Genomic DNA, 72,089 nt, shown 5'->3' with positions numbered 1-72,089 from the left:
AAGAGGTTATATGTTTGTTTAAATCTCAGGTTTCTTTCTACTGTTTGAGGAGTTGCCCTTTGGAGAGTTCTATATTCCTGTTTACCAGAAATACCATTACTTTGGCAACAGTACAATTCAATATGTATATAACCATACTATTATTCTCTACTCTGAAAGTGGTTTTTCCCTAATTATTACACTGAAAACCAAAGTTGTTGGGAGCTGTGACTTTATTCCCAGATGTACCACCATTCACTTTTAGTAAGAATCTTATTTCCCAGACCATTTCTCAAAAATATTCAAGTATAATAACAGCTCCAAAGATCAATTTCTTTATATTTTTGTTTTAATTTTTTAAGGGCATATGCCCTCATGTTAATTTTCAATCTGCTAGCTCTATCCTAGTCTCCTGCTTTTTTTGGCCCTTGATGTTAAACCCGGTTTCATAAAACTCTAGCTTGGACAAAAATATAGATTAAAATGTTTTGTAGTAATTCATATGCTGTTGATGGTAAAATGTATCTAAAGTCCACATGGGCCCGATTTTTCTAATTTGAATTATATTGGCATGTCACTGAGAACCTCCATGGAATCATATATAAATGTTATAAACTAAAAGAGAAATAGCTTCTTAATTCACCTGTTTCATAATATCACATTTTCTTTATTGCTCAATTTTTTACATTTATTTTTTTTAATTCCATTATAACTAACATACAGTGTTGTATTAGCATCAGTACAATAGTGGTTCAACAATTCTGTACATCACTTAGTGCTTATCATGATAACTGTACGCCTGATCCCCTTTATGTATTTCACCCATCCCCCTATTCACCTCCCCTCCAGCAAAAACCAGCTTATTCTCTATATTTAAGAGTCTGGAGGTTTTAGGTCTATTTTTTTTCTTTGTCCATTTGTTTTGTTTCTTAAATTCACAGATTTTCTTTACACTGAGGGTTCTTAAAATGTAGTTTTGCTTTATTGACAGGATTTCAACTGGTGTTACAAATTCATTAACAACAATATCTGCCAAGAATAATTTGACTTTCAAACACATATCATTTAAAATTTGAGTCCAGGATAAAGGAGTAGAATATAAGGGCATATGGGACAGTAGACTTAGTATTGACTTTGGATTTACCTGAATTTAAATGCTAATTTCTCTACCTCTGAGTCCTGAGGAAGGGGAGTTAATTTACTTCAGCTTAAGTTTCCTCCTCTGCAAAATTGGAGTACTGCCTCTTTTGCAATGTCTTTGTAATAATTAAATGAGGTAAAGTAATGGCTTTCAACCTTTTAAAACTGTGACCCACATTAAAAAGATAAAACAAAAAAATTCATCATTTAACATATACAATGTGTGTATAAAAATATAAAAACTAAAAATTCATAGAATGATACTTAAACAAGTTTACACAATAAAGATATTTTACTACATTGAAATGTTAATTGGAATTTACATTAAAATGTAAATATAACATCATTTGACTTCGCCAATAATGAAGATTTTACATTTTAATGACACCCTGGTACTCTGACTTTTTGCCTAAAGACTGGCTTTGTTGATGAGGCTGACTGGATATAAAATAATAAAGTTTACAATCATATCAACACTATGATGATTTCTGTGTATGGTTTTTAGACCAGGAAAATTAAAAAATTGTTTTGTCCTTTATTATTATATAACTGTCAAAACTTCTTCAATTTCATGCCACAGATATGGCCCGTATTACATGTGTTGAGATGCTGGGCAACATATTTATTTTCCCTCTTCATTTTCATTTATTAAGAGTAGCCTCTTTCTAGTCTTAGAAACTGATGAGAAATTCTCTACAGAACCCAAATCATGGAGCAATTGGAATGATTTTTTTTTGATGACTCTATACTTTATTCTTAAAGTAGATATTAACATTCTCCAGGGAAATAAGCCACTCTCCTGGTGAGAGTTTAAGATCTATGTTGGTTAGTACTGTAAAAAAAAAAAAAAAGGTAAAAATGGGTAGAAATAGATGGCAGAGAACTTTACAAACCTAATAGAGAAAGTTGAACTTGTTTTAGGAAGCAAAGAAAATCCTTAGATAGGGAAAAAGAGATTCTTAGATCATTTTGTTAGATAAATGCTCAAAAAAAAATCATGGACAGAGAAAAGACAAGCCAGGGAGAATTGTTATAAATATTTAGTGCAAATATAAGTATGTGTCAGTAAGGACTCAGATTAAGTGGTGCTAATGTGACTAAAGGAAAAAAAAATATTTAAATGTGTGTTTTTTTTTTAACAAAAGAGCTTGATATATCTGAGTAACTTCTCTTTTATTCCCCCCTAAATTTCAATTAACATACATCCAAAATTTCCATCCTGGAAAAGTGGCATAATGGTGGTAATACCAAAAGAAACACATACAGAAAGGAGCTGGTCTTTGAAGGAAAATACTGTGTTTGCCCATACAGATTCTCACGCATCTGACGTTGAGAACAATGTGTTAAAGCAAGCCTGTGATGCAGAATTAGATGTTTAACCTAAGTTAAATCAGCAGTATGTCAAAAATCAAGGAGAAAAAAAATGGCCAAGAATAAAAAGCATTTGCCTTGGAAGATAATGTTCTCTTACTGGAAGGGCTTAAATAGACTGCCTACCACTTTATAAAGTAAGGAACTCCTTCCTTTGTAAAGGCATCTATGCATTATATAGGAGATTGAATGAACTGAGATCCCTTCCTCTGGTTATTTGCAGACTAAGCTTGAGTGTAATCATTACACCTGGGAAGCTAGTCTGGAAAGGGAGACTAAAGAGGAGTTCCTTCCCCCTTGATAATTTTGTCCACAGATCCTGGGCTTAGTAAATAGTGGAAGATGAAGATAGATTTAGACTTCCCTTTATTCTTGGAGCTGATCTGAATATCAGACTGTCTCCTACTAATCTAATTCCAAGTATGTAATGATTTACCCAGGTGCCAGGAGCCTGTCCTACCCTGTAAGTTGTATGGTCATTTGAAACCCTAGAGATTTAACCACATTGTTAGGGTGGACAGAGGGTGAAGAAGAGTGTGGCTAGGAAGCACTTAGCATCCCCTAGCCCTTTACCTGGGATTGAGCTCTCATTCCAGGATGTCACATTTTTTTCTTCAGACTTTTTAGATACTATAAAAAACAAACCCAGAATAACCCTGACTTTGTCATACCCCTTAAGATTTGGCATCCTGGACAGTTGATCCTTTTCTGGGTTGGTGGAATAAAGTGGGGGAAAATGGCTCTCCATGTTGCTATGTTGTGCATTTCTTGTACTCTTTCCTGATGTGTATTTTCTCTCAATCCATCCCTCCTCCTCATCCTGATGGAGGCTTGTTAAAAATAGGCTTTTTCAAGAAGGAACTAAATCCAAAGTGTGATTTTACAGGGGTACCCAGATGTATGAATACAGGAATCCTGGGTTTGAAATGAGCAGTAATAGAACAGATTTAATGAGGGCTGCTTTAATCAGATACTTTAGTCATAAGTAGATCTTGCCAATATGGGACTTAAATGAAGACGACAGCTCAGGACGGAAGGTTCAGATCTGGCAGGTATCCACCTAAATATAATGAAGAAACAGAATGGCATGTTCATATAGGGGTGAGATGCCTGGAACATTCACAGAAGAAACAGAAGGAGGTGAAACAAATAGAGCCAGTAGAGTCAAATCCCTTAAAATGCTAGAGAATAATGAGAACCAAGGACAGTAGTTCAGTAATTCACATATAAAAGAACTATGAGTGGTCGAATGTTACAAGAGGAGAGACAGTGGATGGAAAGGAATAGAAAATGCTGAAGGAGAAGAGTAGTGGGAAAGAGTGTCTTGGAGAATGTGGGCAAGGGTAAGGTGCAGAGCCCCGGGACAGGAATGAGATTAAGGTAGTAAGAGAAGAGTCTAAAGGAATGTGTGGAGATAAAGGAACAGTGATGTGCTGCCATAAAGAAAGTGAGGGGCACCTGGTGACATCAGACTCTTGATTTTGGCTCAGGTCATGATCTTGGGGTCCTGGGATCAAGCCCCATGTGGGATTCTAGGCTCAGCACAGAGTCGGCTTGAGCTTCTCTCTCCCTTTCCCTCTGCCGCTCTAGCTCATGCCTGCACTCGCACGCTCTCTCTCTCAAATTAAAAAAAAAAAAAGTTTAAAGAAAGTGAATTATATTTGGATGCTTGATGGAAGGTCCTTATGCCAAAAAGTTTTGGACTTGGGTTTTATGGTATGATGCTGAAGTAGATAAACCAATCTCCTAGCTCCATGGAAAATTGTAAAATGGTTAACCCATAAATGTCTTTCTGGTAAAGTATGCCTAAAAAACTTGTAAATTACTTTTTGGACTTTTAATGTCAAATTTCAATCCTAAAATTGACTTCTTGACATTCTCACTGTACATTGAGAATTGCAATCCATTTACACACTATTTGTGTTATAATTTTAATTTTTTGTTACACAGTTCTTCATCATATCCATAATCTAAACTTCTAAAGAAGTAACATTTTGTTGTCTTCCCTGCTAATAAGTAACGAGGCAGTTTGTTATAAATCTAGTGCTACTGGAATTAGTCATCTCAGTGCTATTATAATTAAATATGTCTTGTGCCACAGTTGAATTGGAATAGAATTGCAAAAAGCCACTATTGAACTATAAGCAACACAGGTTTCTGTCCCTTCATTATGTAAATCTAGGTTTTGAGACAATGTCTGATCAGCAGGAACTGTCAGGCCACCTGCAATTACCTGCCATAAACTCTCTCTCCCCTACTAACAAGAGCCTCTTTCTCTGCAGGTGCTATAATTTCCTCAGGGGGAAATTTATTATCTGGTAAAAAATATCTATACATGTTTAATCACTCAGATATTTCAAAAGAATTCTAAAATAAAATTTTAGTCTTTGTGTATTTCTCTTTACTGATAGCTTCCACAAGCATTAAGTGAGTCCCTACTATATGAAAGGCATGATATTATATGATGGGTATAAACTAATACCATATATTTACATAGTTCTTCAAGGTCATCTGAGAATTCCCATAGATAATCCTCTCCTTTGGGCTTCAAACAATTATGTAAGGAACATAGGAGGGCAGATGAAACTATGTATGATAGCTGAGGAAGTTGAGATTCATAGATGTTAATCTTTATTCTTTCTTCCTTACCTTATATACTTTCATCAAAATATCAGTAATACTGCCTCATAAACCCATATATTTTAAATCCTGAGGAATTTCAACTATTCATGTAGAAACTTCTTAATATTTCACTTGGGACTCCAATTGTTTATTGAAAATACAAATAAATTCTTAGAATAAGAGTAAAGCAATTATCCTAGACAAGAATTTTTTTAAACAATGACTTTCTGTGAGAAAATTTTCCATTCTAATGGAGCATATCATCTTGACAGATTAGAAAATATTTTAAAAAGCCTAAAAACATAATTCTGGATAATGTCTGTAATATGGGAAGGATAATTAGTAAGATTAATTTTACATTGGTTTACTCCTCTCTAACACAAGCCAATTAATTATTCAAGAAAAATTTCCACAATTTGGATTATGCCATAAGCATTTAAATCTGTCCTGAAATGAGAATCACTGCATATCCTACTTCTGCCATAATCAGTGAAGGTATTGGCTAGAGTACATGAGAGACTGCACACAGCAGTCTGGGAAGCAGAGAGGTGAGAGAAAAGGCCTTGATAAAGAAAACTGATACCTAAGCAAGATGTCACAAATCTAAGAAATCATGTAAAGGCACATTGAAAGCTCTGGTATAATGGAGAATTGATATGAAAGGTCAGCTCTGGTTGGAATGTTTTTCAGGTGAGAGTTTTCATGCTTGCTATGTCAAAGGTAGGTAGGCTGAATGACAGTACTGCCTTGTGAAAGCTGATTATGTGCGTTTCTTCTCAACTCCCTGTTTGGTAAGGTTAGATTTTTAGGTTTTAACCATGGTGGGAATATTTACAGTATAGAAATTGATAACTTACAAATCAGACTCTTGTCTCCATGCCTGCTACTCTTTTCCTCACAGAGCCAGTTCTTAAATGGAATATTAGTCTAGTATCTTGCTTCAAGGACCTTGTGTTTTGTGAAGCAGATCACAGCCAACATTTTTGGGACTGGGGTTAAGGTTAACGTTCTTATCAGGGGAATAGGGTAAACTTGGAGAGGTAGGGACTGGTAACAGCCAGCTTGTAAAGGCTTGAGCCAATAAAGTGTTTGCAAGGCAAGAACCATGGACTTGACAACTACCTCTAGGGTTAGAGGAGGCTGAAGAATAGTGAACATGTGGGTATTCAGGAGGCATTACTACAGCGACACTAGTCTGGAATGCAAACTCAGTCCAGAACCAATGCTTTAGTTAATGAAGATTTTCTAATACGTTTCCAGTCATTGTCAAGATTAGCTTAGGAAAGAATGGGGCTGAGGTTGTAGGAGATAAACTTCATGGTTGATTGAGACTTTAATAAAAAGATAATGTATTATGCTATGTATTTTATATAGGTTGCTTAAATCATTAACGTAATCTTTCAAAGGCAGTAGGATTATTCAGATTTTGTTGAGTACGAAGAGCCTCCCAGTGGCAGAAGCCTTCCTCCAAAATCATGCAGCTGGTAAATGGCAGTTTGATTTGGCATAGTTATCTTTTTGGCATTTTCTTTGCTGTGACAGATTGCGGTAATGGAATTATGGACCAAGTACCCTTAGTATCCAAAAGATGAACCGGTTCTGTTTACTTAGAACTTTATTCTGTAGATGAGAATTTGTTTGTGGCGGATGGCTCCAAGTTGGTAAGGCTGTAGGTGAGAGATAATTAAAGAGAATAATTCTGTGGTGCAGATGACAATTGATGAGATCCTATTAGGGTATTGTAGAAAGAATGTTGAGAAAGGGACAGATTCAAAAGATGTACAGGAAATAGGTTTAGATTGATTTGAGGGTGATAAAGAAGGGGGTACTCTTTTAATTTTTTCTAAATTTTTAAATTTATTTTATTATGTTAATCACCATATATTACATCATTAGTTTTTGATGTAGTGTTCCATGACTCACAGTGCTCCATTCAGAACGTGCCTTCTTTAATACCCATCACCACGTTAACCCATCCCCCCATGCCCCTCCCCTCTAGAACTCTCAGCTTGTTTCTCAGAGTCCATAGTGTCTCATGGTTCGTCTCCCCCTCTGATTTACCTCCTTCATTTTTCCCTTCCTTCTATCTTCTTCTTCTTCTTCTTTTTTAACATACAATGTAGTATTTGTTTCAGAGGTACAGATCTGTGATTCAACAGTCTTACACAATTCACAGCGCTTACCATAGCACATACCCTCCCTAATGTCTACCACCCAGCCACCCCATCCCTCCCACCCCCCACCACTCCAGCAATCCTCAGTTTGTTTCCTGAGATTAAGAATTCCTCATATCAGTGAGATCATATGATACATGTCTTTCTCTGATTGACTTATTTCACTCAGCATAATACCCTCCAGTTCCAACCATGTTGTTGCAAATGGCAAGATTTCATTCCTTTTGATGGCTGCATAATATTCCATTGTGTATATATATATGTATATGTATGTATATATATGTATATGTATGTGTATATATATATACACACACACACACACACACACACAAAACATCTTCTTTATCCATTCATCTGTGGATGAACATCTTGGCTCTTTCCATAGTTTGGCTTTGTGGACATTGCTGCTATAAAGTGGGTACTCTTCTAATGACTTTGATTATACACATGAAACTTCCTGTTGAAATACACAATCAGTATTTATCAACAGTATTTAAATTTTCTACAGATATTTACAATCATTTTATGTTCAATTTCTTGTTTCCCTTTTGAAAGAATTTCTAGGACATGTGCTTTTTGAACACTCTGCCAATCTCTTAAATGAGGGTCATTCCATAATCTGTTGATCACCTTTGCCCCCTCACAGCTTCTCTCCTCTCCCCTTCCCTTTTCTTATCAAGGCCAAATCCTATTCTTAGTGACAGTTTTGGGCCGACTTCACTTTATATTTCCCACTTTACAAAATTAAAACAACAACAAAAAAATAGGCCTGTCCCTCTTGGTTTTGTTTTACTGAGTGTTTTCTTTCCAGTAGAGAATAAATATGCATGCATTGTTATATTTAGTACTTAGGATAACAAATATTTATCAAACTCTTCCTGTGTGACCCTGTAGATACTATTACCCGCTTTATAGAATTTAAACCAAGGAATTTAAACCATGGAATGTTTAGCACAGTAATGTGCCCAGAGCCACACAGTTAGTAAGTGGTGAAATGAAAATCAAACCTGGGCTTCTTTGACTTCAGGCTTAAACTTTTAACCACCATGCATGTGTGTTATCTTTTACTTTCCAACAGTGGGCTTGAGCAGGTGTTCTGCAGATGTGGCATTTAGAGTCTACACTCTAAATGTTTATCTAATAGATAGCTGAGACATACATGAGACTCTGGATTTTTCTCTTAATTGCCTGAACAGATTAAGACACATCGCTTTAAATAATTATATGACTTTTATCATTCTAACCATATTTTTATAGAATTTTTTGCTTGGAACTGCTAAGTTAGATTTCTTTTTTCAACTTTTTCCATTAATACTATTAGAGTTATTTTTAAAATTGATCTATGAAGAGAATAATTCAGGAGTCACAAATCTGTTTTTGCACCATCATTTTCACATGTGCATCAGAGACCATCTGTTCAAATGTGCATTGCTAGTTTTCATTAATTTTTTTTAATTTATGGTCTTTACCTGGGTGTAATTTTGTGCAATGCCCTGTGAAGAGTGGGCTTTAAAAAAAAACTATCAGAGAAATTAAAGATAATAAACTTAGAGAACAAAACCATAAGGAAAGCATGCTTGTTTAGAATGTCTGCAGTGATTATATTTTACTTTTTATTGTCAAGAGCATCTCTAACATCGTAGCAGCTTGATTAGTAGTAATCATTGGGCTTCTAAAAATTAAAATGGCATTTAAGTGTGGGGATTAATGTTGCTAGAGAGAGAAGATTCCAAGTGCTTTGTGAATCCTACAGTAACTTATCTATATAAATCTTGTTTTCCTCCATAGAAATACTACAGGTATGAAGCTGAGGTTTAATAAACATTACAATCAAATTATTGATTCCTTTCTCCTATTCAAAATTTTAGTTTTCTCTCCTAACAGGTTACGTATATATCTTATGTATATATTGCCAAATATATCTCTATATCTAGCTATATATAAAGATATGTATCACTAAATAAATATGTAAAATACATAATGTAATATGTATGCATTTTTTAAAGATTTTATTTACTTGAGAGAAAGAGTATGAGTGGGGTGAGGGGCAGAGGGAGAAGCAGATTCCCCGCTGAGCAGGGAGCCCAATGTGGGGCTCGATCCCAGGACTCCTGGATTGTGACCTGAGCCGAAGGCAGACACTTAACCATCTGAGCCACCCAGGCACCCCTATGTATGCATTTTTAATGACTGTGTTCAATTACCATCTGTATAAATGACAATAGCAGAAAGCTGCCTATCCCAGGTCAGTACTAAAATGAGCAATTAGCTTTAGGTTGATTTTCTTAGCAGGCAGAGATACAATGAGAGAGACTTCTGCATAGACTATTGTTTAAAACTCAGTGAAACCCTGGATCTAGAAATAGCTGCCCATTTCACTGGGGTGTCACAATTGATTAGTGAAATCAGTAAACACGGGAAATAGAAATTTGCCTGCAGTCACCATTTTTAGTCTTTCTATACATTTTCCTCTAAAATTTTAATATCTGAGACCAAAAATTCAAAACCAAAGAAACTATGTTCATAAAATGTGTAACTCTTGAGAATAATTCTGCCTACTTCATTTTGTACTTTTAAAGAGATTTTTTTTTGCCCCCCAAATCCTGCCTACTAAAGCACAAATGAAGAGTCTCATCTTTCATAGATAATGCATATACGGTACTATATATAGTTCTAGCTATATTGCAATATCTTTTAATTCAAAAGATTTTAAATTGCCTGCTATCTTTCAATGAGTACTCTCTTGGTACATTTCCCATTCTGATCCTGTTAAAACAGCTTGCTAGTTACCAGAATTTTTGCCAAGCGTCAGCATGTTGTTATCGTGTGTCTCTTTGTGTAGCCATCTTTCCTCTAATCAACTTATTGCTAAAACACTTCATATGCATACCCAAATTAATTCAAGTCCAGGCCTATGTTAGTTAGGATCCTATCATATAATTGCCAAAGAGTAGCAGAGCTAGGTATGATTTGCTCCTTGCTGAATAATTAGTGTCAACGATTTAAGACCTAACTATTGGAATAAGGCTGTCTTAACGAATGAGTCTATTATTTTAAGAAGATTTAGCAATTATGCATTTTTCTCATATTGATTTCCACTAAATTCTATCTTGAAATTAATGAGATTGATAATAAGACCTTTCGTTCAGTTCTCTGACAATAGATTTAATGAATAAATTGGCTGCATGCATAGCCCCACAGCCAGCTTCATTTAGCAATAAATGGCATAATATAATAGAAGACATAATTTCAATAAAAAAAGAAAACAGAGGTGTGGCTGAGCTCAGAAATATGTTAATCAAAGATGAAAGAAAGGGAAAGCATGGTATGCTAGAGATCGGTTTATGTCATTTTTGTATTATTTAGCATTACTCTTTGGAGTATAATTTCTTACTTTATGTAGTTGAAGTACATTTACCTATTACTATGAACTGACATCCAAGAGTGGGTCATTAAAGAAAGATGCTGCAATAAGATGAGTAAGATAAAAAATGTGGACACATGAGTTGTAGGTATGACACATTAGACCAGAAACTGCCACTTTGAGCTACTTGAGAAAATATATGCACAGTATTAATTTCCATGAACAGTTGAAAACTGAAGGTGACTTACTTTCCTGACTTAGTTCCATCTACTAAAAACTAATTGATTTCTAGTCCTTGGATGCATTGCTAAAAAGCTTCAATTTATAGTATATATATCTCATTAGTATTTCAGATTGAGACTTTGTCCTATCGTCCCCCTTCTCTTTGGGAAAATTAACTCATTCAATTATAAGACCAATGAGTTTAAATAAATCTCAGTCTTTATAATCTCCATATTTTTTTAATCCAATTCAAGGACAGCATTTAATATTTTCTAAATAATAGCTTTAGTGAGGTACATTTCACATACCATAAGACTCACTTTTTAGCAGTGTACAATTTAGTAATTTTTAGTATATTCATAAACTTGTACAACCATCACCTCTGTCTAATTTCAGAACATTTTCATTACCCCAAGAAGAAACCTAGTACATTTTAGCAGACACCTGCATTCATATCTCCCCCTAGCCCCTGTCAACCACCAATCTATTTTTGTCTCTATGGATTTGCCTAATATGGACATATTACATAAATAAAATTACCCAATACATGGCCTTTTGTGGCTGTTTTTTTTTCCCACTTAATGTTTTCAAGGTTGTAGAATGACTCAGCACTTCACTTTTTTATTGCTGAATCGTATTCCATTGTATATATATGCCACATTTTATTATTTTTTGTTTTTTAAATTCCAATTAACATACAGTGTAATATTTCAGGTGTATAATACAGTGATTTTACACTTCCATACAAACCCGGTGCTCATCCCAGTGTCCTCCTTAATCCCCATCACCTATTTTACACATCCCCTCACCCACCTCTCCTCTGGTAACCATCAGTTTGTTCTCTATAGAGTCTGTTTCTTAGTTTGCCTCCTTCTCTCCTTTCTCCCCCTTTGCTTGTTTTGTTTCTTAAGTTCCACATGTAAGTGAAATCATATGGTATTTCTTTCTCTGACTTATTTCACTTAGCATAATACTCTAACTCCATCCATGTCATTGCAAATGGCAAGAGTTCATTCTTTTTGATGGCTGAGTAATATTACATTGTGTATGTATGTATGTATGTATGTAGTATGTGTGTATACACACACACACACACACACACACATCTTTATTCATCAGTCAATGGACATTTGGGCTCTTTCCATAATTTGACAATTGTTGATAATGCTGCTATAAACATCAGGGTGCATGTGTCCCTTTGAATCAGTATTTTTGTATCCTTTGGGTAAATATATAGCAGTGCAATTGTTGGGTCATAGGTAGTTCTATTTTTAACATTTTTGAGGAACCCCCATACTGCTTTCCTGAATGACTGTACCAGTTTGTATTCCCACCAACAGTGTAAGAGGGTTCCCTATTGTCCACATCCTCACCACCACCTGTTGTTTCCTGTGTTGTTGATTTTAGCCATCTGACAGGAGTGAGGTGATCTCTCATTGTAGTTTTGATGTGCATTTACCTGATGATCAGTGATGTTGAGCATCTTTTCATGTGTCTGTTAGCCATCTGGATGTCTTCTTTGGAAAAATGTCCATTCATGTCTTCTGCCCATTTTTTTATTGGATTATCTAATTATGTAGTATTGAGTTATATCATAAGTTCTTTATATATTTTGGATACTCATGCTTTTTCTGATATGTCATTTGCAAATATCTTCTCTCATTCCACAGGCTGTGTTTTGTTGATGGTTTCCTTTCCTGTGCAGAAGCTTTTTGTTTTGATGAAGTCCCAATAGTTTATTTTTGCTTTTGTTTCCCTTGCCTCAGAAGACCTATGTAGTAAGAAGTTGCTGTGGCCAATGTCAGGGAGGTTACTGCCTCTATTCTCCTCTATGATTTTGATGGTTTCAAGACTCACATTTAGGTCTTTCATCCATTTTGAATTTACTTTTGTGTATGGTGTAACAAAGTAGTCCAGTTTCATTCCTCTGCATGTCGCTGTCTAGTTTTCCCAACAGCATTTGTTGAAGAGACTGTCTTCTTTTCCGTTGGATATTCTTTCCCCTTTGTCAAATATTAATTGACCATACAATTTCTACATTTTGATGCCTTGTACATAGCAGTTCCTTAAATATTTCTTGAAGGCATAAGTGACAAAATAAATAAATATTTTCCACTCTGAAAGAACTTTGCACTTATTATGGAAAATGGGACAAGAGAATAAATAGCCATAGTAAAATTAAGAGCAAGACCAGTGTCAGAAGATGTGCAAACAAAATGCTATCAATGGGTGAAGTCGAGAGAGGGTGTAGCCATAACACACCTGGTTGAAAGAGTGAGACATGAAAGTATCATTCTTGTGATTATTTTATACATGGATTATACCCTTTTAATGTAGTTCAAAATTATTCTGTCAAAATACCTGTTTTTCCTAAAAAATTATCCAGTATATGGTAAAAGGGAAGAAAATTCTTTTCACAGAAAAATTTCAATTGTGGGCACCACAAATTTACCAGGGAACTCTGGCCTTCTTACCAAAGTATCTGTGCTGCTTTCTGTGTTGCTTCTTTCTGGGTTCAGGTGTGCTTGCTACAAGACTGGGCTTGGATAAGACATAGGTTTCACTTTTATTTCAGATTCTAGACTTCCTCCCTTTCCTCACCTAGAAGCCACAGTACATGAGCCCAGCTGAATCATCCATACTTTGGGTCAGTACAGTTTTCTACAGTTAGCCTCCTTGGATTATTCAGAAATTTGTATTTTGATTCTGCCATTTGTGGCTTGGGGGCACATCAGACCTTATAAATCATGTGTTCTTCCTGCATTCTTTCTATAACATAAAGAGTTCAGGATGGAAACTCAGTGAAGGGGAAACAAAGTAGCTCTGGTGACATAATTAAACAGATTTCATAATGGGCTTCAAAGTCAGATTATCTGGGGTTGAATTTGACTTTGCTATTTAATATATGTGGATGCTACATGAATTCCTTACATGTAAGATGTACTTCTTATAAACTTGAGAGGTATATATTTCAACCCCCTTTAACCAATGTATTTGAAACTCAGAAGTAAAATAACATGCCCAATTTTGTACAGTTACTGAGGATACAACAAAGGGAAGTTAAAAAAATGTCTTGTAAAACCATATTGGCTTTGCCATTAAGGCAAAATTTATCACTTTCCTTTTGTATAACAAAATATAACCTGGACAGGACCTTAGTACATTACTGATTCAGGATATTGGTTATGGCATCTGAGATTTCTGATTTCTACTATTTGTGCAGAAAAAAAGAAACATTTAGTCAGTAATATTAATAATCTAAAAGATGTGATCATTAAATATATTTATTTCTATTAAACATATGAGCTACACAAGATATTTTACTTTATAACATTTAAATAATTAGTAGCATATATTTCATTTTCATGTAATGAGGAAAACTATGCTATAACATTTTATCAAAGCAAGTTCCTCATTTTTTAATTAAGTGCTTGGTAATATTTATACCAGTATTCAGAATGTTTCTATTATAATTCACATTCTATACTATGATGTTTTATAATGGGAAGGTTGCCATTTTTTTTTTACTGTTCAAATATTCTGAGATTAATGATACTTACAGTGATAGTGAAGTTATCCTAGTAACAGAAATCAAATGTAGTTAAGGTAAATATTCATATCTTCAACTGCCTGTAACTCTTGCATTTTGTTTTGTTTTTATGGAAATGGTAGAAGAGCAATTTTGTATACAGGGATGTTAGAGATCTTATTCTGCTACTACTGTCAGAGGTAAGGAGAATGACAGTATGGTCTTCCCATGGTACAAGAAGAAAGATCCTTCAGTAGGCATTTGAGGATGGTATTTAATGTGGGGAGGCGATGTGGGATGGTTAAAGTAATACTCTATTCATCTGGGAATCTCATGTGACAAACAACCATAGAGAAACACTGTTCGAGGTAGTTCAAGAAATGGTTAAACCAAAAAATATTTTCTCAAAGTGAAGTAATTCCTTGAGGTAGAAAAAAATAGAGACTTAGGAACCTGAGAGTCCTACTTTTTATTTATTTATTTATTTATTTATTTTTAAAATTTTTTTATTGTTATGTTAATCACCATACATTACATCATTAGTTTTTGATGCAGTGTTCCATGATTCATTGTTTGTTCATAACACCAAGTGCTCCATGCAGAACGTGCCCTCCTCAATACCCATCACCAGGCTAACCCATCCCCCTACCCTCCTCCCCTCTAGAACCCTCAGTTTGTTTTTCAGAGTCCATCATCTCTCATGGTTCGTCTCCCCCTCTGACTTACTCCCCTTCGAATTACCAGTGTTGTGACTTTGGACAAGTGACTTACCCTGTTATCTCCTCATCTCCAATATGGTTTTAGAGTGAGTTTTGCAGTAAGAAGAAATAAACTGTGTAAAGCCCCTAGCTCAGTGACTGACATGCAAAGGACAATTAGGGAATGGTAGGTATTAGCAAAGTTCAAATACTTTCATCTACCACCTGTGATTGAACAGGAGGGAGCTTCTGTGAGATTATTTTTTTGTGTAATGCTGTTAGCTTGTTTCCTGCTGCAGAGTATGGGTAGGGCTTTGTTGGGCCAGCCTACTCAATAAAAATAAAGCAAAGGTGTATTTTTCAGTAGTTTTGCAAGGATATTCTAGTTAATATTAGGCTAATGTCACAAAAGGCAAGGGCTTTTTTTTTTTACTCTTGATTTTTGTGTTTTTTTGTAAGGGCAATATTGACCCTACCTCTGATTTTAGAACCTACCTCTGAAAAGAGAGTGGCATTAGAGACCTGGTACACTCTCTTGTGTTCTTACCCATTAGATGTATTGTTATTTTTTTATGGGTGGGTGGAGATTACTTATTAGTTTTATTGCTTTTCTTTTAGAAATGATACCTCAATTAAAAAAAGATAAGTCCTAACTGGCTGAAGCAAAAAATAAATAAATAAGTGACTTGGGTAACTGAAAAGTCTTGATGCTGAGCTGGCTTATTTTATGCCTTGATGTGAGACTAACATTGCAACTCTCAGACTCAGTCTGTATTTTCAATCTTAAGTCCTTCTTCCTCTGAGTCAAGGGTTCCATAACCATTGGTAGTAGTTTACATATAGTTTCTGTTCCTTTGTCTAGATTTCCCGAGATACTCATTCTCTGAATTGTTATCTATCCATAGGGAGAGGTCAGTTAAATTCATTACTAGTTGGAGCATAGACAGCATTAAATTCTGAGTTAGAATGTTGCCATAAAAGTGTCACTGGAAAGAATAAGAAAGCACTTCTGTGAATTCTGGAATAATTTCTCTAGTTTGTCTTTTACTTTACTGATTAAATTTTCTGCAGTGCCTCAGGCAGATTTTAGTTTTGTTCTGTAGTTTTTTCAAAAGCTTTGCTTAGTTGATTTCGTTTGTTTCCATCTCAACTTGTACTTCTGTTAGGTTTTCATCACACATTTTACTTTTCATTTCTTAGGTTTATTTTTTAATTGTATTGAATCTACAAAGAAGACAGTTTCCAGAATTTTTATCTGCTTTCTGTAGGAAGTTACTATCAGTATTAGGCTTTCCCTTAGCATGTTCAGAAAATTATTCCATTTTTGTTGTGCTTCAGAATCTTTTCATGACCCCATGATATTCTCTCTTCCCTTAGTTGATCTGTCTTCAAATGGTGCATAAAATTCTATTGCCCTTCTTGTCTAGTATTTAGAGAAATTCTTTTCTGATATCTTCTAGATGATAAAAACATTTGTTTATTAAATCAACATACTATTATTGAATGGACAACTAAGAAATTTTAAAAAATGCTGCCAATTAACTAGCATACTATTTTCCTATTACTTACAGTATTCCTCTAGTTAAACTGCTATAGAGAGTCAAGATTTTTTTAAAGCCATATAGTACAATTTGGAAACTCCAAAGGAAAAGGTAAGATAAGTAAACAAGGCATTCCAAAAACTCTTTCACATTCAGTCATTCTCTGAATCAGTGTCATTTGTATCTATTTTTCTCTACATTTCACACTCTATGCTCTAAAGAGAGTTGGTGATGCAGCATTTATTTAAAAACCATTCACTATTGTCATAGAAAATGTTTTTCCAGATAACTGACACGTATTCTGCAAGTTTTGATGCTAGTATTTTCCTGCTCTTACCAGGTGTTGGTGGAAAGTTTTCAGACATTAGTATAAGTACATATACATGGATACTCCCTCACCAAATGCCCTAATGGTAGGAAGGCTGAAAAGTTAAGGAGCTCCAGAATGGCTCCAGGAATAACCACCAGGTTCACACATTGATAAGTAATTTACACAAGGAGTGTCTCCATGTGAACAAAGATTGTAAAATGCCATAGATTGTAGGATGAGTTCTGAATTTCACATGTGGAGTTTAAACGTGTACATCTTGGAATTGATGAAATGTTTTATTATTCTATTAATATAAAGATACCTAACCAGTCTTAGAGGTAGCTCTGCTTAGGAAGATAAGAGATATGTTTACTCTCTTTCATTAAATTCAACTGTAATCTCTTCCCTACCACTAACCTGTATAGTCTTTAGTTTCATAGTGAATTAAGGGCTTCACTTGGTTATAAGGAGGGAATCCTTATATTAATAATGTGGAAAAGAAGACCTCTCCATGCAGCCAGAGATGAGTACAGTAATCTATACACTTAGCTACTGGGACCGACTTTTCTTTGCCTCCTAAATACTTGCCTCATGTGACTTGCCTCATGTTAGACCTCTTCCTCCTTTCATTCAAAATTTCATCTTGTACCTTCTCATGTTTATTTCATAATTTAAGCTAAATCCCATAGTAAATTATTGGGTTTAAAAAGAAACTACTTAAAGATAGGAAAATAAAAGAGACCAAAGAAGTCATTTTACTTATCCATTCTCATTGTTCTAAGGAAATTGCCAGTTCAGAATGGATTTGAAATAATGGAATAAAAGCATATTTCATCACCAGTTTTATGCCACTTTATAATGTACATGCACATGCCTTTTCTTTTCCTCAATGAAAATGTTTTTAGGGCACCTGGGTGGCTCTGTTGGTTAAACGTCTGCCTTCGGCTCAGGTCATGATCTTGGGGTCCTGGGAATGAGCCCCCCATGTCTGGCTCCCTGCTCAATGGGAAGTTTGCTTCTCCCTCTCACTCTGCCCCTCCCCCAACTCATGCTCACACACTCTTTCTCTAATAAAATCTTTAAAAAAAAGAGTGTTTTTGAATTATTGCTTTTCATTAATGTCATCAATCAAAACATCTAAGTATGTCAGATGCTCTGCTATTCACACATGAATCTACTTGTAAATTCAACAATCATTCCACATATTTCTGCCAGGTGGTTTATGCATATGAAGAGATTTTAGATCAGGCTTCCTTCAAGTAGAGCCATCCCATTTGTTTTCTTCTCCATTTTTCTATCTGTTAGTTTTGTTTACATAACACATAATATGCAATTATCTAAATGCAAAGAGATATTATATCTAATAAGAAATATATTTTCCTCTCAGCATCCTCTGACTAGCAATTTCTGTAATTATGCTGAGAATCAGAGAGGGAGAGTGATACTGGAAGTGGGGTAAGTTTGATGCTTTATCCACTGATTACTGTATCAAATTCATAGGGTCACAACCTGTAGAATATTTTCTTCAAATACTAAGTATGACTCTAGTAACTGTAGAGCTTGAACTTTTTGTCATTAATAGCCATGTTTCTTTTTATTTAGAGGTTACCAAAAAGAATACCTAATTTTGCTGTTAGCAATGCATACACTCTTTAGAGAATTCTTTAGTAGCTGGTCTTACGAATATGTTTGTCCTTTAAAAGGAAATTGGTTAATTCAAGGAGAAGAAAAACCTTCATTTGACATCAAGGAAACATGGGTGTACCACTGGCTTACTACAGGACTTTGAGCAATTACTGCCCCTCTCTGAACAAAATTGTTCCTGTTTGCAAAATGGAAGCAATAATATTTACCTCCAAATTCACCCTAGAATGAGAGCTTCATGAGAGTTGGATCTTTGTCAGCTTTGTATACTGATTAACCAAGTACCTAGAATTACCCATCTGATGTCATATATTAGTCAATAAAGAATGAACTTTGAGACATAGAGGAATTGTGATTATGAAGTATCTTGTGTATAGTAAGTGCTTAACTAGGATTACCAACTATCTCACTTGCTTGCGACCATCTTGGTTTTAGCACTAAAAGTCATGCATTCCCAGGAAATGTCTGGCTTTGGCAAATTAGAGTGGTGGTTCACTCTGTTACCTCAGTATAAGCTGGGGGTTATGAAAACTGATGTCTCAAAGGTGAGTGCGACATCATGTAAGCGACCCAACACTTTAGAGTCTAGTCAAGAAAACAGATGTAGAAATGTGAGTTATAATCTAACAAGGACGGGTTTTAGGATATTTGAAAGAAGTACTGTGGAAGACCAGAGAAATGGATAACTAATGTGGTCTAAGTTTGTTGAGGAGAATTCTACAGAGAGTGTGACATTGGGCTGCTGCTTGAGTAGGAGCAGGGTCTGGTGGTTAGTTGGTGCTCAGTTTTATCTCCTCGGGCACAGTTATGTTAGAGATGCTTTGCCTTTAACATGTCTAGCTGTTTCAATTAGATCATAGTACCCATAATACCCATCTCATGTGAAACATGACAAAGAAGAGGGAAAGTATGGGAAAGTGATTTAACTACTTTTTGTCTTCTCCATCACGCTCAGCAAAATATTTTTTAGAGCAAATCAGCCTACAGTATTTCCTTCGAACACTTAGTTGGATAGAGGCAGTAGTGGATTTCAAACACATTGTTACCAATAAATAAAAAGGTAATTTTCTATTGCAGTGGTTTTTATGTTGGTTAAAATCAGCAACACTATTCAAATCTTAATATATTGCCCAATTTGCATGTATAATGGAGTGAGATTTAGGTTTTGAATAAAAATGATAAAAAGAGAAGGAATAGTGGAAGGTGATGGCTATGTTGAGTGGACAGACAAAATAAAAAATGTAGAGAACGCAATGTAATATTTACATGCATATTTCTCACACATGTGAATCAGTGCAATTCTTTTCAGCAGTTTCTTAGCTCCAGTCCCTTTTTGGATCATTTCTCTACTGAAGAGGTTTTAATGAGTGACCTACTTTGGGATTCCTTTCATTTAAAAAAAATTATTTGCTGATGTTTTTTACAAATATCCCACATGGTTAATATCAGACTACAGTAGGAACCTGAAGGAGCATATGTGACCCAGAAAACTTTTATATCAAGTCTGTTTAGAAATGATAGCCTGCAATGCCCAGTCTCTTAGCTCCAATGGACTTTGCAAATAAAATAAAGGAATGAGGCTCTGAATAAATGCCCAGAATTGCCGTGAAGGGAGCAAGAATCCTTGTAAACATTACTGAATTAGTTATCAGGAAATCTTGTATCAGACTTCCCTTCCATATATATATTTTCCATATATGTATTATATATATATATATATATATTTAATTTAGATTTTTGGCTTATCTGAAGTGTATCCACAGTGAGGTAATACTGAGTTCATCAATTATTTTTAGGCTTTTGAAGTCTTATGGGTGCTTATTTTATAATTAAATGACAAGAAGTAATTTTGAGCAATACAAGGATCCAAACATAGGGACTTTTATTACCTTTCCTCTTAGCCATGCAGCAACTTCCTTCCTCAAAATACATCTGAAGAAGAGAAGGTTAAGGCACATTAAAATAGGAAAAATATTCAACATGCAAATGACATTATTTTGAAAGTAACACAACTATAAAGACCATATTTCATACACACACACACACACACACACACATTTTTTTTTTTCTTTTTGGAGTTTTTGGTGTAAACTGTCTGAAAAGGAGATATGCTTTATATCATTGCCATCAGTGGCTAAGGGGGTAGCTTGGGCTCCCTGTCTCTGATAACAGTGATAAAAATAACTCTCCTATAAAGAAAAATCCTGTAGGTTTGCAAGGAATCAGGAAAAGAATTTTAAAATTTACAGCCTTGGGGTTCAGAGAAATTATTTTGCAGGAGATAAGAAGAAAGAAAGGTAGTGAGCTCTGGGGTCTACTTCCTCTTTCTCCTCTCCCCTCTAATGTTTCAAACAACATTTAGTAAGGCCGCAGTAAGTGTAAACAATTATAAGGTACACAAAGATCAGTAAGTTAGTTTTAGAAAACATAGAAGATACTGAGAAGCCGGCCAACTTCCCCTCAGGGTCTCATGGGTAAGAGTTTGGAATCTGAATGAAGTGGAACAAACCCTAGAGAAAATAATCAAACTGGAGAATTGAGAAATTAGTCCAAATCCTTCATAGAGCAAACACCAAGATGGGATTAAAATGCAACCCATTTACCACTGGAAACACCCATTAGAGAAAATGGGGGAGGAGTCAGAAGAAACTGAAAAAAAAAATCAGATTACAGTGTAGATTTGATTCTGAGTGAAAGAAGGAAGCATAAGGGGGTAAGAAGGGAAAGGAAGGTAGGTTAAGTAGAATCTGTATAGTTCCAAGGACAATTTGTCAAGGTCTTTGGGAATGTATGTGAGCCAAGGGTGAGGGTGTTCCTGGAGCCTAAGTTGGCCATCACAGTTGTCTAACTTCTGCCAGGATTGAGCATGCCTTACTATCCCTGCTGTGCTCATTAATTGGCTGGGAGAAGCCACTGGGAAATGTAGCCTTGGCATGAAATTAGTGATGGATTTTTGAGACTAAAACAGCTGGAGTCATTGGTCAATTATGCTCCCTGCACTTGGAGACCTGAAAGATGCACTCTCATGCCACTATACCAGCTTCTGCATCAAAAACAAAACAAAACAAAACAACAAAACCCATCTTACAGGTTAAAGGAAAAAATTAATTTATTTCTAAGAGGAATGAAAACCTAGGCTTGATCTAGACATACTTTCTCTTCCTTTTATTCTTCCTTAAAAACACTGACTAAGCACCACTCTGACAGGTTCTATATTAAATGCTTTGCTAATGTAGGGATTCAAGCTGTACCATATGTAGAGTTGTCTAGGTGATAATGGTTTGGACAGTTGATAAACAAGTGTCCCAAACATGGTCTACTATTTGAAACAGTTCAAATGTTGCTTTTAGGCATATGAGAAAATTACTATGTTTAAATCCCTCTAAAGAAGAATGGCTAGAAATGGCTGGACAGGAAAACATGTACCTGGCCAGATGACTTGTGGCTGAATATATTCTAAATCGCTCAATCACAAAACCAAGACAGTAGTCTAATACAGCAGATCTCAAATTTTTTGGGTCTAGAACACTCTTACACTCTATTTACATGTGTTATATCTATTGATATTTACCATGCTACAGATTAAAACAAAGTTTTACAACACAAAAATATACAAGCACACATTTCATTGGCCACCAGAATATAAAACATAGAAGATACTGAAACATGTCAGAGCAATGATGTAATCACAGGTCCTGCAGCCACTTAAACCCCATTGCACACTCAGGAAATACAGTGCAAAAGGCAAATAATACATTAACATTTTTATGGACCTGAAAAGGTCTTAGGGCTCCCCAATGGTCCCTAGACTTTAGAGAACTGCTTGTCTAATTTTATAGACTGACCACAAAATACTGCTGGGATTTAGGAGATTACAGGTCATTGGGTATGTATGTGCCAAGTAGTTCATGCCTGTGGACAGCAGACACTAGACTTAAGGCAGGCCCTGCTTTGGTGAGACTGGGGTTCCTGATGTAATAACTGCTTCACTCATGTTGGGACAATGAATTGTTTGGTGTTAAGTCTATAGATGTACACTTACCAACACCTACACTTGAGGGATGACAGGGCCAAGGAATTAGAACTATCAATGATAGACTTTTCCAACTGTACTTCTCTACTGGAAACAAATAAGGGAAATATCCAAGAGAATTTCACATAGACTGGGCACCTATCTATAGGTGGTGGGTAGGGCAAAATCATGCAGATTCAGATATTTCTTGGGAATATTGTTTGTTGAATGGATAAATAAATAAACTTCACAAAAGGATAAATGAGTGGATAATTTCAATAAATATATATATAAAGATAATATGTAAGAGAAAAGAATCAATGCTTATAATTTTTCCCTTAGTATTGATCTCATTAACTTGCCACTGGCTTTATCCTTACTTTTAATCATTGCTTTGAATATCACGATGTAGTTGATATCTCAACTTAAATATTTTGTGAATAAGGGAGTTGCAGGTCATACAACAGTGTCTTTTATAGGGTTTTATAGACCAAGGCAGGGAAAAATAAGTCTTTTTTTTTCCCCCAGACTGTCTTGTTTCAGAAGCCTAGAACCAGATACAAAAAGCCATAAATTTTATGATTCCATTTATATGAAACTTCCAGAATATGTAAATTCATAGAAACAGAAGGCATAGTGGTTGCCAGGGATTTAGAGGAGAGGAGAATGGAAAGTGACTGCTTAATGGGTTTCCTTCTGGAGTGATGAAAGTGTTTTGAAGCTAGATAGTATGGTGATGATTGCACAACATTGTGAATGTACTAAAATACTGCTGAATTGTATACTTTAAAATGGTGAGTGGTTAATTTTATGTTATGTGAATTTAACTGCAATTACAAAAATTATAGGGCCCGAAGTTCAGAGTGCTTTGCAGGGCTATTAGGCAATGGTTCAAGTTTTGGGTGGTTGGGAACTACCCTTGTATTACAATTACTGCCTCATTTGTTGCAAGCAGGTGCTCTGAGCTGTGCACTGTGCTGTCTTTTCAGAAGAATGCATAAACCGGACTGATAGGGTCCTTACCCTCTTGCAACTTATAGCCCAGTCAGAGATCTATACATTAACTTACTTTAACATAGTCTTATCATTATCCTTACATGATTGTATTAAATGCTACTTTAAAAAATAGATGTAAAGGTGTCACTTTTGGAGAGATGCTCTGATAAATTCTGATTAGTTATTATTTGTACCAATCTTGTCAGAGAGTTAAATACATTTTTTCCTTTGTAAGTACAGAATTCTCCTTAATCTTTATTTAAATTAAGAAACTTGGGGCACCTGGGTGACTCAGTTGTTAAGCATCTGCCTTCAGCTCAGGTCATGATCCCAGGGTCCTGGGATTGAGCCCTGCATCGGGCTCCCTGCTCTGCAGGAAGCCTGCTTCTCCCATTTCCCCCTGCTTGTGTTCCCTCTCTTGTTGTGTCTCTTTCTGTCAAATAGATAAATAAAATCTTTAAAAATAAATAAAAAAACTTAAAGACAAATACCTCAAATATTGTATTTTAATTCAATTTCTCTAGCTACTGAACTTATTTTCATGCACAAATTTAAAAAAATTGATTTTCCCCTTCCCAAATCTGCAGAATCAGATTACCTTGTACAATCTGAAATGTATAGCCATAGATGTAATTCCAATTCTTTTTATTATTTAAACTGTTCAGCAAAAGTGTTGGAATTGTAAAAGAATGAAATTCAACATGGATTTATTAAGCATATATTAAGTGACAGATACAGTCCTAAGCCCTATGACAGAGATTCAAAGAAAAAGATTTAATTCTATACTAGATGATTTTTACAGTCGTATAGTCAAGTAGGGAAAATCTGATAACCACCTAGATGACTATAATAGGAAATGAAGGAAACAGAATATCTTAAGCAATATGCAAGCCTGAAATAAAGGCTGGGAAGAAACATTCATTCAGTGATCTAATGACAGATTTCACTGAATCTTGGTGGCTAGTAATAGAATTTTGGGAGGAGACTTAGCATGAGAGAGAGGCTATTACAACAATAGAGAAAACAGTGAGCAAGTGCAGTGAAGAGAATAGTGAACATATGTATAGGGAATAGGGAGTATTTCAAAAGGCTGCTATGGTATGTTTGAAATGTCAGTAATACATATCCTTCTTAATGATTGTGCCTTATTTTCCATATTTGCATATGTATATTTGCAATGTTTGTTATTTTTTAAAACTACTTTTAATATTTTTTAGTATACCATACAGTTTTCTATTTTTCCTCTACAGTTTTCTTTTTTTAACTTACTTAAGTTTAACATATAGTGTATCATTAGTTTCAGATGTAGAATTCAGTTATTCATCTGTTGCATGTAACACCCAGTACTCATTACATCACGTGCCCTCCTTAATCACCCAGTTATCCCATCCCCCCACTCACCTTCCAAGTACATTTGCATTTGAAAAATTTCTCCTGATTTTAAATTCCCATGAATAGAATATAATTATTAAATTTGACATAATTAAAAGAAACAGTGTTATTCAATTTAAAATAGTAAATTTAACAATAAATAACTAATGATCTGAAAATAATTACAAAATCTCACTGATTTATAAAAATGCATATATGAACTCTAATTCTGCATGAGAAGAAATAGAATCTTTTATGGTTAGCTGAAACAAGGTATTTCATAATGCTTAGTTTGAAATAAAGATGAAATTTCTATATCAATAAAATGATTCAACAGCTAGTTGAAAAGAGTAAAACATTTTAATAGTTTTCCTAAGAGCCTAGGATCCTGACTATTGATTTACACTGAAATCATTTATTGAGCACATTTTCCAAAAATGTCATCTTTTCAATGGTTTTTATAAGCTGATATGTTTGGCAGAACATATCCATTAACATGATGTTAAAATGGATAAAAAGGTGCTAGAGCAAACTGCAAAGTATGATTGAAGGAAATGTTGGGAATCATCAAGGGTGGCACCTTTTTCTTAGGTTCCTTACAACCAAAGATTTGTGCCCCAGATTGGCCCTGTTCCACAAAGCTCTCACTCTGAGATGAGAACCTGGCTAAATCTCTGATAAAGGAGCAGGGGAAAGTAAGGGCAGGAAGGAGAATAAAACCTAATTCTCTGGTTGGCATCTGCATGAGAGTGTCAGTAATAGGAGCATTTGAACCAGGTTTCTGGATTCTTCTTACAAATAGTATATCAGGTTGTAAACCTAAGAGCAAACCGTAAGAGCAGCAGAAGTGCCAAAGCAAGATCAGAATATGATACATAGGGTTAAAGCACTATATACGTGTCAGTGTTTGCCAAATTTTTATGTTTACCTCCCATGTTCTACACACTCATAGGTCTTTTTTGCTTTTAATCAATGACTTTTTCTAGATAAACCCTTTATTGCATTAGATAATTCCATAATTGACATTTAAAAATGGAATTCAATCATTTTTATCTGTGAAAGAGAAGGGGCAAATTAAAGCAATAATAGCACATTTCTTTTTTGCTCAGGGTGGGATTGGGAATCAGGGATAATGAATAGACATGGTTCTTCTTTAGCTTGTCCCTCTTCTCATTTTTCATCTCAATCTCTCCTCCAACTGGATTATTTAATGAGAGGGATGTGTGGCTGTTAGAAAGACTGCTTATTTTTTAAAGTTTATTATTATTATTTTTTTTTTTTTAGTAATCTCTACACCCAGCAAGGGGCTTGAACCCATGACCCTGAGATCAAGCTTTGGTGCTATTCAAACCGAGCCAATCAGGCACCCAGAAAGCCTGCCTATTGATATAACAGACCAGATAGCCAGAAAAAAGTCTGGAGGTATTTACCCAGGCAGGAAGTAAAGGAAGAAGCAAGTGAGGAGAAAGAGTGTCAAGATGTAGCTGATATTTCAGGTTAAGCATTTTGAGAGTAAAGGAGAAACAGACCACACAAATACATACTTTGATGAACATTTATCATTCATTCAAAATATGGATGGAAGAACAGAGGCTAGAACAGTAGGGTGATCTTTGTCTACCCCCTTGGAATTAATTAGTATCAAGTTTTATACATGAAACTAAATGGAAAATGAGTCTAAGCATTTGTCTGTCTTTGGATCTCATTGTGTATTGGTTTGTTCCAATGATCCCTTAGAGTATATCTCACCTTTACATATGGGGTCTCTACCAGGATTCCTTACCATAGGCTGTTGATAGTATGGTACTCATAATCTCAAATATTTCCTTTTTCCTCTCCTTTTCCTCTCTCAGACTCAGTAAAACAAATAGGAATTAAGTAAATAAATAGATTCAACATAAATTGCAGTTCCAGAAACTAATAAGGCATAACATAAATCAATTCTAATAGCAACTACTAATTTTGGCATTTAAGTATGTATGAAGCATATTTGTGTATGTTACTACATATAAAACAATAACCCTGTGAAAAAGATATTATTAATACTATTTAACATGAATTACTTGAGGATCAGAAAAATTAAGTGGACTGCCCAATATAGGACTTGAAAGTAATGGGGCAGGCATTTTAACTTGGGTCGAATTTCCAGTATCATGGTCTTTCTACTATAGTGTAGGTCTGAATTATAATTGAGATAGTAAGAGATTAACACACACACACACACACACACACACACACACACACACACACACACACACACACACATACACACACTTTTTGGCATAGCAAACTACCACTGAAGTACATAAACATTGTTTTAAGTTAACACTATTTCCCTGCTCAGTTATGCTTATCTGTTACTACTTGCCGGCCTCTCCAAAGAGACCACTAAAACCAAAACTGTTCATCACGGAAAGCTAAATTTGTTGCTTACTACAGTAAGGGAAGATACTGCCTTCATAATATTAGTACCTCCTTGAAAGGCAAAGTCAAAGGCAGACTAGTCATAAGATTTTTACTTAAGGCAAGTCTTTCAGTGTAGGGGGTCCTGACTTGGATTTGGTAAAGTTCATGTTACAATTGTAGGTATGTCTTGAAGTGTAACCATTTTCTTGATAAGTCCAGTTGAGCTATTTACTATTGTGAGAAGGGGCTATTTATGTGATGAAAGCAAGTTGAGTAGTCTGTTTCTTGAATAATTTTATTTATTTATTTATTTATTTATTTATTTTTTAAAGATTTTATTTCTTTATTTGACAGCGAGAGAGGGAACACAAGCAGGGGGAGTGGGAGAGAGAGAAGCAGGCTTCCCGCTGAGCAGGGAACCCAATACGGGGCTCGATCCCAGGACACTGAGATCATGACCTGAGCTGAAGGCAGACACTTAATGACTGAGCCACCCAGGTGCCTCTTGAATAACTTTTCAAGAAATTCCTAAAATGATCGGTTTATTTGCAACTTTATCTTCCTGGGGAAGAATCTCCTGGGAAAGTAAACTCTGGTCAAGGTCGATTGTCAAACAGTAAGCTAAGTGGATATAGATGTTTCATTTCTCTTTACAAAGAACATACAAAAGTAAGGTAGCACTAAGAAAAAGAACAGAGGTAATGCATCTTTAGCTCATTATCTGGCTCAAAGTAGAATTTAATATTTGATTAAAGGACCAGTAAATCAATGCAAATTGATAGGACAGGGCTTCCTAAAATTCATTGTAAGGAATGTTGGTTCCCATGAAATACATCTGGACAAAAGTTTTATATACTTAATCAAATAGGCTTCGTAAGTATTGCATTTTATATCCTTTCATTAATGAGTCATAATATCCATAAGATTGGAGTGTTTGACTCCAATGCTCTGCAATAAAATGAAGCAGCCCTCTTTAGTGTTACATGGAGTGGTGAGGCCAGTGGCAAACTGAAAACTTCATGGCTGCTTAAAGGCATTCAAACATGAAAATATAATATTGGGTAAGACATACAAGTATAGAGGGAGAGAAGAAGAAAAAAGGATGGAACAGATGAGCTAAATTCAGCCCTAAGACTGAGTAGGTAAGATTCAAAGTCTTATATTAAGTGAAACTACCTTGAATAGTGAATGAGATGGCTATATATAATTTACACCAGGACACTTTGGGATGAAAAGGAGGCTCTGCTCAATTATATTTGGACAACATGCATAATCTAGAACTATGTTGGGAAAACTATATTATACTACCACCTTGTACATTTTTATGCACTATGTATTTGGAGTCCATATTCTGAATGACAACTTTGAGGAATGCTGAAAATAATCAAAGTCCTATCTTAGAAGTTATTCCCATAAGAATTCTGTAAGAATTACTAGAGCTCTAAGGATCATGGATCAACTTCTTGTCCCTAACGCCAAATCACCTCAGCTTACCAAAGATTTTCTAGAATAACTTTTAGAATACTTAGTTAAGTATTCTATGTATCTATGGGCAAAGAAAAAGGGGCTACCAATTACGGTTTCTTGGCAATTGCATTATTTACTATAAATTTTAAGTATTGTTTTGTTTTTTGTTTTTGTTTGTTTTTTTCAAAAACTAATGGCAATCCATGAAGTAATAGCAGATGACCAGGTAGGCACAGTTAGAAGAACTAAAAGATTTAAGTCTTTATTGACATTTATTTTCTTTGGAATCTCTTGGAGCATTTACAGTAAAGATCACCAACTCAAAATGCATCAGAGCCAGATAGATAAGGAAAGGAGAAGACCATGCTAATAGAGTAGGGAGGTATGGCGATCAGGGCCTGGTTACCAGGGCAGCTATCATTTAGCTCCAGAAAACTGTAGTCACACAAGAATGTAGTAAAACTATTTATGGATATTTGACATTTTCAGAAAAGATAGATATCTTCATTTTATTATAATTACCCAATTTTAAAGCACTGATACAATTTTAACAACAATAAAGACATAGCCTTGGCAAAATGAAACGTACCTTCATTGCAGTTTGGGTTTGTGGGTCACTGGTTTTTCAAACTTTTGGGTAAAGATTGATCTTATTAAATACATGAGCACTTAATCCTCTATTGTTTTTATTAAGTTGTTTTATGATAAGGTGATGGGTGTTAACTAAATTTAGTTTGGTAATCATCTTGTGATATATACATATATTAAATCATTACATTGTACACCTTAAACTTCTATATTATACATCAGTATTTCCTTCCTTTATATGGAAGATAAAGGTATAAAAAAGTATTTCCTCTAGTAAACACCAACCTGAAAGATGATTTTACATCATAAGCCCAATATATACCAAGACAGTATCTTAGTAAGCTTTTATATGATTCCACCTTGATCATTGTCAAGACTACATATATCTAAAGGAGAAGTTGACAAATCCAGAGCTTCATAAAAAATATGGATAACTCATAGGCCAGAGTAGTTATTTTTTAAATTGAACTTCATGTTAGTTGCCCTTTTTTGCCTGAATTCACAAGAACTGCTAGGCTAACACTATTTTGACTGCCTGCAATTTTTATATAATTTTACAGTGTATTTGATTGAGAAGCATACTGAAAAATGCTACCATGCCTCAGTGCTACCATGTCGCAAAATTCTGTTCACAATAACCTTTGGACATACCACTGTTACTTGGCCTACTTTTATTATGTTCATTTTTTGCCCCTATAAACTCTCCTGTCCCTTGGCCGCCCTCCCTCCTTTAGGCCCTTTGGAAGATGACTTAGAGAGTAATGAGAAAACCAGCAGAAGGCAGGGGGCATATATGGCAGCAGCAGGAGGTGGCTGACAAAATCACAAATGTTCTGGAGAAAGTGTTTTTGCTCTTTGATTTTCTTAATAATATATTGTCGGCGTGTAATCTACCCTTAACAACAGAAGAGGTAAAGGTACAAACGCTGAGGCAAAAAAGAGGTTTTAGAAATGTTTCATATTCTCCTGCTCAACTGGTTATCTCTATAAAATATGCAGCAGCAGGGGTTCTTTGCCTTTGAGACTAATTCCACTCAAGGTTATTGATGGGGGGCACCGGTAGAATTTGTTGTAAGGTAATTTATTTCTCCTTCAGTAAGAAAGCTCTCTAAAAGACAACTACAACTAGGCTAAAGGATACAGAGAAAGAAACTTAATGGCTCAAGTACAGAGAACTGGATGCTGGGGTATATGGGATTTTCTGTCTTAAAGGTTTTAATCAATAAAATATAGATTGACTGCTCCCGCCATCTCTAAATAAAATAGCAATTAGAGTTTAGGAAACTTGATTAAAAGGTCCTGAGTCACAGCTTCACATTTCTTTTTGAAATGTGCTTGTTCCTTTCCTAAGTATGCTGTGTGTCACGTGTGTACTATTGGGCATCATAGGACAGTGCTACTGAGCTGACGTTTTTACGTTCTGGGACAGCTGAAGGGACTCAGCCCTCACCTGACAACTGCTGTAAAAGGCAGCCAACCCCACTTGGATCAACAACTTGGTAAAAGTGAAAGGCAAAGAAGTTAGAAGACTTGTATTCTCTAGCTCTCTTTAGAGCATCTTTAGCCATTAGGGACCTAGAATCCAATGTCGTTTCCAATGGGGAAAATTCTAAGCACTTATCTCGCTCTTAGTTCTTCTGGTTTTTCTTCTCTTCCCCAGCCCCTGTCTTATGAAGGATATATTATATTATTCTGTGTCTGTAGTATTGTTTCAGTATATCCTATTATCCCAATCTGTTTCCTTTAAGCGCCTTGTCTCTGCTGATTTTACTATATTTTACCTCTTTTCTAATTTTCTTGATATCTACATATTTTTCTCTCAATATTTTACCTTATATTTTCTTTTTTTTAAATAAAGATTTTATTTATTTATTTGACAGAGAGAGATACAGCGAGACAGGGAACACAAGCAGGGGGAGTGGGAGAGGGAGAAGCAGGCTTCCCGCCGAGCAGGGAGCCCTATGTGGGACTCCATCCCAGGACTCTGGGATCATGACCTGAGCCGAAGGCAGATGCTTAACGACTGAGCCACCCAGGCGCCCTTACCTTATATTTTCAAAAGCTTCTTCCTTCACAGTCAATGATTTTGAATTATTTATCTTTGGGCTATATTTTTTTCTTCACCTTCTATCCAATTTCATTATAAATATTACTCCTTTAAAATGTTTTTAAAGTTGATTTTTTGTTTCTCTTTTTGTTTTTCACAACTATTAGTTTTATTTGTCTTATTATATTGATTATCTAATAGATTCCACTTATTTATACTTCAACTCAATTGTAATTCTTATTTTAAAGAAAACTTTAGGCTTTATTTTTATTCTATTTTAAATTGGAATTGTCCTTGTATAAGTCATATGTTAAACATATGTCATTATAACTATATGATATATAAAATTATAATTTTAAGAAATATTTGTACTATATATGTCATTTTTTAATGATGTTAGCTATGGGCTTGTCACATATGGCCTTTCTGATACTGAGATATGTTCCTTCCATGCTTAAATTTTTGAATTTTTTTTTTATCATGAATAGATGTTGAATTTTGTCAAATGCTTTTTCTGTATCTATTGAGATGATTTTTATGATTCTTTCATTCTGTTAATGTGATGTATCACATTGATTTGCATATGTTGAACTATCCTTGCATCCTAGGGATAAATGCCACTTGATCCTAGTATATAATCCTTGTAATGTGCTGCTAAATTCAGTTTGCTAGTATTCTATTGAAAATTTTTGCATTTATATTCATTAAAGATATTGGCTTTTTAGTTTTCTAGGAGTCCCCTTTTCTGGTTTTGGTATCAGGATAATGTTGGCCTCAGAAAATGAGTTTGGGAGTGTTCCCTCTTTTTCAATTTTTTTTTTTTTTTGCAAGAGTTTGAGGACAATTGGTATTCTATTTTAAATGTTTGGTGAAATTCACTAGTGAAGCCATCCATCTGGTCCTGGGGTTTTCGGTGTTGGAAAATGTTTTTGTTTTTGTTTTTGTTTTTATTACTGATCCAGTCTCCTTTGCAGTAATTCATCTATTCAGATTTCTATTTCTTCCTGTTTCAGTCTTGGTAAGTTGCATGTAAGAATTATTCCATTTCTTCTAAGTTGTCTAGAAGCTATAGGTCCTTTATCTTTCCCTTGGGTTAGTCTAGCTAAGGATTTGTCCTTTGGTTAATCTTTTTAAAGAACCAACTTTTAGTTTGGTTAATCTTTTCTATTTTTTCTGTTCTCTATTTCATTTATTTCTGCTCTAATCTTTATTATTCTCTTTCTTCTGCTAACTTTGGTCTCAGTTTGTTCTTGTTCTGGTTCCTTAAGATGTTGAGTTAGGTTGATTTGGGGGAGCTTTTTTACTTCCAAATATAGGTTTTTATTGCTGTGAACTTCCCTCCTAGAATTGCTTTTGCTGCATGCTGCAAGTTCTTGTGTGTTGTATTTCCATCTTCATTTGTGTCAAGAAACTTTTTCCCTTTAATTTCTTCTTTGCTCCATTGGTTGTTTACAAGAGTATTAATTTCTATGTATTTGTAAATTTTTCAGTTTTTCTCTTGTTAGTGAATTCTTGTTTCATTCCATTGTGGTTAGAGAAGACACTTCGTATGATTTTCGTCTTTTTGAGTTTTCTGAGATTTGTTTTGTGGCTTAACATATGGTCTATTCCAGAAAATATTCCATGTGTAGTTGAGAAGAATTTGTATTCTCTTGTTGGATATAATGTTCTGTATATGTCAGATCCATTTGGTCTGCAGTGTTCAAATCAGTTTCCTTATTGATTCTGACTGGACTATCTATCCATTGTTGAGAGTGGGATATTGAAGTCCCCAACTATTTTATTACAGTTTTATTTCTCTTATTAGCTCTGTAGCTTTTGCCTTATATATTTAGGTGCTCTGATATTGAGTACATAAATATTTCGATTGCTATATTTTCTTAATGCATTTACCTTATATGATGACCTTCTTTGTCTCAATATATCATTTTTAGCTTAAGGTCTATTTTATGTGACTTAAGTGCCCTTGTTCTTTTTTAGTTACTATGTGCTTGAAATGTCTTCTTCTATTCCTTCACCCTCAGTCTATCTGTCTTTAGCACTAAAGTGAGTCTCTAGTAGGCAGCATATTGTTGGACCTCATTTTTTTAATCCATTCAACTATTCTCTGACTTTTAATTAGATAATCTAATTTGTTTATGTTTAATGTAATTACTGATAGCTAGGGACCTACTATTGCCATTTTCTTAATTGTTCTATGGTTGTTTTGTAGATTGTTGTTGCTTTCTTATCTTGCTGTCTCTTTTTGTGTTTTGATGTCTTTTGATTTCCATATGCTTTGACTTATTTAGTGTTTTCTTTTACAAAATTACTACAGGATTTTCCTTTGTGGTTACTGTGCAGCTTACATAAAATATCTTAAACATAAAACACCCTATTTTAAACTAACAATTTCAGTAGAATTTGTCAATTTTACATTATCATTTCTCTCCCTCACATTTAAAATTAATGCTGTTAGAATTTGTTTTTTATATTATGTAACTAACAACAGATTATTGTAATTACGGTTATTTTTACTGCATTCATTTTTTAAACGTTCAAACTAGAATTATAAGTGAATTATGCACCACTATTACCATACTGCAGAATCTATGACTACATATTTACCATTATTAGTGAGATTTAATCTGCCTTTTTTGTTTTTATCATGTTAATTAGCATTCTTTTACTTCCTTCCATAGAACTCTCTTCAGCATTTCTGGTAAGTCAGGTCTGATGGTAATGAATTTCTTTAGTTTTTTGTTGTTGTTGTTCTGGAGAGTCTTAATCCCTCCTTTGTTTCTGAAGGACAGTTTCACTGCATATGGAATTCTTGGTTGACAGTTACTTTCTTTTAATATTTTTTATATGTTGCCCAATTCTCTTATGTCTTGAAGGTTTCTGTTGAGAAATCTGCTGGTGGTCTTAGGCGGGTTTCCTTGTATGTAAATTTTCTCTTTTGCTGCTCTTAAAGTCCTTTGTCTTTATGGAAGTTTAATTATGTGTTTCAATGTAGCCCTATTCGGGTTCAGCATGTTTGGGGTCCTTTAGGATTCATGAATCTGAATGTCCATTTCTCTCCTCAGGATCAGGAAATTTTCCAGCCATAATTGCTTTAAATGTACTTTCTGTCCTTTTCTCTTTCTGGAATTCCCATAATGTGAACACTGCTTTGTTTTGGTTTTTTTCATTGTGTCCCATAATTCCTGTAGGCTTTCTTCCCTCTCTTTCATTCTTTTTGTAACTCGGAGTAGGTAATTTCCAATGTTCTATCCTCCAGATTGCTGATTCTTTATTCTTCATGAAATAGTCTATTTTTGAAATCTCTGTTGAATTCTTATTGTATTTTTCAACTCTAGGATTTGTATTCTTTTTTTTAATGGTTGCCATTTCCTTATAGAATTTGTTTTGTTCACACAGTGCTTTCCTAATTTCATTGAGTTGTCTCTATATTTTCTTGTAGTTCACTGGACTTCCTTAAGAGAATCATTCTGAATTCTTTGATTCCCAGATTTCCATTTCATTAAGACTAGTTATTGGAACTTTATTAGTTTCCTTGATGGTGTCATATTTACCTGATCTTTTTGTACCTGATTTCATATATTGGTATCTGCACATTTGAGTAATTGGGCTCCTCTGCTGACTTCACAGGTTTGCTTTGGAAGAAAGAGTTCTTTAATGGTTAGCTCAGTTTGGGTATTTGGGTATTTCTGCTGGTAATATCTTTGGGCAGGTGGGGGCCTCCTATTGTCTATTTTTGGGCAAGGAAATTTTGAGCTCTGAGGATGGGTATGTGGGGGTGTGCCACTGTCAGAGAACAGTTGGATAGGACAGCTTCCCTACCCAAGTGAGACTAAAGGACTATCATAACAACTGGGTCACATAGAATATAACAACACTGGTCTCCATAGAGACACCTATACTGCTTATTTGGGAACCCAAATCAGGCCAGAGCATGTATTGCATTATCCAGTCAAGCGAGGTCACTGATTTTGCTGTATAGATGAGAAAAGTCTTGGGCTGTTCTCTCTTCTCAAGGGCCACTGTAAATAGGGCTGTTGAATGGGTTGTGTAGCTTCCTATGTGCTCTGGTTAGGTTCCCATGTTGGGCAGACTGAAGGCTGTGCTCAGTGATGAGCAGGGCTATGAATCAGATTCCCTGCCCAGGCACAGTGGGGAAAAGCAGCTCTCAAGCCAGTAAAGCTCATTGTTTATTGTCTTAACTCAGGTTAAGCTGCACCCCAATGAGGCCAACTGGCTTTGCTCTACAAGTATCAGCTCTGCCTGCTTGCCTCTTGGCAAGTGCCACTGGCCATGCAGCTTCTAGGAGTTGTCTCCAGGCCTTCTGGTCAGATGGACCCAAAGGATGCTCTCTACAGCATTTGGGGCTGATTATGCCTCTGCTCCCTTGCCTGAAAGAGAAGGAGAAGGTGAAACTGGAGGTTCAGGGGAGACCTCTCCAGGTAATGCTATGCTGGCCTAGGGGAGGGCCAATGTGGGTCAATGTGTAGCAGTTTCTCTTAACTTTTTAATTCAGTCCATCTTGGTAACTGTGGTAGAGTAGGGTAATCCAGCCTCACCTTTGTGTTCTGACCTCCTCACAGTGGTATCTTGTTCTTGAATGATTGTTAGCTGTTTTTCTTGCAAGGGTGATAAAGTCATCTTGGTGATGTCATTTCTCCATCATGTTAATTTAAACATCTTTAGTCCTTTTATTTATTTCAAGGATTAGGAAACATGAACTGGAGTAAATGGCTGTAAGCTATATGGTGAACTTGTATCATTTGAGTCTTGAAATTTTCTTAGGCTTTTAGAGAAAAATGTTCACTCTATTTCTTAATAAATAATAACTCAATCTTCTAGTTATTAGTTTGATGAAGATGGTCAATGGTTGTATGTAAACAAAAAGTAAATCTTTATATACATAAAAATATATATAAAATGTATGAAATATAAGATCATATATATATATATATATACACATATATATATATATGTAAAATTGAATGTGCAGGCTACCTGAGACCTTACTGTATTTAAGTTCTATAAATATTTTGTTGCTTTTAAGAATCTCAAGAATGATAAACTCTTACACTTGGTTTTGGGAAATAGGACCAAAAATATAAGCAGTGTCACATGTATTAGCTTCCTAGACACAGAGCTGGAAGCATTGAGAAGTGATTGCATGTGACACTCTCCTCTACATTTATTTCATAGCTTCAGACATTTTAACTTGTACCAACTTGGTCATGTGAAATGGTTCTTGATAACTAATGACACTGGATTTCTTTTCATGTGTTTATTACACATTTATTTTTTATAAAATTCCTAAAAGTGGCTTTTGTTTTTAATGGATTGTTTGTATTTTCTCTTATTAATTTATAGGAGTTCTTTATATAATTTGGATACTAATCCTTGGTTGGTATCATGGGTTGGAGATGTCTTCTCTCAATAGGTGGTTTGTTTTTCACTCTTTATCTGGAGTTTATTTGAAGAGGAAAATATAAAGTTTTATGTTTAAACTAGAATTTTTCTTTTTCTTAAATTTTTAAAATTATTTTAGTTCTAGGAAGGCAAGGGAAACAAAAGCAAAAAAGTAGAATTTTTCAATTTTTCTTATGGTTGTTGTATTCAAGGTCTATAAATCCTTTCCTACTTCAAGATGATAAATAAATGTTCCTATATTTGGCTTTAAAAGTATCAAATAATGACTTTCATATTTAATGCTCAACAATCCAGAATTGATTTTTTTTGTGTGTGGAACATGATGTATAATCCAATTTAATTTTTCCATATAAATGAAAAATGGTTTCACTTCTATTTGTAGAATAGTCCTATTTATCTGTATTACTAGCTTTTCCAACTAAATCCAGGTTGGCTTTACATCTGTGCATTGGTCTGCTTTGTGTTTTCAATTATCTTGCACTAATCTATTTGTTCTTCTCTGAGTCAGTAGCACACTGTCTGATTCACTGCAATTTTATCATAAGATAATATATGGAAGGGAAAATCCCCCCACCCCTATCTTCTTTTTTAGAAGTGTCTTAACACTTTACTACTTTAGAATTAACTTGTCAAGTTTCCTGAAAACCTGACTGTGATCTTGTTCACAATAGAAACAAACCTATAGATACATTTGAGGAGATTTGATGATTATAACCATGGTATCTTTCAATTTATTTAGATTTTTTTGGACTATTTTTCAATAAATTTTTATAAATTTCTGCACTAGTATCTTACACACTTTTGGCAGGTTTATTCCCACAAACTTCATAGGTTTTTGTGTTTTTGTTTTGTGGTGTTTTGTTTTGTTTTTTGCTATTGTAATGATCTATTTTTTATTGTAGTTTCCATTTGTTGCTGGTGTGCAGAATTTGACTATTGTAAATTGATCTTATATCCAGAAACTTTAATCAGCTCCTCTTAATTCTAAGAATTTGAATGTTGATTCTTATTATTTTCCATGTAATCATATTATTTGCCAATAATGATAGCTCCATTTATTGTACCAACTAGTAAAATAGTAAAATGGTCAATAACGATGATGAGTATCATGTTTTGTTCATTTTAAAGGGAATATAGTAAAATTTTGCTATGGGAGCCACATTTGGTATAAACATCTTTTTACAAGTTAAGGGAGTTCCCTTTTTACTATTAATTTCCTGAGATTTCTTTGTGCAAGAATAGTTGCTGAGTGGTATCCTTTGAATTAATCACTTGTGCTTTTTCCCTTTAATCTTTTAATTAATGTTAATGTTTAAATTTTCTTACTATTTTTATGTAGAACCAATTTTATTCCCCAAATAAGTTTAACTTTTCATACTTGAAATTATTTCAGTATTTTGTGCAACTTAGATATTTAACTTACAAAAGTCTAATATAGTTCTGTTTTGAATGTTTGTCCCCTTTTCTTGAGCAATAAAAGGGTCTGAAATTGTTTAAAATCTGATCCCCTCTTCTCAAATGCTATTGTTGTCCGGTCTTATTGATGTGTTTTAAGCATCTAAGTTGCATATTATCATTTACTGTCAATGTTTGTCTATATTTATCCAGATAGTTATAATTTATTCTGTGTATCTTTCATTTCAGACATTCTCTCTTACTCTTTTTATCTGAAGTTGATCTTCTAATGTTTCTGTAGGTAGCAAACCTTCTCATACATCCTTTTTCAGAAAACATCTTCATTTCACCTTAATTTTCAATAGATGGCTTCACAGGGCATGCAGTTCTGTGTTCCTGTCTATTTTCTCTCAGCACTTTGAATTTATTATTCCACTGTGTTTTTCTCAATTGATGTTCTGCTTTCAGCTGTCCACCTAAATACCAAGACTTTCTAGTCTGATTTTTCTTTTTTTAAAAAATCTCCTTTCTTTTGTTCGTGCAATGTGTCTGAATCTGTTGTTTTTCTTACTAGGGATTTGTCATCAGTTTTGAAGGATTGATAATTTTTATAAATTGTGTAAATGTCTCAGTTATTATTACTTAATATTTTTCTCTTGCATGGTTTCTATTATCTCTTCTGGAACACGAAACTTGACTGTACCTTCTGGTGTCTCTTTTACTCACTTTCACCTCTTTATTTTTTTTTTGTCTCGATGTGAGTAATATTTTCAGTCATATCTTCTACTTACTAATTCTCTCTTCATTTTGGTCTAATCCATATGATCCATCTGTTGAATTTCTAATTTATTATATTTTTCATTTCTTCCTGTCATTTTTAATACTATTTTCCATTTATACTACTTATAATACTTTCATTTCTTTAAGCATATTGAAATATTTTATATTTTATGCATGACAATTCCAATATCAATCATCTCTTCAAATCTGGCTCTAAATGTCTTGTTCATAGTGATTTATTTCTATGTATGTTTGTGACTATAGGCTGTAAGCTCCAACTTCAGAGTTTAGAGAAAATCTTTAAAGCTTACAATAAGTATATTTGTGTTTTCCTTTTCCAACTGCCTGGGGGAAGACTATTTTTTCAAGAACCCTTGAAACTAAGTTTTTGGCTTAAGCAGATATGAACATTGGCTGATTTTAGAAGTTCCCTGGGTAGAATGTTTTCTTTCTTTTTTCAATTTCACCAAAACGCAGGGCCAAGACTGACAATTATTCCTACTGTCTTTCTCTTGGGGGCGTATTTTTCTTTTTTTTCCCAGTTTGCATATCTATTGCCTCATCATTCATGGATCTTAACTTTATTTGGTGTTCTCCAATCTGACCTTCTAGCCAGTTTTTTTTTCTTATCCCTCTTATGCATAGAACAGGCTTAAAGAGCACTGAGAATTGGCAAATATCCCCAGATAAATAGTCTAACCTAGTGTTACTTACCTTATAGGATTCATGTTTGTATTTCTTTGGAGACAATAAATGATATTCTTAAAAAAGAAATCTTTTTTTTTTTTGAACACTAATCAATAAGGTTGTCCTTTTTTGACTGGGTTTCTACAAATGCCCAGTTTATCATATCCCTAGAAACAGAATTAAGATTGTTTTTGCCACTAGTTACTGAAAAAAAATTGCAAAGTAAAGTTAGTTAAGAGTTAAGTGCCACTCTGAATGGTGACCCTGATAACTTTGAATTTTTTATCCTATAAGGTTTCCACAAATATTTTCTCATGTGTAGGAATTCAAAATTTAATAATCTTATTTTAAAAGATCTAATTCCTTAATTTACGCCAAATATCAAATTATTACTTAGAATGGCTTAACAGTAGGAGGGAGATCTTTTTGCCAAACTGCCAGTCTTACTTTTCTGTTCCATACATGGAATGTGAGTTATTGCTATTTTATAACCATACTTTTTCATACAGATTAGTATGGAACAAAATGTGATTGTACATTCCCTTGATTTCTTTTTGGATCTTGAGTCTATTTTAAGGAATTGTAGTCTGAGCATAAATATGTGATTATTGAACATTTTTGTGGGGGGATAACAAACTCACATTTTAAAATGAGTATAAGCATCAAAAAGCATCAAATACTTAAGAATATATCTAACAAAGTAACTGTAGGACTTTTATGCTGAAAAGCACAAATATTATTGAATTAAAGACCTGAATAAATCAAGGATATATCATGTTCATGGGTTGGGAGATAACGATATTTTATAATGTTAATTTCCCCAAATTGATCTATTCATTCAATGTAATTAAAATGAAAAGTTTTTTGTTTTTTCAAAATTTAACACACAGATCCTAAAATCCACATGGTAAATACAAAAACCTAGAGTTGCTAAGGCAATTTTGGATAGATAAAACAAAACTAAAGAACTTATATTGGCATATATTAAGACCTATTAAATATCTATAGTATTTAAGAAAACATGGCATTTGTGTAAGGATAAACAAACTGACCGGTAGGATATAGTAGAAAGTCTAAAAACAGATCTACACATTTACCCTTTACTCTTACCAGGTTTGTGACACGCCTAACAGTGCAGTACCGTGGGGAAAGAGTGTACTGATCAATAAATGATACTGAATCAATTGAATACTCTTACATGATATGTAGATATATAAATATGTATATAAATTTTGTATAGATTACAAAGCTATCTTGAAAAACTAAACAGTTTTAGAGCAAAACATAGGTTAAAAATTTTGTGACTTTGGAGCAGGCACAGATTTCTTAAGCAGGAGAAAAAAATCATAAACAATTAGAGTAAAACTTTTAACTTGTACTCATTAAAAGACACAATTGACTCTTATCTGAATACACATGCTATGTATGTATAATGTATGTATGTATTTATCTACAATTCTTATGAATCAGGAAATTGAGAAATCCACTAAAACAGGGACAAGTCTTTAATAGACACTACACAGGAGAACATCCAAATGATTAATAACAACTATAGTCCTTAAAGAAGTATAAATTAAATCACAAATAGATATTATTTTATAAAATAAATAAGATGAAAAAACAAATGTGTGGAGTAACTAGAACTTGGATACACTGCTGGTGGAAGTATACTTTTATAAAACCAACTTGGCAAACTATTTGACAGTACCTATTAGAGTTAAACATATCAAAAACTTTAACAATATGGAACAATCTCACACAGCTAATGTTGACAACAACCAAAAAACTCCACAAAGGAGTAAATCCTGTGTTTTCTCATGTATATGGAGTAGAAAACAGATAAAACTAATTCCCATTGTTAGATGCCTGGGTGGTGGGTTAGAGTTGGCTAGAAAGATGCCTAAAGAGAGTTTCTGCAGTACTGGCAATGTTCTGTTTCTTACTGGTTTCACCCTTGTGTTTATCTTAATAAAGTTCTCCAAATTGGATTTTACGACATGCTTTTTCTTTATGTATATTATACTTGAACAAAACTTTTTAAAAACTGATAAGGATTAGCATTTGTAATACTATTGCTATAGATAAGGTGTTTTCAAGCAATGTACAATGTTTTTTTACATTGTACATTGCTTGTAACCTTGTACGATGTTATCTCTAATGCAAACGTGAATGAGCACCTTAATAAACACAATTGGGATTGAGATGAATACATGCCCACTGCCACTGAGAATGGAAAGAGCTACACTATTTGGTTATAACACTGTATTATCACAAACAAGTTTGAGTCTTAATGGATCATTTTCTCATTCTTTATTGTTAGAGAAAAACATTCAAAGGCAATTATTGTTTTAACCCAATTTATCATTTTTAAATGATGTCTTTACATGATTAGGTTGGCTTATTTCCAAAAATGTTGTCTAGTAGGTCAGATAATTCAATTATCTTGTGGCTTATTTTGTAACCAATCTAGCTTGGAGATCATTTCAGGAAATCTCAGAAACATTTCTGAAATTGGAGATTGTTGAATACTTTTTTGGAATTTTATTTTTTGTCATGCTGACCACTTGATTTTATATGGTTTGAGGGCTATTTAAGCTAAAATTATTCTGGCTGTAGTTTATGGTGCAGACTTTGGTGACCACTAATTGCCCAATTTTTTAATTTTGGAGGAGACCTACAAATTGTTTCTGAGGGAAATAGAGACCCCGTCTGCAGTAAGCCCCTTAGGAAAGGGGCTAGGTCTCACTCATCACTCATTACTGTTTGTCAAAGTCCACATGCAGTAAATATTGAATAAAGAAAATAACAAAGGTAGGCCTTATATTTAGACCTCTACCTAAGTAGATGCTTTAATTTTTAAAGCAGGTCTTTATTCTTTTCTTGTCAGGTTATTCATATATAAGGTCTTTGTCCTTCTGGACTCTGTAGCCTCACTATGTTAGTGTAAAACTAGCATCTCTAACATACAGTCCCTGATATCTATAATCCCTTAAACACAATAATTTATTTCTTGCTTACATTGCAGTTATAAGAGGCTCACCAAATTTATCACTGCACTCATACCTAGCCAACCAGAAGGTGAATAAAGCACAGAGAAACAGCCCAGGAGGTGTTTTTTGTTGTTGTTGGTTTTTTTGTTTGTTTGTTTGTTTTTATGAATGAGGCTTGGAAGTGAAATGCTTTATTTTTATTCCATTCCATTACCTGTAAATCACATAGCAACCCTTAACAGCAAGGGAGGCTGGGTATGCAGTCCAGCTGTGTGCCCAGATAGTTAAAGAGAATATGGATTTGGGTGAATATCTAGTAGTCCCTGTTATATAGCTAATCTACAAACTATTCTAAATTTTACTCCTCAGTAAATGCAGATAATCTAAAAGCTATGTGCTTGTATAGTATGATTTTATCATAATTATTTTATAGAATTGGACTTTGTTATTTTATCTTTGTCTCTCACTGAAGACTGTTACAAAAAAAAAAAACAGTGACAATAACTCAGTTTTATCTACTGAAGGTATACTGGGCAGGAGATTCTATGCAATATGATGCATGTCTCCTCTATGACTCTCCATGTGAAAAATTTCTCTCAGATTCTGAAACGGAAAGATAAATTTCTCTTGAGCATATGGTTTAGTTTTACCTCACATATTTTCCACATCTTGGGATTGTGTTATTCTCTTTTTGCCATAGCTCCAAAGAATTTTACATTCAAAGCTTTGACCTTTTTCTAGCTACTTTTCAGTATTTTTTATGCATTCATGTACTAGCTTTATTCTCTTTTCTATTTTCAAAATTCATTTCCACTTGCAATGTAGCATAACCTTCAAATCATAGCAGTGCATTCTTAGGCAAATACCTTTGTTTAGCCTTATTTTGTCATATATGAACTGTAGATATTAATGAGGTCATGAATGTGGACTTTTAATTAGAGAGAAATCAATACTGGAGGAAAGGGAGATTTTAGGATATGCTGATAGAGGGAGAGGATGGTGTCCTGGAATTGAGTAGTATAAGTAGAAATAGGAAGAAGAAAATTCATTTTAGGTATCAATAAGAGGCTGTCTATAACATAGAAGAAGTGAAAAAGCTGCCAAGAATAATAACAGGTTTCCATCTGAACATCTGAATGGATGAAGGAATGATTTGCTGTGATAGGGAACGTTGGTGGAGGAGCAGCTTTTGTATGGTGATTTCAAATAAGTGGGAAAGTGGAAAAAGCAATAAATTCTATTTTACTCACCTTGGGACACATGTTTTGGTAAGTTTTGCATTTTTGTTATTGAAATGCATCTTAGTGAATGATATCTTAGAATCTCCATTGTTCAAGCTGCAGTTTCTATGTGGTTGCCATGCCTGTTGTATTGAGCTTAGTTGTTATTCCCATTGCCATGATTGGATATCTGCATTCCCTTAGCATTTCAGGCAACAAAGTCTGTAAGGACCACAGGTGAAAGAAATATGAATCCTGATCATTGGTTTTAAGAACTGTTTAAAGACATTTTTCTTGTAAGTTCAAGGTATAGACATCAAACTTTGCAGGATGGTGTCAGCAGTCTGGAAAAAGATTTCTTAGACAACAGTGGAGTACTTACAAAAACTGCATCACCAATACTTTTGATAGTATCAAAGATGATGCTGTATGAAAAACTGAGGCATAAAAAATGATTCAGACATGTCTAAATATAAAGAGGTTTTAGGATTCTTTAACCAATGAGTTTCACTAGGAATTTTTACACATGTTCAATATTATATGTGATGAAATAATTGTATGAAAGTCTAAAATGTATATTAAAATACATGATAAACATTAAGAAAACACTGATTAAATAAGAAAGCACTGAAATTATTAAGAAGCCTTTGTTTTTCTTTAGTGACAGACAAAATAACAGTGCATCTTAAACTAGATAAAATTTTGAAATACAGGATATGAAGGCAGAGCTCATGAGAGAAACTTGGTCTAGGCTTGTGTTTGGATAGGATAGAGATAGTAATTTTTGGTAGGTGACTTCTCTTAGAGGAAAAAGTTTCTAGAGGAGAGCCTAGAGGAACAGAGACATTGAAGGATAAAGGAGACGAGAAAAAGATGATCAGAGAAGTCAAAAGAAATTAGGACAGTCATGAAGCCAAGGAGAAAAAGGGAAAAATCAACAAGGTCAAATACTCCTGATAGTTTAGAAGGATAAAGATGAAAGAAATTTGTTTGAAGTGATATAGAAATAATCATTAGACATGGGATTAAGGAGCAAAAAGAACTATGAATTGGATTGATCGTTAACTTGTCCATTACAAGTTATGGTGGACATTACAGGATGATGGTGACGTTTGGGGTGGAGAGGAAGAGTTACATGTGAGTACCTTGAGAATTGATAAAGATGGGTTATGACTCAATGGAAGTATTTATAAGATAGCCACACACTCCTCTGAAAGCGCTTGTGAGAAGTCATTGATCTCTGTTCTAGACTTGGAATATGTGTCATCTTTCATAACGATTCTGTAACTTTATTGATGAAGCCACCTATTGTGCGTGCGTGTGTGTGTGCATCTATAAAGATAGTTGTTACATTCCATGTGTTCCTAGTTTTGTGATAGTCACTACTTTTTATTAAAAATATGGCTGCATAAGATTTTTCTCCTTTCCTGCGAGATACTTCATGATGGCAAGAAATGAAGTGAGCACAAGTTAGAAACCTCTTACCCATAAATTTGAAATGTAAATAACTTTGAGTATGTCCATTTTCTTCCTCCAAAAAATCACTGAAGCTACCTTTCAAATATCACATTATTCTAAGTTTAAGACGAATTCTTACATTTTATAGGAATTTATTTTATATAAATGGAAATGATATATGCATGTGTACACTGGTACATGCATATAAAACTGAACATGTCAGTATTCTACTGAAAAACTCCCAACACTCAAATGTGCACTCATTTGTGGTTTCGATTACCCATACATTATTTTCCTCTCCTGGCGTGGATTATGATAAACTGAATTTATTTAGGTTTCTTTATTCCTTTGGGATTTCAGCATTAAAGTAGTTGCTGGTTGTCTAAGCAATTGAGTTATTCTAGTTTCATGTAGTGGGGCATAGAAAAATCAAGATTTTTTTGCTCTTTTTTGGTGTGTTTTCGTTGTAACTTCAATAGCTTTGTGAAAGATTTGCCATGGTAAGGTTTATATATTGAGAGTGGTGGTGATAGTCATAGTACTTTGACTTTAGTCAGTTGTTTTCTTGATATTTCCATCCACATTTGACAATTACCTGTGGAAAAGAAGCAATCATCAACTTAAAAATAGTTGATAAAAAAATACTTGATAAGACTTACTGTATGACAATGAAGTAAAAGCTACTCTGTCCAAGCTGTCAACACATTTTACGGTGACGTTTGTGAATGTTTTAGGCAAAAACCTGTCTCAGGGAATTTAATGGTAAAGAAATCACTTGGCAAATAATTCTCCATTGCCCATAATTCATTCCCCCACCCCTGTAGTCCTATAAGATAGTCTGACATTGATTTTGTACCCTTCCAAAAATGATGTCTTGCATTTGGGGGTTATTTGTAGCTGCAGACAGGTGGGAATAAGAGATCCTTTATTCTCCTTGTCTAACCCATGACTATGGCAAGCTGTCCAGAATTAAACTCCAGTTCTCTCCTGTCAGGTTGTATTACAGAGCATGGTGTCGAGATAAGAGCGACAAGTGTGACAACATGGACTAGAGGTGGTGGAACATAAATCAAACTCAATTGATTACTCTTATTCCAGAGAAAAAACTAATTCCCCGTGGAGGCTGACAACTGTCTCATGTTGCTTCAGTGTTTACAAAAGCATAATGGACTGTGGTGTGTGTGTGTGTGTGTGTGTGTGTGTGTGTGTGTGTGTGTAGATACGTGTTGTGGTGTTGCCTTAGGGCTTCTCAGTGTGTAGATCATTCATTTATGGGCACAGTTTAGAAATTTATTTGGGAATCCTGCATATATAGCCCATGTGATTTGGGTGCTTCCTGGGGGCAATGTGAATATTGGATACTCTAGAAATCTTGATTGAGCACTTTAACAGTAAATATTTTAAATTTTTATTTCAAAATAATCTAGTCCTGCTACTTCTATTTCACAGACAGTGTGGAGACACATAGTTTACCACAACAAATGCTTTGTTGTGGTTTTCTTACCTTACCCACTTCCCCTCCACTGTAGACAACCAGCCTGGTATATTTACTTCCACTCTTTTTTTTTTTAAATCATGGTGTGTGTGTGTGTGTGTGTGTGTGTGTGTGTGTGTGTGTGTGTGTGTGTGTGTGGTTTGCATTGTTTTATGTAAATTGTTCCATATATACATTTATCTGAATCTTGCTTTTGTCACTTAAAATATATTACAGAAATATTTCCAGGTAACAGGTGTAGTTTATAAATTATAGTATGAAGATATCCTAATTTATCAAACTATTCCCCTTTGGTAGCATTCAATTTATTTCTAGATTTTTGTTGTTGTTCTGTTTTGTTTGGCCCCTAAAGACCTTGAGGCCATAAACTCCCTTGCTATGTACTAGCATTTTGATTTTATGAGATAAATTTCCAAGAATGAGATTACTGGACTGAAAATTATATGTACTTTTAATTTTAGTAGTATTACTAGATCTCTCTTCCCAAAAGATGTAAATGTTCTTATTTTCACAGGCAGTATAGGATCACCTATTTCCCTGTATATCCTGTTAGCTAGGTGTTGGCATTTTTATATTTTCCCGATGTCAGTGGTAAAGTGATACCCTGAAATTGTTCTAATTTGCATTTTACTAATTATTGAAGCCCAACCCTTTCCTAATCCATGAATATCCTTTTAAGCATTATTGTCTATGTTTTCTTGTTTTTCATTCCTACACAGTGTAAGGCCTCTTTGTATATTATAGATACAAATCCATCTGCTACACAGATTTAAATATTTTTCCAATGATCACACACATTTTGTTAATTGTGTGTTTTGCCATACAAAAAATTCCATTCTTTAAATGCAGTCAAATATGCCTTATCTTTACCTTTATAGCCTTTAAGTTTCCTGTTTTGCTTCAGAGGTTTCCTTGATCCTTAACTGTTATATCTTATTTTTAAAGGGAGCTTATTCAGAGGTAAGGTCTCTTTCTCTCTTATTTGGAAGCTCTACAGTAAATGAACAAGTCAATAGTACTTTGATTTCTCAGTTACTATTTGAATATTTGTAGATGTTCTCAATGTGCTAAGAACTGTGGTGGATAAAAGGGCAAATCAGATGAAAAACAAAGTTTCAGAGAACTTAGAGTTAAGGAGGTATAAGGAAAATATAAAATAAGACTGGAAGTGACAAGTACCACAAGAGAGAAATAGATAAATCACTGTCCTCCCAGAAGAAAATCTCGCCCTCACTCCCATCTCAGTGACCTGGTTGGTTGTGGCAGGAACAATCAATTGTAATTTGTTGTGAAATATTCCCTCAGCTGTGGAAAAAGTCACTTTATAATATAAAGCTGGTATAACAAATCTATTGCATTACATTATTTTTTATTCCACTGAATATCATTAAGCCTATATATTTATAAGCTTTCTCGTGTACACACACACACACCCTACATGGTTATTCCCAAGTTATATATTTCCTTAGTTTTTACCATTTAATACCTAATGAGTCAAAAGATGACTGTTTTATATTGAGTGTATTTGTATTAAAAATGCACAGAGATTATAGTCACAGAAGTTTACTAAGCAACACAAACATACATTTATAATACTAAGATCTGTTCTTTGTTTTACAGTCACCACATGCCCAATTCTCTACATACATTATTTTATTCATTCCTCGGAGGAGACCTATGAGAGGTTTAGCTACCCCAATTTAATATAAAACTGAAGTCAAGAGTAACTTGTCCATGGTCAGGCTCCTGGGTGGCTCAGTCAGTTAAACATCTGCCTTTGGGCTCAGGTCATGATCCCAGGGTCCTGTGATCAAGTCCTACATTGGGCTCCTTGCTCAACAGGGAGCCTGCTTCTCCCTCTCTCTCTCTGCCCCTCCCTCCTGCTCATGTTCGTCCTCGCTTGCTCTCTCCTCTCACTCTCACTCTCAAATAAATAAATAAACCCTTTAAAAAAAAAAAGTAACTTGTCCATAGGTCATACATGGGGCAGCTAGATCTGGGATGCTGATTCAAACCATTGACATTGTGTCCTCTGTTTTTAAGCACATCAGGTTACATTTGGTCATGAGCTGCCCAAACCATAATGTATGCAGGAGAGTACTCCAGTTTTGGTCATTTCATCCTTCATCCTTTATTCTCCTTTTAGGAAAAGAACTAAACTAAATTTTAAAAATATGTATTAAATCACAGTTGTGTATGTCTTATAGTTATGCAACATTGCATGTTGTCCATTCAACTTTTCAAATAACACTAGGAAAGATATAACACTTATTTATATTATGTTCCTCTAGAGAAATGAGGCCCATTATTTAGCCTTTCCAGTAGTGTTTTTCCTATAGCTTAAAATCAGAATAATATCTACTTCATATCTACTATGTGATACAAAATACCAATCACGGATGAGTCCCGGTAAATTTTGAGTCTCGTTGCTCAGTCTTACTTGTCTGATATTATGAACATCATGCACATCTCTCTGATCTCAGAAATCCCTATATGTTTTTCTATGTATATTTCACAGTAAGTAACAGTATGACAACTTTTTAGGTAAAAAAAATAAAAATCTAAGGTAAAATCAGGTTGAATCTAGAAAAATTCCTTGCGGTGTTCTCAAGTCTTTATGTGCAAAATTTGGTTCAGGAGATAAGCAATTAAAGGGATAATATTTGTACTTGCCCTTCCTGGAATATGTTCCACTGAGGTAGAAAGAGTGAGCAGCTGCTTAGTGCCAGAAATCTCACTCGTAAAGTTCCCATTCTCATTTAAAAGAAATCAAGTGTCCTCAGTTCTCTGATGAAAGCAAATACCATCTCTGTGAAGGTAAACTAGTTATTATCTACTGTTGAAATTTCAACACGAATTTGATTATTTTGCTTTGCAGTACTTGTGAGAAAAGGACCTTGAACAAACATACACAAAAATGGTTAGGTTTAAGGATAAGCACGGCCAAACTTTAATCTTATAATTTTCATCTGTGGGATGGAGGTGGAGACACCGTGAACTGGGAGAAAGGGACGGGTAGGAAAAATGGGGCACGACCACACCTCAAACCTACACCAGCTGCCCAAATGCAAGTGCAGCTTGACCTCAGTGCTTTCACTGGGTGGAGCTGTCTTATGCTGTCTTCTAGATTATTTTATGTTTATGTATAATCAGCAATAATTGCTGGCAACCTTCATCAGCTTCAATAATGATAGGCTACTTATTTATTCAGGAAAGTCTTATTTAAGAGTTTTTATATAGCAAAAACTAAGGGAATTGAAATGAGTCATTATTCCCAGGTTGCTTAGAGCTCCTGGAAAAGAAATACGGTATTTCTGCCTTTGGCAGTAGTGGTGGCAATGGAATATTGGAATATTCCAAAAAACAACCGAGGAGGCAAAACTGAATTATTTTGGAATAGCAGATAAATTCTAACAATTTTTGATATATATTCTTCAGCTAGAATTCATAGGGGAAAACTAAAATGGTAAACAATTAAGTGCATGACTCTTCATTTTCAAGAAAATGATGACTGCAGGTAGGTTGACACCAGAGAAAGGTAAACATTTCAGGAAATTTGTTTCTGAAAACATTTATCTACCAGTGAAGGAGCTGCTGCTGTGGTCAGAAGCCATGTAAAAACTAGTTTCCAAATATGTATAATTGACAAAAAAAAAATGAAATTTTAATTTCATTTGAAAGTTGGGCTTATTTTGACACTGCCAGAATCCCTATTGCCATGGAGTTGAGCGATTGAAGAAAACAGCTCATAAATGACATTTTGCTGAAAGTTTTCTAAAGGGATTTTAATCCCCAGTGATTTTTCCTGCCAGGTGTTATACACATTTATTTTGAACAGATGTTCTGTGGCCTGCTCTTCTCAAATGTCACAGTTACTCTGGGCATCCTTTCCTAAAAGCACTTTTTCTCTGGCCTGGGCCTTCCAGCTGGGAAGTGGTAGAGAATGGGGTTCAAACCTATATTCAGAAAGATGCTGAAGTCTTTTCACTTCAGGCTAGTGGATTTTCCAGATGATAGCAATCGCCTCTTTCCTTGCTCTTGGTAAAGTTAATTCTAGGTTCTTTCTGTCCTCTCCAATGTAGGGTAATGCATCATTTTCAGGATCATTGTAAGCATCAAGTGATTGAAAAAATATGTATACACACACACACACACACACAAATACATACACGCACTAATTTAGAGCTAACATTATAATAGCACTCAATACATTTAGGATTTTCAAATATCTCCTGGGATACAATTTGGGTTGTCTGGCAGTATTTTTTGAAGTGATGGCCCCCTCTATTCTAAGGATATTGGAAGGGCTCTGAGGAGCAAGTTAGCTTGTTGATTACCACTTCTTATTATGGAGAGGGTAACGTCTACCCAGGACACATAAAGAGTTCTATAGATAAGGAATATCTTAGTATAGCTTAGTAAAAACCTGTTTCCAAGGGTTTGGCCAGTATTATCATATTTTTTAGCTGTAATTGGGTGGAGGAAGCTTCCATTTCTGTAATTGTATTAAGGAAAACATTTCTTAAAAAGGAATACCTAACTGTTTTGTGTCACCCATGTCACATCTTTTCACCCTAGTCAGAAATTGTAAAAACTTTCTGAGTTGCTTATACTTCGCCAAAAACCTCCATTACTAGCTTTGTACTTAGTTACTCTCAAATAGCTTATAATCCTTGAGAGCCAAGTTGGTTTTTTAAAAGTTTTTATTTAAATTCAGTTAACATACAATGTAATATTAGTTTCAAGTGTACAATACAGTGATTCAACACTTCCTTACAACGCCCCGTGCTCATCATAACCAGTGCCCTCCTTAATCCCCATCACCTATTTAATCCATCCTCCCACTCACTTCCCTTCTGGTGACCATCAGTTTGTTCTCTATAGTTAAGAGTCTGTTTCTTGGTTTGCCTCTCACTCTCTCACTCTTTCTTTTCTGTCCCTTTGCTCATTTCTGTTCCTAAATTCCACACATGAGTGAAATCATATAGTATTTATTTTTCTCTGACTTGTTTCACTTACCATAATACTCTCTAGGTCCATCTGTGTTGTTGCAAATGGCAAGATTTCATTCTTTTTTATGGCTGGAGTAATATTCCATTATATACGTGTATACACGCACACACACACATGCACATGTAAATATACATACACACCACATCTTTTTATACCTTCATCAGTTGTTGGACATTTAGGTTGTGTCCATAATTTGGTTATTGTAGGTAATGCTGCTGTAAACATATAAACATTGGGGTACATGTATCCCTTTGAATTAGTATTTTTGTGGGAATCGAGTTTTCTTTTTGTTTTTTTGGGGGGGTTTTTGGGGTTTTTGGTTTGTTTTTGTTTTAGAGAGAGAAGTGGGGGGGGCAGAGGGAGGAAGGGAATCTTAAGCAGGCCCCACACCCAGCATGGAGCCTGAAGAGGGGCCTCATCCTATAACCCTGAGATCATGATCTGAGATGAAATCAAGAGTCAGACACTTAACTGACTGAGCCACCCAGGCACCCTGAGAATCAAGTTTTACAAAGAATGGTCAATGACCACTGGGTGAGTCATTATACAGGTTTTGATAAATAGGCTCCTGAAGCTTTACCAAAACTGATAATGCAGAATGATATTGGTAAAATATCAGTTAAAAAAGAGAGATTTTCATTTGAGATGACTTATGCATGTATGAAAGAGTCTGTATGCCTATTTGTCATTATTACTATATTGCAAAATTCCATGTTTCTATTTAGATATTCAAATTTGATATTTATGGTAAGTAAAATTATTTTATAACCTAATCACAAGCCATATTTCTACAATTCAGAGAACACCAAACTCAATTTTACCTATCTAGGGTCAAAATATGGAACAAAAATGTCAGTATTACTAAAACTTATATCACATTTGATATATCAATTCAGTAGTATTTTAATTCGGTGTGGGATGAAGATTGTTCTATTTCTAGGAAATTTACTGTTTTATACTCAGCCTATATCATGACTGAGGCAATAGTGCCAGTTGATTTCAGTCTAATGTGGAGGTAATTTAATTTCTAACAAAATGTCACTTGACTTGCAAAAACCAGTTCATCCTCAAAGCCGAAAGATTGAGTCTTGGTACCAAGGGTTCTTGTTTACCAGTATGGACTGTGAAACCTCAAGAGATGATTAAAATATTCTTTGTATTCAGTATCTTCATGTGTTGAGTAAAAACTATCTACTGGTTAGTTCTGGATTAACTCCAGAGGTACAGTTTGTGTCTACAGATGCTACTTGTTAAGAGCAAGAGTTTTGGAGTCAAATACTAACTCCTCCTTAACCAACAGTCTGACCTTCAGACAGTTCAGAGATCTTAACGCCTACTATGGAGAACTGTGAAGAATCAATGAAGTCAGCCTTGTAAAGGCACTTAGAATAGTACATAAAAACTCAATAAATGTCAGATATAGTATTATGATGGAATTAATTTTAGGGCTCATTCATGTTTCTAGTTTCTACAAGTACAGACTGCTAATAAATGTTACCTGAAAATAAAAAGATATGCCTGAGGTGGCGCCAGGGTCAGGAGCTCAAATCTGTGAGCCCAGTTAACACATACGGTCCTTGAATATTCTAATTTTTGATAGTATTTCTTTAGGTTTGTTTGTTTTTTTTTTTTTTAATCTGATGGCCAGGTAGCTTACTACATTAGGAAATCTAACTTGTTTCTTAAACTTATTTCAACTGAATTAACCAGCAGATAAGATGTTTTTCTTGAGGACTCCTTTATCTAAGTCCATAGCCCTGAACGGTATTGAAATCTCCATCAGTTGCCCTGATTTTAAGACCTGCATAGGTACAACTATTTGTGTCACTGTAGGTGTCTGGTTGCCCTTCTATTACCTTGAACTGTAAAATGTTCAGAGCTCAGATTTCCCTCATTCCTAATATTTCCCTACCAGTAGCTAAGGAGTTTTTCAGAAAGTTTATTGAATAATAAAGGTTAAGTTGAAACATTACTGGAAGCAGAGGAAATGAAACTGAAGAGAAACAGGGAGAACACTTAATTTATTGTATCACAGTCGATAAATTCTGCAAGAGGTCGGGTGGTTAACTTAACGTTTTCTTCTTTCTCTTGCCTGTGCGATAAAATAGAATTACATACTATGTCTTTGTATAGGTTTTAGCACTTAATATATTAAACAGGCTCACTAACCTGTCTCTTTGGGCAAACAAAATGTATCTCCTCCAGGTTTGGATATCTCTAAGTACTGGGGAGCACGCGTGATCTGTTCTTGGAATCAGTTAAATAGCTCACTGATACCACTGGTCTTTAGAGGAAACCATCCCTTCAAGTGAGACTGCCCCATCATTTCTTATCTAAAAGTTTCTCTCTAGGGGAAAAAAAAAAAAGTTTTCATTCTTATAGAGAAAAGCTAACTGGATTTTATCAGCAAACTGAATAATAAAGATGCTGAAAATAAATAATGACCAGACTTCTATGAATTTTTAAAATTCCTATTTGCATCAAAAGCATCTAGTAGTTTGCCACTAAACTGTCAAACTTGAAAAGGAAATTCTTTGCTGTTATAAACATGAATCTTTATATTTTACTAATGGGTAAATGAAAGTCAAATGATATTTTGTATTGAAAAGACTTTTTTCTTTTTTTTAACCTTTTCGAGGCCCAAACCCACACACTCCATAAAGAGTGTCATTTTGGCCCTTACAGAAAATGAAGGAAGTAAAAGGTATTTTCTTCCTTTCTGCAGGCAGGCAATGGCTACCCTCAGGTCTTTCTGCTACCCCTGCAGTTTCAGACCATCATCTGAACATGGTACTAGTTCGGCAGAAAGATTTTTATTGTCCTTGAATAGACAGATCATCTTCCATTCCAGAGCAGTGTAGTTGCACACATGCACCCAGTGCTTCCTTGGTGCGGGAATGGCCAGCAATCCCTGTACCGACGGATGAAAGATGACTCCAGACTTTGCGGTGAAAGAGGGGAGAAGGCAAGGGGGTCAATGCTCAGAGACAAGGACACTTTGCTCTTCTTTGCTCCCACTTTTATTGGTCCTTCAGGAGAATCACAAATCCTTATCACTGTGTCTCATGCACAGGACATGCGACAAGGGGTCTTACTGAAGCTGGGATGATCTGTTGACGGGAAAGATACGAGATGCTAATCTGCGTGTTCTACCTGCGAGTTCTGCTAGCTATAGCCCAAGGGACGATGCAGACATCTCTTAGATCACAGGGCAGCTGTTTGGGCTAAGAAAGCTTCGGGGAAGGCAACACCCCGCGGCGTTCGGCATTCTGAAGGTAGAGTGGTCACGCAGACCCGGCGTTCCAAAGGCCCACGCCCTTCTCTGAAACCTTCCCTTGCCCCCAGCAGCCTCCCTGTTACGTTTTGGCAAGCCAGGTATTATGGCTGATTTCATGCTCTACATTAACCCCAACACCTTGGAAACAGCTGTGTTAAGCACAGACGTAAAGGTCAAAGAATGACTTTGAACACTATGAAAATGTTAGAAGTGAGCAAATTTGTTAAAAGTGAGACCTGGAAGGGGGCACCTGGGTGGCTCAGGCGGTTGGGTGTCTGCCTTAGGCTCAGGTCATGATCCCAGGGTCCTGGGATGGAGCCCCATTTTGGGGGGGCCCCCCTCCCTGCTCAGTGGGGAATCTGCTCCTCTCTCTCCCTCTGCCCCTCCCCCTGCTCATGTGCTCTCTCGCTCTCAAGTAAATAAAATCTTTAAAAAAAAAAGTAAGACTGGAAGAAAACATAGGGGGTATAAGTTTCTTGACATGGGTATTGGCAACAGTGTTGTTTTTTTTTTTTTTTTAATTTGACGTGAATAGCAAACAAAAGAAAAAAACAAAAAAAGTAAAAGAAAAAGGACCAAATCAAACTCTAAAGCTTTTGTACAGTGAAGAAATCCATCAGCAAGATGAAAAGGCAACCTATGGAATGAGACAAAATATTTGCAAATATCAATAATATGCAAGGACTAATACAACTCAATAGCAAAAAAATCCCAGATAATTCAATTAAAAATGGACATAGGACCTGAGTGAGTAGACCTTTTTTCCCCCCCAAAGAAAGCATACAGATGGCTAACAGATGAAAAGGAGTTGAGTATCACTAATCGTTAGGGAAATGCACATCAAAACCACAATACCACCTCATATCTGTTAGGCTGTTGATCATCAGATAAAGATTAGAGAACAAATGCTGGTGGTGGTGATGGGGAGGAAAGAGAACCATTTTACACTATGGGAATGTAAAATGGTGTAATCACTGTGGAAAAAGAGTATGGAGTTTCCTGCAAAAGTTAAAAATACGACTACCATATAATCAATCCAGCAATCCTACTTGTGGGTATATATCTGCAGGAAATGAAATCACTATCTTGAATAGATATCTACAATCCCATATCCATTGCAGTATTATTCACAATAGCCAAGATGTAGAAACAACCTCACTGTCCACTGATTGATGAATGGATAAAGACAATGTGATACACACACACACACACAGTGGGATATTATTCAGCCTTTAAAAGAAGAAAATGATGCCATTTGGGACAGCATGGATGAACCTAGAGGGCGTTATGCTAAGTGAAATAAGTCAGGGGAAGATACTGTCTGATTTCATCTATATGTAAAATCCAAAAGAGCTGAACTCATAAAAACAGAGGCTGGAATGTTGGTTGCCAGGAGCTGGAAAGTGGAGGATATGAAGAGATGTTGGTCAAAGGGTAAAAACTTCCAGTTGTAAGAGAAATAAGTTCTGTGGTTCTAATAAGCAACATGGTGACTGTTACTGATAATACTGTATTGTATTACTGAGATTTGAGAAGAGTGTAGAACTTAAGTGTTCTCACCCCCCCAAAAAAAGTTAAATATGTGAGGTAATAGATGTATTAATTAGTTCAGTGGTGAGAATCTTTTCACCATGTCTATGTAAATCAAATCATCATGTTGTACACTGTAAATATATCATAATCTCATTTGTCAATAATACTTCGATAAGGCTGAAAAAAACACTTCCTACAGTAATTGGTTTAAGATTTTATGCTGAGCATTTTATGTTCGGATTTTTTTTCTGTAATTTTATATTGTCTTAAGTTTGTCCCTTTTAAGCGAGGTAGAAATGACAGCTAACAGAGCTCTGACAGAAGGTTTGTTCAGCGCAAGGCTGTTGCTACTGAAAAGGCATATTTACACATCAGAAAACACTTCAATCTGGTCTAAGTATAGGGCACTGCGGAACTGTTCATGGTGGCAGGACAGGAGGTTGGAAAAGAAGTAAGATGAGGGTAAAGGGCCTTGAATGGGGAAGCAACGTATATATTTTTGTTATAAACAATATGGATCCAAAAATGTTTTCTAAGTAGGACAGTAACCGAGTCAAGTTTAATTTTAGGTCTCCCACTCAAGTGCTGACAAGGAAAGTGGAGTGGAACAGTGAAAAAGCACTTGTAAAGGTCTAGGACACAGACGCTAAGAGTTTTTTTTTTTTATCCAAGCTAATTTTTTGGGTTTTTTTTTCCCGAAGAACTCACTACGAATGGAAAACTCTTTGAGATCTTATAAACCTTGAGAGTAAGTTAAATAGTACCTACCCTACATATCTATGTGATGAATTACCACTATCAGTCATAATTTTTCATGAAGAAAATAAGAAAAACAAAAAGAAAGTGGAGAGAGAAAAATGGAGAGAGAGGTAGAGAGGCAGAATAAAAAAAATGAGAAAAAGCAGAAGAAAGCGAAAAGAAGGATGGATGGGCTGAAAGGAAGATGGGAGAGAAAGAAAGAGAAAGAGAATATGAGAATCATGAATTGGGCTCTTTAGCATGTCTGTGATGTCAATATTTCATCATTGCAAATAATTTCTTCGGAAGAAAACATTTTCTGCTCTTAAAATAGGATTGTTCCATATAAGATACCACACCACGGCCTACAATCATCTTTAGGTAATGGTGGGCTTACAGCGTTTTTTTTTCCCCCAACAACAAGAGCAGTGGCAGCAACAGTAGTAAAACCACCTCCTCTCTTTCTCCCCCCGAGAGTATTTTAAGTAGGGCCTCTCTGTGTATTTTGGGTGAAAATTCAACAGCTCTGTTTGAAGGATGAAAAGCCTGGGGGCCCTTCCTATTGATTTCACTCACATTTTTCACAGCAGCCCTTGAAGTAACTGTGGAACCCTGGCTCTGAGAAGCATCATTTACAAAGCTCTTCCTAAATGGGGATGATTCAATGGTCGAGTTTTACGAGCATGACTTTAGGGGCAGATGAGGCGGAATGTGAGGACTCTGACCAACTGAGAGTTCACTGGCAGACTGGTTCAGAAAGGTGCCTCCAAGAAAATGAGGACTTTCTGCCTCGTGATGTTTGTTTGTTGACTTTGCAGTTTTGCAGAGCTTGACTCTGGGTTTGTGCTCAGGCGAGAAACAGTTATTGAATGGCTCTTGCAGGCAGAACAGTGGTCAAGCCTCAGCTTTTATTCTTACCACCTGAAAACAGGACATCTTGCACTCCTCCACTCCTGCCGAAAAATTTCCCCTTTAAAATATCTGATGATAAATATCAATAAGACTGGTGAAGACCAGAGCAAAGGAAATTATTATACTTAAAGCGCTGAACAATCTTGTACGCCCCTGTTCAGTGATTATGTGTATGATACCCGTCTAGATGCATGTTTTCTGTAATTTTAGTCAGTTTTTTTATCATGCAGCGGATTTTCTCTTAAAGCAAACACCTTTGATGGTGAGCCAGAGCAACAGAGTACTGAAGCAACGTGGCAGAGTTTTGATTTTCGTCTTTGTTGTTTTTGATCTTTTATTTAACAAAATCACATGCTGGCATTCAATGTAAAATTAATTTTTAACTGGCTCATCCTTCTGGGAGTATTCCTCTCTTTTCCCCCTCGTGCTCTCTAAAATTTTGTTTCCTGAAATGTAAAGTGTCATGGTGTCATGGTTTATTTTAATTTCCATACTCCATGGTGTATTTCTGGGAGACTCAAATGCTCATTGTAGATTGTTGAATAACATATGTCTTTGATGTACTGATAAAAGTATGTTTTATCTCATGCCTTAACACTATAGAAGGCTAAAATATCTCTGAAGCCTAAGTCCCTTCCTGATATCAGCTTAGGCATCTAGAAAGAAGCCTTTTTATTTGCCTCAACCATTTTAGTTGGAGGTGACAGAATTTTAAGTAAAAATGGCTAGAGAGTGAGGAAGAGAGACAGGAAATGAATGTGTTGACCGACCTGTGAAGCAAAAAGCCCACAAGTAGATGTTCCTTCACATCTGCAGGAGGCCCAAATGGTAGTGTTGGAACACAGTTTGTCTCCATCTTTTAGCTCTGTTTTTCTCTGTTAGGTGTATTCTCAATGAGTCCCTCCCTTTGGTGTAAAGATACAGGAGCAGCTTCGTATCTGTATAGTACCAGTTCAGCATACTTAGTGGAATGACAGTGTGTCCTTTGTAAAAGATCTGCAAATGGTCTTGGGATTTCTCTTCAGTCCATATGGGGTCATATGCCCTTTTCTGAATTACTACCATAACTAGTCCCCTCTTAGAGCTGGATGTCAGATGAGCCATAGCATGAAACTCATGGAGTGATATTCTGGCAATTTTTTCCAAGAAATTGAGGGTCCTCTTGCCAGAGGAAGGGAAGTGTTGGACAGCCAAAACCAGCACATGCCTTTTGTAGCTACCTACAGAGGGCAATGCCTCCCTCCTTCAGTTAGTTTTCCTTCCTCCAGACAACTGTTGTTCATGACATGTCATTCTCTTGTCATTGTCTGAGGAAGTAGAATGGGTGGATGTTAAGTATGTGCATGACTGAGTGGTGAATTATCTCTATTACGATTAGCTAATAGCAGAAACTGGCACAGAGCCACCCCTTGGATAGAAGAAAAGCCCCCGTGTCTCCTTAAATTCTGACTTTCATCAAGCCACGTGTGCCACCAAAAGTGGCAAGACATACAGGCTATCTGACAGACTTAATGATCAAGACCTTAAGGGGATCTGATTTCTAGGTCACCCTGAGATACCATTTTCACTCTCACGTCTGAAAGATTGTCACTGCCTTTGAAATACGGCATTTGAAAGCCCACTGGGTGACTCTTTAGAAGTCTTTGAATCCATTCTGTGTTCTGATATTTATATGCTGTGTTGCTAATGATCAATCACCTGTATATATTTGTTTCCTATTTTCTCTTTTGTAAGTGGAGCGAGTTGTAATATCTGCTCTCCAGTCTACTCCAAGACTGTGATTCTGATAGTTTTACTCTTTGGCAATAGCTTAAGGGGGAATGAGGAGAAAGGAGATCAATTTAATTACAAAAACTACTTTGACAGATTTATATCTAAGTGTGAAACTTACACACTTCAGTGGAAGCACAGAACATAAGAAATCATGCAGTAAAATGGATCTTTATGGCAAAGAACAAAGGGAGGACAGTAGAGTAGAAGGATATAAAAATATAGCTCAAATAAGATCTTTAAGACACATTTTTGTTCCCCTTCTTTCTCTTCCTGTCAGTATTTTATTAATCAGCTCCTCATGTATTTATTTATGTTTGGTGTTTTTGAATTAGCTTGCATTAATGATATTTGATTTATAAAACAGTTATTTTAAAATATTATCTGAAAATTCCTAGAGATGGAATGCAAGCCAAGATTATGGTTTAAAAAATTGCAGTCATTAGAGACATAAATAATGATGTTAGTATTGAATAAAAATCTTCAGAATTTTATCCTCAATCTATGAAACCATGAACAACCATAATTAAATATATAAAATGTATTGATGGTTACCTCAAATAGGAACAATAATATTCTTTTTGTATTTTACCCAAATTTTGACTTACTGTTAGAAAATATACCCATTGTAAGATTAGATTACTAAATTACTGGGTAGTTTATCTTTTTTTGGTTCTTTCTTTGGCAAAAGAAGTCAGAGTTGTTAGTAAATTTTTCAGGTGATTTCATCAACCTCAGCAAAAGCAATTTTTAAAACAAATGGCAAAGCTTGGTGGTTCAGAGGTTCAAAATCTGAGAACACCTTAGAAAAATACTGCAGGTTTCAGACTATTTCAAAAAGCACTCATATCCACTGAAAATAGAGATTTTAAAGGCACCCCCAAAATTGTATTATGCACAATCTCCATGTCAGCTAAATCTTTTAAATTTCTAGAAGGTAGCTTGTCAAAATCACTCTCTCATATTTAAATATCTAGTTTCCCTGATTAAAACTTAAGAAGAAAGCATGATTTACCTTTCTCTTGAGTTCTTTTCTATATGCTTCGTGTATGGTATAATGTTGTGGGTCCAGTGGGCATTTAGCATATTTTGAATGATGGAAGGAAGGAGTAAAGATAAATGAAAGATTTTCTTAGTTATTTTTGTATACTCTTCTTGTTTCCAGTACCATCTACGATCTTGTTCCCAGATACATCTACTTAAAGCATGCTTTAGAAGGGCCCTCTCATTACGGTACAACCTTGAATATGTTCCCAGAGCTATTTGAATTTTGCTACAAATGCTCTCTTCTTGTATAGCTTGTAAGCCATTTTCATCCACTAGTATCAAAGTTGGCAACTTTCTTATATCCCCAATTTACTACCATTTAGTCAGTCAACAAACGATTATTTAACCTTTATATATGCAGGAGGACATGGGTGGCTATGGTACTATGTCTAGTGAATAACCAAAGTTGTAGACAAGTAATTACTACTCTGAGAAATGGTTTTATGAGATAAAGGCAGGAAAGTGTGATGAACAACAGGTTATATCTGTTTAGCGACTGCCATTTTAATTTGCCTTGTGGCTTCTCATCTACTTTGTTCTGATCTCTCTTGGGCTCTAATTTACATGTAGGTGCTATGTACAAGTTCCTTGTCCATGAATTACTCCTTTGCTGCCTCTTGGCAAACAACTCTTTTTAGGGGGCTAATTTAACATGTTCTAGACTCAAGAGTTGCTTTTGAGAATTCTCACACAAGTGGATACTGCCACTTCTTTGAGGGTGGGGCTCACCACAACTTGATAGCCAAGAAATATTTGTTTATTAAAAACATTTTTTTTGGGTAATTTGGTAATATTCTAAAACAGAAAATACAGATAAAGAAAAATAGAATGTATTCTATAAGAGTTACTCTCTTTCTGGGAGCTGTAGTCATTGTTGTGTCTTTTGACAAGACACTTGTTCTAGAATCTGATGGTTTGTATTTACATTAAGTTAAATGTTTTTGCTTTAATTTGGCAAATTTGCCTGTGTTTAGATGTTTGGACCATCTTTAAACTATTAAATAATTTGGTAGCGTATTGTTAGTCTTTAAGATGCAAGGGCTGTTAAGAATTTTAGTAAGATGACATCGTCCACTCTTTTTAAAGCCCTTGGGTTTGTATGCCTTCTCTGTGGTAGCAAGTCTCCCGGTAATTGATTAAACCCATCTTATAAAATAAGCAATACTATTCCACTGTAGTATTTTACACACCATTTAAAAACTGCAGTGCTGATATTTCTGACATTGTTGCACCTACAGGTTATACTTCAGGAGTATGGTCTCATTATAGATAGTGTATTATTAAATATCTAAGTTTTCTTCTTATCAAATTGTGAAGCAATCTATGGTGAAGAAAGAGGTATTAATAGGAAAATGGTTTTGCATGTGAAGTGGTATGTATAGTCTTGCTAGAAGGTGAAGGAGGGACAGTAAAGTATCCTCCAGACTAGGAAGGCACTTTGAGAACAAAAAACAAAGCAAGCCACACCATACCACTTACACAGAATTTTATTCAGGGTAATTTACAAAAGGAGGCTTGGGTAGACACATGATCCAGGTGCTATGCAGCTATATTCCACCAAGTCTGGACTTAATCCACCACTTTTATAGAGCCAGGGGCAGAGGTCAAAAGTAGTTATCTAAAGTGGTGCCTTCTGTGAGTCAGTTTAGGGAAGATGAGCACAAGCCTTCCCACATTCCAGTCAGGGCATACATTAACCTCCAAGGGGCCTGGAACACATAGTCTCAAGGTAGGTCATTGTGCAGATATGAACAAGATGGAGGGACAAAGATGGGGTCAGTGTTGTCAGCACTGATTAAGATTTCCAACCTTAATCCTGTCCATTGGAGGTGCTGTTAAGCCATGTGATGACCTGTTATAATACATCCATGTGAAAGTAGATGTTTTAACAAATGAGTCTTACTGTAATTTAAAATCTTTATATGATGAGGATGGGTGGATGCCAGGATGCTATAATCCATCTATACCAGCTGCAAGATTTTGAGCTATTTCCAAGCTCTTATTCATGATTTTCTGAGAGCAGGTAATGGGTCTCCCATATTGTATATTTGAGCACAGCATGTCTCAAATCCAGTCTAGTTTTCAATAGAGGACAATTTCATTTACAAAAGCAACACATTCACATAAATCAATGGTAGAGTATGTAAATACTCTGCCTCCAATTTTAGAGAAAAAAATGCTTGCTGTATATTTAGATGGTGAATACTGATAAATTTTATTAAGCATGAAAACTCTGTTCAGAAATTTTATGTGTTACTAATTTGCTGATTAGTGGATAGGCCTATCTATACATCCTACACTGACTGAATTTGCCTTTACATTCCTAAATCATCTTTGTATAAACCATGTAATTTCATTTTAGTTCAGTTTCTGTCAAACAACATGGCACATTGTCTGATGCCTAAGCACAATGGGAATGATATACTTTACAAATAGATGAGGAAATAATTTAAACTCTGCCTCTCTGAGATGCTGAGCTGAAGGCAATCTTCTTTATGTTTGTACCCTAGTTTACATTTAATTTCATATCATCTTTATTGAAAGTGTAATTTGTGAGCATCCACTTAAGAGGCTCTTATTTAGGTTTAATTAATTTATTCAAAGAATAATTATTGAGAACCTATTATATATAAATACCAAGTTAGACATAGGAAAACAAAGATGAAATACAAAGTGTCCTGCCCTGGGGCTAGAAGATGAAAACAGGAATAATTACAATATATGTGATAATTTTGCAAATGTATTGGGAAGGGGTACCTGAGTGGCTCAATCGGTTAAGCGTCTGCCTTCAGCTCAGGTCATGATCCCCCGATGCAGGGATCCAGCCCTGCATCTGGCTCCCTGCTCAGCAGGGAGTCTGCTTCTCCCTCTGCCCCTCGCCCACCTTGTGCGTGTGCGTGCTCTCTCTCTCAAATAAATAAAATCTTTAAAAAATGTATTGGGAAATATAGAAAGGGCCTTAGGAGAAAAAAAAAATGACTCTTTGAGTCTCTACTTCCCTGCCAGTCACTCCTCTAGTTATTTCTGTTTTGTTTTGTTTAAGATTTATTTATTTATTTTAGAGAGAGAGAGCATGAGCACGAGGGGGAGAGAGAATCTCAAGCAGACTGCACACTGAGCGCAGAGCTGAACATGGAGCTCAATCTCACGACACTGAGATCATGACCTGAGCCAAAACCAAGAGTCTGATGCTTAACCGACTGACCCACCCAGGTGAGCCTCTTGTTATTTCTTACATGCACATGTATTTAAGTTTCCCTTAAACCCTCTCAGTTAAGCAGGTATCACTCTCATTTTGGCCTTATATAATTTACAAATAGGAAAATTTTCATTTGATTTTTGTAAAGTTCTAACATTCTGCATAGATAAAATATTCTCATGTTACTCTTCTCATTACTAGCTTGACTGGTATGTCAGACAGTAGTTGTTTGGGAACAGTGTATGGTTTCTTAAACATTCTAGGAAATGAACTGGAACCAGCTGCACACCTTTGATAATGCTACACAGCAAGGGAGATACACGGCTTCAGTAGGGAGCTTGGCCCTTTTACTCAGTATCAGACCACATACAAAGAAATTTTCATACTGTTGGGTTGTTCAATACATCTTCTGTTTATCTCAGTTTTCAAATAAATTCCCAGTTGGAAAAATGAGAATGAAGTTAATTTGTCTCATCTTATTAAGTCATCGATCTGTGCTATAAAAAAAAAAAACTAAAATCAACAAAACAAAACCAGGGTGAGGGAAAATGTCTTACTTTGATTTCTTCTTTTTTTTTTTTTTGAGAAACTCCTCCTCTCCAAAGAGGTCACAGGACTGGTGATTGAGGCAAGAGAAAATTGTGGGAGCACAGGTTGGTCTTAGAACCATTTCTAGAGCTTTGTCCCAGTGACCTATTTTAACTTGTGGTTCTTTTTCGACAAATGGGTTTTGGAATAGCAAAGTTTTTACTCTTAAGAAAAAATCTTCCCATTCAGTGAACAGAAGACCACAGTTTGACGGACTGGTGCTCAACTATTAGTTAACTTCCTGAAAATACTAAATTTTCAATTCTTTTAACTCATTTGAATGTCACTGAAGATGATAAGACCAGGTCTTTTGGAATGCAATTGAAACTTTCCTAGAAGGCACTCAAATTTTGTATACTTTTTGTTAAATCTTCCACAAATTATATCTCAGCAACAATTTGGTGGTTGCAGAGAATTTTACTGTTTTAACAAATGAAAAACTGAATGCATTTTTTCCCCTAGACTTAATACCTTTTGTGAAAATGTATAATCTACTTTCTGAGAAATTTGGTTTTGTATTCTATTCTGCTCATATGAGGAGCGAGCATATAGTCTGAAATAGGTTTGGGTCTCAGCTCTGTCACTTCCTATCTCTGGGACTTTGGACAAATACTTTACCATCTCTCAACCTCCATTCCATCATCTGTCAAATGAGGATAAACCTAACTAACCCACAAGGTGGTTTGAGAATTAATTAAGCTAGTATATGAATGTATCTAGCATAGTACGAGACATGCAAGAAAACACTCAATATAAGCTTTTTCCCCCCTCCTCTTCCTTGGAAGAGGAATGTTATGGGCATACAGATCATTCCACGGGTCACAGTACTAGGAAAAAGAAAGAATACGGGAAAAGTTTTTCTTCCTAAGTTGAACTTGCAAGTAATAATGAGCATGTGCATACTAAGTTAGTCTGGAAAGGTGAATTTAGTGTTTCTATCTTTAAGGGGAAAATCTGGTGAAAGTAGTTCACACCATGTAGCAATCACTAAGCACAAAGGACTAAGGGGCTTATCTTCCCAGATCGACTTTCACCACTATTCTTGTCTTTCACCTGAATTTTTTTTTCTCCCAAACTGGACTGAGTTTCCTACTATCCTTAAATCTGTTTGGAAAATTTTCCTATGACTCATATCCCTTACAATTGTGATAAAGTTTATGTGTTCAGGGTCACTAAGCTTGAGTACTAAGCAAGAAGATAAATAAGAGGAGCTTACTGCAAAAGTTAGTAACAACTATCTCAAATGTAGAAATAAGGTTACTTTGTATACATTTTCTTTTGAGCATTGCTTTATATCTTACTTTATTCTCCAGTGATTAGTAATTACAGCTCCAGTTTATGCCCTGTCAGCTGGAAGCAGTTCTTAGGCTTATTGAGTTTGAAAAGTATACTCCAGCTGCATGTTAATATATGATCTCTTAGTAAAATCTATATATATAAAATAAAACTGATTAAAAACATCTGGCAATGCTTAAAAAGGTCCTATCTACTCAGCATCATTGGATATGTGGTGTGAAAATGCTAATCAAAATGAATTTATGTGTATTCATCATTGTTTGCATAGGTGCTGCATTTTAGTTCAGTCTAATTAAAAGACATTTTTTTTATTTAAACAGTAAATCTCCTCTGAGAAGACTTGCACTGTTTTCTGTGCACTGCTTTTCCAGGGTTTCAGTTTACTTCCTTGTATCTATAGTGGTTGAAATGCCAAAATGCCTGAAGAGATTACATGTATATGTATTTGTGTGTATACATATATACACATGTACATTATGATTTATATAAGCTTTTTTTCAGATTCTAAATATCAAGGAGAGTTAAAATGTTAGAGTTATTAAAACTTTTAAGGTTTGCTAATAGACTTTTACATCGTGTATTAATATCCTTCAGACTTTAAAAGTAGCACTGTTGATGAAAAGTATAGGTCCTAACATTTATAGCTACATAATGGACGCCCGAAACACACCTTTCATGTAGTTTCAACAACTATTGCTATTTTATTTTTTTCCCTTGCCTTTGGAGTTTCACATGATACCCACATTAAAGCTGTATCTTTATGTTTTATAATAATACTATTAAAAGTCTCAGTTCAATATTCCTTACATATGAATATTATGGAACAGATTCATCTGAAAAGTGAGTACTAGGAGAAAGTTTTTTGTGTTTCCATTTTGTTTTGCCTAAAGAATAGGCATACTTCCTATAAATAAATGAAAAGTCTGGGAAGCATCAGTTTCCCTTTTTGCATTGGCCGCCAGGAGACCCCGAATTAAACATATGGTTCCACATGGTTGGCCTAGGGCTTCTAGTACAAAAGTGTCCCCTCTCTTCATTTTTTATTATCTTGACAAATCTTCCCCCACCCAGATGTTACTTACTGCACTCCTATTTCTTTCTTATTTTAATGTTTCTACTGAATATGGGTCTTTATTATAAGTGGTCTCTAGAAATAGAAATGGTGTAAATAATAACTTAAGGGCCGCATACAGCCTTTGTTATAAAGAATGCCTTATGTTCTTTATCAGTTGCTAGTTGCTTAAAGTCATATTTCATTGTGTCTCTATAATACTGATTCCATTCACATGCTCACTTTAATAATTTTACTTAAATCCAACTATACATGAGACCATGGTTATGGTCATGATTCATTTGTGTCAAGACATTCTCTTCATCAGGGCAAGATTTTTGAGGTAAGCCTTTTAAAGTACATATGAGAAAGAAAGGTAAGCCTCCTATTCGCCTGCCTTTTCTAGTTCATAATGACAGAAAGTTAGCCTATATGTAAGGAGGTTTGTGTAAAGCAACATTTTTAACATCCATATTATCTTTGGTAGGTCTATACTTTGGCCCTGGGAGAACATCCAGAATTTAAAGGGTAAAATAAAGAGCATTTATGGGAGAATAAAAATAAAAATAAAAAACAAAATTTGAGCTAATTTCTTTTAGTGAGAATGATTGAGCTACCAACTAACCTGAACTCTCCTGACTAAAAATGGAATAAATATGGGCAAGCAATTTCAGCTCTTAGTTCATAGTCACCTTATAAATCAACTGGGAAAATTGCACGGGCTTATATTTTAGGCCCTCAAGTAAGATGATTTTTAGCTAGCAAAGATCTGATAATAAGACGAAGGAAGGCCTTACAAATAAAGTCCTGAAATATATGAAAGTTGTATTACTCTATTATTTTATTCCTTTTCTGAAAATGTAACAAATCTTTGCAAGGGAACCAAAGTCCATGTTTAACTGAGGTCAAATGAATATTTTTGATGTGGGTAAGTTATCAAAACTTATTGAGAACTAATGTCTTTGTATCTGAAATAGCAAGAAGCATTTCATTGTTTTTTATGCCCACATTTAAAGATTTACTTATTTTTAGAGAGAGCATGTGCACATGGGAGCTGGGAGAGGGGCAGAGGCAGAGAGAGAAAGAGAATCCTCAAACAGACTCCACACCTAGCACAGAGCTCATCACGGGGCTTGATCTCAAGATCATGACCTGAGCTGAAACCAAGAGTCAGAGGCTCAACTGACTGAGCCACCCAGGTGCCCCACCTATATTTAAATAGCTACTTGTATGATTTTTGCTCTTGGTGTTCAAGCCAGTATTTTGGGACCCACTTTAAGATTGCCATAAGAGTCAGTCCTTGGGTTCCAGGTGTCGCTGCAGTAGATTTCTAGTGCGGTGTGAAACCAGACAAATTTACTACTGCATTGTAGATTGAGTGACAAGACTTGATATATATGCTGGGGCTGCATTATCAAAGAGATAGAGAATAAAGTTAAAGGAAGATAGAAGACATACTTTAATAATGATTATTAATCTTACTGCAATCATAAATAACATCAGCCATATTTCCATCTCACTTTTACACACCAGTGATTTCCCATATTGTATAATCAAGTCTAGTCTTTATCTTATATGCTCCATGCCTGCTCCATCCCATCTCTCCTGAGCAGAATTCAGTCTTTCACGCAGCAGCCACTAATTGGTGATTTCAAGGAATTGTAGGCTACTGTTGCCTGCTGACAGTGCCATGCAGGTGAAAGTGTCTCGTTACTGCCAAATTGCCATAGTCCAAATGATACAGAACCTGTAGGAGGCACAATTGGGATTTTATAATTTGCTTAGCAACGGAGAATTCATTTTCTAAACAATTTGTTTTCTTTTTTTTTAAATTAACATATAATGTATTATTTATTTCAGGGGTACAGGTCTGTGATTCATCAGTCTTACACAATTCACAGCGCTCACCATAGTACTTACCATCCCCAATGTCTTATCACCCAGCCACCCCATCCCTCCCACCCCCCTCCACTCAAACAAACCCAGTTTGTTTCCTGAGATTAAGAGTCTCTTATGGTTTGTTTCCCTCTCCGGTTTTGTCTTATTTCATTTTTCCCTCCCTTCCCCTATGATCCTCTGTCTTGTTTCTCAAATTCCTCATATCAGTGAGATCATATGATATTTGTCTTTCTCTGATTGACTTATTTCACTTAGCATAATACCCTCTAGTTCCATCCACGTCATTGCAAATGACAAGATTTCAATTTTTTGATGGCTGCATAATATTCCATTGTATATGTATATACCACATCTTCTTTATCCATTCATCTGTCGATGGACATCTTGGCTCTTTCCATAGTTTGGCTATTGTGGACATTGCTGCTATAAACATAGGGGCGCAGGTACCTGTTTGGATCCCTACATTTGTATCTTTCTGGTAAATACCCAGTAGTGCAATTGCTGGGTCATATGGTAGCTCCATTTTCGACTTTTTGAGGAACCTCCATACCGTTTTCCAAAGTGGCTGCACCAGCTTGCATTCCCACCAACAGTGTAGGAGGGTTCCCCTTTCTCTGCATTCTCGCCAACATCTGTCATTTCCTGACTTGTTAATTTTAGCCATTCTGACTGATGTGAGGTGGTATCTCATTGAGGTTTTGATTTGGATTTCCCTGATGCCGAGTGATGAGCACTTTTTCATGTGTCTGTTGGCCATTTGGATGTCTTCTTTGGAAAAATGTCTGTTCATGTCTTCTACCCATTTCTTGATTGGATTATTTGTTCCTTGGGTGTTGAGTTTGAGAAGTTCTTTATAGATTTTGGATACTAGCCCTTTATTTGATATGTCATTTGCAAATATCTTCTCACATTCTGTCCTTTGTCTTTTGGTTTTGTTGACTGTTTCTTTTGCTGTGCAAAAGCTTTTTATCTTGATGAAGTCCCAATAGTTCATTTTTGCCCTCGCTTCCCTTGCCTTCGGCAATAAATATTGGATTTTAAAGATTAATTTTTTGCATACTTTGACAAAAATTACGTAGAAAATAGTACATTGATATTGAAATGTTTTTAAGTTTCACTTGGGATTAATTATAGGAGAATAAAATGAAAAGCAAAAGGGTCAATATGAGAAGAGGTAGGATACATATGAAGACCATAGTAGGAAGTGGTTCATCATTCAAAGAAACAGATGAATCCACAGACTGCATGGATTGAACATTAGAATTTATATCCTTATAATTCTAGAGGTTAGAATTTCCAAGGTCAAGGTGTAAGCAGGGTTGGCTAGTCTTCTAAGGCCATTCTCCCTGGCTTGCAAATGGCTATCTTCTTTCAGTATCTTTACATGGTCCTTCCTTTGTGTATCTATGTCCTAATCTCTTCTTCTTATAAAGAGATTAGTCCTATTGGATTAGGGCCCACCTATTTGAACTCATTTTACCTTAATAATCTCTTCAAATGTTCTGCTCCAAGCACATCACATTCTGAGGTACTAGGAGCTAGGATTTGAACATATGAATTTTGGGGGAGACACAGTCAGTTCATTATATTCTTTTTCTGACCTTTTCTTCTGTTTTTTGGTTGGCTTTCTTTGGAATTCCTATTACTTAAATGATGTAACTCCTGGACTGATGCTCTAATATCCACCAATTGCCATTATCCACCAATCTCTTTTAGTTATATTTACTAAGAGACTTTTTTAAGTTTATCTTTCCTCCCTTATCTTTGTTTTTTTTTCCTACCGTCATGTTTTCAATCTCCACATTCACTCACTCTCTTATTTTTAGATGTATGACCTTTTCTTTTGATTGACACTGGTAAGGGATTTTTAATGATTTTATTGCCTCCTCTATGTTTCTTTAAAATTGCTCTGATTCTGACTCCTTTTTAAATCTGGAGTTTTCCCATCTTATGCCTCCTGATCCTTGACCCTGAACTCATGTTTAAGAGTGAATCATTAAGGGGATTGTTACTAATGATGTTCTCTGTAGGATCATCTGGTATGAGGGTTCAATTGAGAGAATGTTACTTTCAGTATTTTTGAGGCTTCGTCTCCTCAGCCAGTCAGATTCATCAGAGGAGTTTTGTTGTTGTTGTTTCCTTCCTGGAGAGTTTAACACAGTGTGCCAAATTTCTAGAAACTCTGTGGAAGAAGTAGGCTAGGGTTTGGCTCTTCGATATGTAGAAAATCCCTGAACCTTGGTGATGGTAATTTTCATGTGTCAACTTGACACTAGGGCCATGGAGTCCCTAGATATTTGCTTAAATAATATTTTGGGTATGCTTGTGTGGGTTTTTCTGGATGTGATTAACATTTGAATTGATAGACTGAGGAAAGCAGAATACCCTCCCTAATGTGCACAAACCTCATCCAATCAGTGCATAGGCCTAAATAGAACAAAAGGTGGAAAATTTATGCTTGTTCTCTGCCTCTCTATCTGCCTGAATCAGCCTGAAACCATACCTGACTACAGCCCTTGGGACTTCTCTGCCCTCATACTTGAATGAGACAATCCTTTATAACAAATCTCATATGTGCATAAATATACACACATACACGCTTTCTTGCTTCTGTTTCTCTGGAGAACCCAGACTAATACAACCCCATGTTTTCATAAGGGTAGTATCTGCCACATGAGCCCCAGTATAGATTCCTTCTGGTTCACTCTTGCCAAAGAGAAAATGCTGTATCAGGAAAACAGTCATCCACGGTGTCTGAAATTCTAATTATTTCCTAAATAGAGCTTTTTTACCTTCTTTCTCAGTTTATATCTCTATCCTAACCACTGCTTGGTAC

This window comes from Zalophus californianus, chromosome 4, assembly GCF_009762305.2.
Source record: "Zalophus californianus isolate mZalCal1 chromosome 4, mZalCal1.pri.v2, whole genome shotgun sequence".
NCBI classification, from domain to species: Eukaryota; Metazoa; Chordata; class Mammalia; order Carnivora; family Otariidae; genus Zalophus; species Zalophus californianus.
The sequence above is the reverse complement of the archived record's forward strand: the minus strand, read 5'-3'. Positions refer to the sequence as shown.